A 72,089-nucleotide genomic window follows, 5' to 3' on the forward strand; every position below is an offset into this window, starting at 1 on the left:
TGTGCCTCAGTTTGATTTTCTAATCTGTAAAATGAACTTAATATTGACCAGTTTACAGAACCATCATGTATATTAAATTAGTACCTAATTGGAATGTGTAAGCACATATCACTATATACGGGTTCATTAAATAAACTTTGTCATTTAATTCACATAACAATCTAAAAAAGCTTTATATTATTGTTATCCCCATTATATTGTTAAAGCAACTGAAACTAAGCCCAAGGTGATATAAATTGTAAGCGAGAGAGCAGGGGCCTTACACCTAACTCCAAATTTAGAGAGGCTCAGTGTGGAGGGAGGATTGTGGGGGGAGATATTTAGAAATATCTGAAGACATTTTTGGTTGTCACAATTGAGGGAGTGTTATTGGCACCCAGTGGATAGAAGTAAACAATGCTCCTGAGCATCTTACAGTGCACAAGACAGCCCTCTAAAATAAAGAATTATCTGGCTCAAAATGTTGATAATGTTTCCAGATAAAACACTGGACAATTTAAATAACATAGTATTTTTACTATAAGTAAGTCCCAAATATTTAGATAAATATGCCCCATGACACACTTGGGACATTATTTAACTGGGAGTCTTGTCTTTTTATTTGTTAAGTATTAGCTGGAAAATATCTTAGTAACTCTTCACAAAAACTCCGTGAATTGGTGGTACATGAGATACCTCTATTTGTTGTTATGAAAATGAGACTAAGAAAGGTTAACTTACTTGTTTATGATCATTGAGCTAGAAAGTAGAAAAACTAAGGTTGGGATACAGGAATCTTATAAATTCATTTACTAATGACTTTTTTACTACACTCTTACTGTCCTTAATTTATTGATTCAGAAATTTGGCATTCAATACATGGGCTGTAATTAGAAAGAAGCAAGTGATTAATAACAGACAGATAATTACTGAATTTGTGTTACAGGTGGAACCACTGAACCAGTTTGCATCTATAGAGGAAACTATAACAGGTTTTCTTAGTTAACTGGGGTGCTAGGTACCAGGTCTTTCTAAAGATCTTATCTTATAAGTTGCTTTCATAGTTGTTTTGATGTTTCTCTGCTAAATAAAGACTGAGGATAAAGACAAACATTATTTTAACGTATTTTTACACCCTCTTCTATTAAAGTTGCAAATGGGAGTAAAGGACAGTATGGAATTTTTCTCTAATTATAAACAGAACATGTGTATGGGTGGAGGAGATGAGTAGCAGAACTGTTTCATTGGCCCTCATATAATACAACAACCTGTTAAAACTGGCCAGAAAAATCACTTAGGTCAGTCTTCTTTTAGGTAAAAAAGAGCCTCTAGAAGATAAGAGGCTTCAGTTTGGGTGATGATGAGAGCACAGAGGGTCTGTGTAGGTGCTGCTTGGAGTCTGCTTTCTATCTGTGATGCCTGACTAACCGGCCAACCAGAGCTGTGAGGAGGTGCCCATGAGCTTGGGAGCTTGCAATAAATCTGGTTGATTTAATCTTCAGCTTAGCAATCTCCCAGGTAAATGCTTAATTCTACTACATCATTCTTCCCCACCTCCCCAGGTTTATTGAGATATAATTGATGTATAATAAATATTGTGTAAAGGTGTACAACGTGGTGATTTGATATATATTGCAAAATGATTACCCCAGTACATTTAGTTAACACATCCATCAGCTCACATAGGTTTATTTGTTGCTGTTGTTGTTGAAAACATTTTAAGATCTACTCTCAGAATTCTCAAGTACATGATACAGTACTTTAAACATAGTCACCATGCTATACATTAAATCCCCAGGACTTATTCTAATAACAGGAAGTTTTTACTATTTGATCAACATCTCCTCATTTCCCCCACCCCTAGCCCCTGGTAACCAAAATCTACTCTTTGTTTCTATGAGTTCAGCTTTCTTAGATTCCACATGTAAGTGAGATAATTATATATATATATATTACATTTTACTTATCCATTTAATTGTAGATAGACACTTAGGTTGTTTCCATGTTGGCCTGTTGTGAATAATATTGTAATAAACATGGGGATGAAAACATCTTTTCAGGATAGTGATTTCATTTCTTTCAGATGTATACCCAGAAATGGGATTGATAAATCACACAGTAGTTTGATTTTAAAATTTTTGAGGAACCTCCATACCATTTTCCATAGTGGCTGTGCTAATTTATATTCCCACCAACAGTGCATGAGGGTTCCCTTTCTCCACATGTTGGCCAACACTTGTTATCTCTTGTTATATTTATAATAGACATTGCAGCAGGTGTGAGATGATATCTCATTGAGGTTTTGACTTTTATTCTCCTGATGATTAGTGTTTTTAAGCACCTTTTCATGTACATGTTGTCCATTTGTTTGTCTTCTTTAGAAAAACTATCTATTTAGGTCCTCTAGCCATTGCTTAATCAGACAATTTGTTTTTGGTATTGAGCTGTATGAGTTCCTCATATATTTTGTATATTAACCCCTTTAATTCATATGGAACCATAAGAGACTCCAAGTAGCAAAAACAACCTTGAGAAAAACCAAACTGTAGGGACCACATATTCTGATTTCAAACTATATTACAAATCTATAGCAAACCAAACTGTATGGCACTTGCATAAAAACAGACATAGACCAATGTAACAGAATCAAGAACCCAGAAATAAACCCATACATACACAGTCAACTAATATTTGACAAGGTGGTCAAGAATACTCAATAAGATTAGCATAGTCTCATCAATAAATTGTGTTGGAAAAACTGTATATTCATGTACAAAAGAATGAAATTGGTTTCCTATCTTATACCACTCACAAAAATTAACTCACAATGGATAGACTTAAATGTAAGACCTAAAACTCCTATGAGAATACATAGAGAGAACTGTTCTCAACATGGGTATTGCAAATGACTTTTTGAATATGACACCAAAAGCACAAACAACAAAGGCAAAATAATAGCATAGGACTACATCAAACTGAAAAGCTTCTTCATGGCAAAGGAAAGAATCACAAAAATGGAAAAGCAGCCTATGGAATGCTACCTCCTTCTTTCATAAGAAGAAATCCTGAGAGACGAAAACAGAGTCTCATTTAAAAATGCTATATATATATATATATATATATATATATATATATATAGCCACCCACATGTGCAATGCAATAGCTATGTGTCAAGATGTGAATGTGCCCTGCCTGGACAGGAAGAACCTGATTGCTCTGAGGATATTTTTTTCTTTGTTTTTTTTTCTGACTCATAAGAAGAGAGCCACATGGGACTTCCCTGGCAGTCCAGTGGTTAAAACTCTGCTCTTCCTCTTCAGGGGGCACAGGTTCCATCCCTTGTCAGGGAACTAAGATCTTACATGGCTCATGGCATGGCCAAAAAAACAAAACAAAACAAAACAAAACAAAACAAAAAATACAGAAAAGAGAGCCACAAAGGCTGGTAACATTTGATTTTATTTTGTTTCATCAAGTTGTGTCTTTAGGAGAGATATTTGGGCCGTGATATTGACTAATTATTATTTTTTTTTTTTACTGGACTCTATTGTTTGTGTGAGCGATATTTAGCTAGAGGAGAAAGGAAGGAGTCTTCTTCCTTGACCTATATTCTTCAGGTTATGAGAAGTCAGGTACTCAGCTGGACTTTCCTGGCATTTCAGAGGGAAAATGCCAGAAAGTCTCGTGACTTCATTTTCTGAGGTTCTTTAGTGGGTCTTCCTGAATGCTCAAATGTTCATATATGACTGAATTTCAGAATTTGCATGACAGGATTACCATGGGCTGTTGTCCCTAAATAAAATAAATAAAAATGAAATGAATGTGACCATTAGTGATTCTGATTTTCCTATCCATATACATCAAAGAAGTAGCACAGGTGAAGCTCCTTCTGCCCTGTATGGTAACTCACCAAAGCAGAACAAGAAGAACGGTTTGGATAAGTACAGAATTGTTTTGACTTAGCTGGGTTAGAATTAAGGGCATGGGCTTAGAAAGAATGAAAGGGATCTTGGATATGGTAAATAAGCCACTCCCTGGGACTCCTAGCCATTAAAGAAGGAATATAGAAGAAAGAGAATCTCAGTTATTGAGGTCACAGAGTGTTATTTATTAAGATGGCTGTAAGTCTCAACATTTCTGTGCTTCCACCAGATAATAGACTAACAGAGAAAATAAAAATATTTGTTGACTCAGTATATGAGAACACAATAACTCAGATGACGTACTAACTAAAAAGGTGCTGAACCAAGATGAGACCAAAATAGGGAAAAAGGGTAATGTTACAACTATAGCTGAGACTCATGACTTGAGTGACTTTGTGATTCTCAAAGTGTCCTATGCTAGACAAATATTTATTGCCAAATCTGCAAGAAAGATTCTACCCTTGCTTACAAGTTGGGATTTTCTTCACGTAAGATTCCTTAATTCTGTTCAAGGTATGTCTCAACTTACCCTTGTATCTCTGTACCTAATATCTGCTTTCTTATTCACTTGCCAGTTAATAAGTGACTCATGAGCTCTTACCCTCATATTTACTCACCCTCAGGCACCCATTCATGTGCCACAGACCATGCTGGCCTGCTCTCTCTGTTCTCCTTTGTTTTGTCCTTGAAAAACCTTCCAGGTCTCTGCTTCATGTTTAGAACATATCTTACTCTCTGTTTGAAGGGGATATTAGATAATAATAATTCCGTCCTACAGAAATCATTTGGAAGACTTTATTCTAATCTCTCTAAGTAAATAAAAGACAAAGAACTTTACTTTGTTCATTGACAGTAGGCCCTTGTTGTCCATGAAGGCTCTTGAAAGTAGAAGAACTTTCCCTCTCCCCTCTTCTCTACCTAGTTGATTTAGATATGCTTTTAAGCAATTTCTTTAGCAACATTCCCTCCCCCTACCAAAATATACAACTCATGTTTTTCAAAAAAATAGGACAAACATGCCACTCCTTCTGCATAAACAAATTGTTATTCTTTTCCCTACATTCTTTTTTTTTTTTTACAATTAGAAATCTTAGAAATGTTTTTCATAGTCTTCACTGTGAGATACCCAAATGTTTTTCCTTCATGAAAGATACTAAATATTAATGTCAATAGTCAGCTTAACAGGTACAAAATAAGGAACTCAATAGAATGTCTTTCCATAACTTAAAACACATGGACTTCCCACTTTCCTGAGGCCAAAGCTCACAACTCTTAACCTGGTTCAGGTTCATTTTTCTCAAAAAAACTTTTAGTAACTACTAACAAACAGTATTTTTCATCTTGAGCATATGTAACTTAAAAATAAGACATATGGATATTAGACTGTTGTAGGGAGGGAGTGGCCATTAGAAGTTAAAAAGAAGCATTTCAGATGTTGAAAAGAGTTATAAAGAAAAACAAAATACGATAAGGGGATAGGTTAGGATGGAAAATGACTGAAAGTCTTCCTGGATTAGTAGTCAGTTAGGTCATACAAGTGATATAAGTAATAAAACCCAGTCTTACAAAGATTTAGGGAAATGAAACCATAAATATAGAGGACAATAAGTACAAAGGTCTCAAGGCAGTAACAGGCATGGGGTGTTTGAGAAACACACATAAAAATTATATATGTTGCTAGGCAAGAATGAAATAAACTCAAATTTTAGCCAGGGACTTGATCATATAGGTCTTTAAATAGCATGTTAGAGTCAAAAGGATATTATTTTAAGTAAGATGAGAAGCCACTGGAGTGTTTCATTCAGTGTCAGTATAATTGCTCAGAAGGCAATTATATTTAATTGTGAAGACAGAGAAATCTCTGACACCTTGTTTCTCCTTAGAGAAGGGACTGTAAGATTGTCTGATGGATGTCTATGATTATGATCTAAGTTTTACTCGAGGATATTTACACTGGTATTTTTGTAGGATCTTTGTTCTGAAAGACATTGAACTGAAGGCAGAAGCCTTTTCTGGTCACTATTGGGACAGTGGAAAATAGTAGGATAAGAATAGATATAGAGAGGTTAAGTTTTCAGGCTCTTTCAATTATCTGTATGGTAGACTATGGGTTATGGGAATAGGAGGGTAGCAGTGAGAAGGTAAGAACTGATAAATAGGATGCATTTTGGTGGTAGAGTTAACAGGATATGCTAATAAAATGGATACTGGAGGAGGATGGAATTGGTAGAGGATGAGGGAACTAGTGGAGTCAAAGATCTCTAGGTTTTCAACTTGGACAAATGAGTGGAGAGTACTGAGAGAAATGAGAGAAAATCAGCTAGTAATGAGAGAAAATCAGCTAGTAATGAGAGAAAATCAGCTAGTATTATTGAAGATATCAAAAGTTTTTATACATTAAATTTAAGATGCCTATTATGTATCCAAGAGCAGATGTTAAAAAGATGGTGGATTACATAAATCTAGACATCAGAAGAATTGGAGACATACAGTTGGGAGCTCTCAGTTTAACATCATGGGAATGGATGAAATCACAATGAGATAAAAAGTAAAAAGGGAGCCTATGATAAAGCACCAGGACAGTTTCACAATCCCTGGAATCGAAGACAGTACTGAACTCTAGATTAAATAACTCACCTCAATCTGCAGGAGCAATGTCAGGTTGGGAACATTGCTTCCTTGTGATTCAATATGAACTACACATGTGTATATAATATCTAATTATGATTCCATTGTTTTCTGAGTCCACATTATATTTGTATTAGCTAGATAATAATGATGATGTTAACACTAAAATAAAACTTAATATATGCAGGCACTGCTCTAAGCATTTCTCATGTAGCAATATTAACTCACAAAAATTTAATGAGGAAGCTGCTATTTTTGTCCTCTCTTTTCAACTGAGGAAACTGAAGAACAGAGACATTAAGAAATCTATGTTGACTTGGCTAATAGATGGTAGAAAGAATATTCAAGCCTGCTTCCAAAGTTCATCCTTATGATTATTAAGCTATAGTGATTCTTGAACAAGCAGGGTTTTCTATCAAATGATGCTAAAATGATAAAATAGATGTCTATGGGAATACTGTTATTTGTGACTCAGCATCAAGTACACCTTAATCTCATTGTTTTATTACTCTATTCTAGGATTATAGTAAGTGAAACCAAAAGACCTGTTCTGTCCAGTTCTGTTTCCTTCTTTGGAAGCTCATTTGGAACTTTTGGGTGCAATGTCCCCCAAAAGTAAGCTAAAGACTAGTCAGGGAAGAAATGATTACCAATATTCTCCAGCTGGAACCTGGCTTCCTGATCATCATGAACACACTTGCTCCAGGAGACTGACCTTTGTTCTGAGCTCTGGATCTTCAGCAAGGACATTTCCTCTACTCAATCCTGTCACCAACACCACAGTAGGCCTCATGTTGTCCTGTCACTCACCTATTCCACTATTAAGCAAGGAAAGGAAAACAACAGCTACAACAACAAAACAAACAAAATATTTCCTCCATTGTTCAATTGAAGAAAGAACCCAGATCTTTTTTTTTAATCTGGGAGAAGAGAGGGAGGAGCCTATGCAAAACAAAAGTCACTTCCCCTATTATTCTCGGGGACAAGCCAGACAATCCTTATGAATCAGAGACTAGACTTAAAGGAGATTCTTAGTGAATTCCAAGAATTGAGGTAGATCAATAGATTATTATTATCAGACACATTTCCTTCTAGTCTTCACCAAAGAGTCACATGCATGCATTTCTGAATCTTGTGTGTAGATCTCAAAATCAGATAACTTTCCTGACAAAGGAGCTGTCTCTTGCCTGACAATTCACCTCTGTTAACAAGATGTTGGACAAAACTATAACTCTTAAAAGCTAAGATATTTTCTTACAAAGTTTTCTTCTTTCTTTCAAGAGAATAAGTCCCCTTCCCTGTGATGATTTCTAGGATATTGGGACCAAGGAGAGAGCCAATATACTAGATATCACAACTCTATGCCACGTCTTTTAAAACTTTTGCAGAAATTCTTGCTAGAAGAACAGAGTCAGAATGCAGAAAACTCATAGGAAAACTTAAGCTTTTGTCCTCATGCAAAATTCCTGGAACTACACAAAAAAAGAGGCTGGAAGGATAAGATGATCAATGAATGAAATGGAGGGTAAAATGAAGTGGAAGCTTCCCTAGATACGAAATATGCAGAGGTTCTGAAAATTATATTTTCTAATTCTGTCTTAAGGCACTATAGGAATTAAAATACAATTACAGGTAGGTATTTTCATGCATATGTGTGGAATCTAGGAAAATGGTACAGATGAACCTATTTGTAAGGCAGGAATAGAGATGTAGACATAGAGAATGGACATGTGGACATAGAGGGGGAGGGTGGGATGAATTGGAATATTAGGTTTGACATAAATATACTACCATGTGTAAAATAGATAGCTAGTGGGAACTTGCTGTATAGCACAGGGAGCTCAGCTCGGTGCTCTGTGATGACCTAGATGGGTGGGATGGTGGGGAGAGGGAGGTCCAAGAGGGAGGAGATATAGGTATACATATAGCTGACTTACTTCATTGTACAGCAGAAACCAACACAACATTGTAAAGCAATTTTACTCCCCAAACATATTATCTATGCAATAATGAAATAATAATGATGCAATACATTATATGTAGATGCTAAAATATGTATATTTTAATATATAGATATTAAAAATAATGTCCCTATAAGGGACATGAAAGTTAGTGTAGACTGATATAGGTGGAGAATATCTTCAATGTTCAAAAAATTTGAGATGAATATTGAATATTAGATAAGGTTTGACTAAATGGAAGAGAGGAGGGAAACAAGGAGAGAAAATATTCTAGCAAACTGTACAAAATCATTGAGTAAAAAATTCATGTCTGTTCTTGCTTACCACTCTGACATTTTGCTCTTTTTGTCGTACCCTGAGTTAGAATCTTTTCCCCATTGCCTCTGTTTCATTTCAGAAACTCCTTCTACTATCCATTAGTAGGGAAGAATGAAGAAATAGTTCTGGGAAAAGCTAACAGACAATCAGGTAGCTGTCATATCTTTTCGAGTGTAACTCTGACTATGATGTGGATATGTGAGAAGAAACGCAATGCATCTAACTTGCCTTTATTCTGCAGACTTATCCAATATGAGAGAAGGAGTACTAGTCCTTATCATCTGTAACCCAGAGTTTATCCACCTTTCTAGGCACAATGGGTCCAATCGTGACATCACTTAGGTGAAAGGGCTGCTTGAGGATGTAGACTACAGTGTGCATGTGGAAAAGAATCTCACAGCAAGGGTAAGAGTCCCTTCCCTGTGCAGTACAAATAAACCTACATGCCCATATAGCTCTAATGACTAAATAGTTTTGTAATTTGAGGTCATTCATTTACTTTCCTGGAGCTTGCTTTCTTAAACTTTAAAAAGTTAAACCTGGTGTCTATAATTGTCTATACCTCCTTTGAGCAGTGTATATACATACATATACAAATATATCACACATACATATTTGTGTGCCCATGTGTGTATGTATTTTAGCCATAATATTGTCATTATTATTGTAGTTATTTGATTATTATTAAACCAAAAACTGCTCACTTTTGTTAGGAATTATACACACACACACACACACACACACACACACACACACACACACACACTTTGTTCCAGACTGTGGTGATGTGGTAACAGCTGAGGAAGGGGTTCATCCAGAAAGCACTGCAGTCATAGAGGACACAGCCACTGACAGAATTGTGCTAACACTGGGGCATGTAGGTATGTGGAAGTGTAGAATATCTTAACTTCTGTCTTCTACTACTCTCCAGTTTCCTTCATTCCTCAGGTAGTGAATCCTACTGGCCAATCACAATTCAAATTTGTTGACAATAGTAGTCCAATGGGTATGATCCACAGTCACAAAACAGGGAAGATAAGAGCAGAGAATGGATCTTAGGACAGCAAGTAAAAAATAACCAGCCCAAGTGAGTGACATCAGGGAGGTAGTGAAGTAGGAAGTGCCCAGAATCCATCTCTCCTCCTGTCAGAAACATTCTGAAGTTACTATTTTGGAACTCTGGAGTTTATTTGAAAACTTGCAGCTTCCAGGGAACACCTCGCTGGTAAATTTCTGCTAATTTCAGTCCATTTCAACTCTAAGTGCAGTATTGGTTAACCCCTCTCCCAAGTCTCATGGTATGCATTTATGGTGCCACTTCTTGGATCCAGAATGGGCAGTAATAGCCTTGTCCTCCACATATCAGGGCTTTGTGTTCTGACTGTGCATTCCTGCTTTGGATTGCTGAGCAGTGGGTGCAGAAGCTGGATACCATATATTCAATACACATGTATTGAAATGGCTTCTAGGAGACTTAAAGGAGTCAGTTATTATTTTTTGAACACTTATTATTTTTGGACACTCAAAAACAACTGAAAATACGAGGGAAAGTTAGTGTAGACTGAAATAGGTGGAGAATATCTTCAGTGTTCAAAAATAAAAGCCACCACTTGTACCCAGGATCAAAAATACTGGATAAGACCTTAAGATATCAGACTGAGCTCTGGTACAGAGATACACTGAAACAAAAACAATAATAATAAATAATGAATAATAAATAATAGTAACAATAATAACAACAATATCAATAACAACAACAGAAAACCCTGGGGTAAGAGAATAATATGATTTCAAGTGTCATTGCTTTATAAAATTCAAATACCCAGTTTTTAACAAAATATCACAAGGCACATGAAGAAATAATGAAGCACAAATTATTCAAAAAGAACAAAAATAAAAATGGAAAAAAAATATCCCTGAGGAAGCCCAGACTTACTAGATAAAGTCTTTAAACAACTGTTTTAAAAATGCACAAAAAAGCTAAAGGAAGATATGGGCAAAGACAAGAATAACATATATGTACAAAATGAGGATATCAATAAAAAGATAGAAATTACAAAAAGGAATCAAAAAGAAATTTTGGAACTGAAAAGTGTGATAACTGAATAGAATAAAAAGACAAGGAGAAAATCAATGAAAATCTTGGTTCTTTGAAAAGATCAGCAAAATTGACAAAACTTTAAACTGACAGAAAAAAGAAAGAATGAATATTCAAATAAAAAAATCAGAAATTGGGGCTTCCCTGGTGGCGCAGTGGTTGAGAGTCTGCCTGCCGATGCAGGGGATGCAGGTTCGTGCCCCAGTCCGGGAGGATCCCATATGCCGTGAAGCGGCTAGGCCCGTGAGCCATGGCTGCTGAGCCTGCACGTCCGGAGCCTGTGCTCCACAGTGGGAGAGGCCACAACAATGGGAGGCCCGCGTACCACACACACACACACACACACAAAATCAGAAATGAAAGTGGGGATATTAATTCTGTCCTTATAGAGATAAAAGAAGTATTATAAAAGAGTATATGAACAATTGTATACCAACAAACAGGATAATTTAGATGAAATGGAAAAATTCTTAGAAACATACAACCTAATAAAACCTAATCATGAAGATAAAGAAATTCAGAATAAACCTATACTAGTAAGGAGATTGAATTAATAATAAAAACCTCACAGCAAAGAAAAGTCTCAGGCCAGATGTCTTCACTGGTGAATTCCACCAAACATTTAAAGGAGAATTAACACCAATACTTCTCAAAAAAATTAAAGAGGAAAGAATACTTCCTAACATATTTTATGAGACCAGAATTATTCTAATACTAAAGCCAAATAAAGTCATCATAAGAAAATTATAGAATAATATCCCTTGTGAGTATAGATGTAAAAATCCTAACAAAACATTATTAAATAGAGTCCAACAGCATATTAAGAGGATATTCATCTTGACCAGTGGTGATTTGTCCTGGGGAAGTAAGGGTGTTTCAACATATAAATAATAAATCAGTAAAATGCACCATATTAAAGGAATGAATGGGGAAAACATGGTAATCTCAGTTGATACAGAAAATGACATACGACAAAATCCAACATCCTTCCATGATAAAAACTCTTCAGAAAACTAGAAATAAAGGGGAAATTTCTCAGCATGATAAAGTATGTTTATAGAAAACCCACAGCTAACATCATACTCAATGATGAAATAGTGGAAGCTTTCCCACTGAGCTCAGGAACAATAGAAGGGTACAGCTTTCACTGCTGTTATTTAACATTGTAATGGAAGTTCTAGCTTGAGCTATCAAACAGAAAAATAAATAAAAGACTCCCAAACTGAAAATGAAGAGGTAAAATTATCTTCATTCACAGATGACATCTCCTAAATATAGGAAATGTTAAATAATTCACAATCTACTAGAACTAATAAATTCAGCAAAGTTGCAGTGTACAAGATCAACACACACAAAATTTAGTTTTGTTTCTGTCCACCAGCAATGAACATACGAAAAGAAAATCAAGAAAGCAATTTCTTATAAAATAGCACTAAAAATAATTAGATACATAGGAATAAATCTACCAAGGAGATGAAGACTTGTATACTTAAAACTACACAAAAATGCTAAAAGAAATTAAGGAAGGTCTATGTAAGTGGAAACACAGCCCATCTTCATGACTTAATATTGTTAAGATATGAATACTACCCAAAGTGATCTACAGATGCAATACAATTCCTCTCAGAATTCCAATAGCCTTTTTTTTTCTTAGAAATAGAAAAGACAATCCTCAAATTCATATGGAATTGCAAGGGGCCCCAAATAGCCAAAGCAATTCTTGAAACAAAAGAATAAAGTTGGAGGACTCATACTTCCCAACTTTAAAATGTACTATAATGTTATAGTAATTGAAACAATATGGTACTGACATAAGGATACAGATATAGATCAATGGAACAGAATAGAAAAACCATAAATAAATCTCATATATATGGTTAATTAATTTTCTAGAAGAGTGCCAAGACTATTCAAAGTGGAAAGGACAGTCTTTCAACAAATGGTACTGGGAAAACTGGATAAACCACATGCAAAAGAATAAAGCTGGACCCTTACCTTATACCATATATAAAACTAACTCAAAAATGAATCTAAGTAAATTTAACAGCTAAAACTGTAAAACTCTCAAAACATTGGAGAAAATCTTCATCACATTGGATTTGGAAACAACTTCACGTCAGAAGAACAGGCAATAAAAAAAATATGTATAGATAAACTAGACTTCATCAAAATTAAGAAGTTTTATTCCACTTCTGGGTATATATATTCAAAAAAATTGAAATCAGGAATTTTAATTTAAATTTGTACACCAATATTCACAGCAGCATTATTCACAATAGCTAAAGGTAGAAATAATCCAAGCGTTCATCAACAAATGAATGGATAAACAACATATGGTATAAATATAAATGGAATATTATTCAGCCATAAAAAGAAATGAAATTTTGATATATGCTACAAGATGAATGGGCCTTAAAAACATTATGTTTACTAAAATAAATTAGACACTGAAGGACAACTATTATTTCATTCCACTTATATGCTGTACTTAGAATATGCAAATTCATAGGGAAAGAAAGTAGAACAGAGGTTACCAGAGTTTGGGAGAAGGGGATAAGTGGGAGTTATTGTTTAATGGGTAGAGAGATTTTCTTGGCGATGATAAAAAAGTGTTAGTATAGATAATGGTGATGTCATATAACATTGTGACTGTATTTAATGCCACAGAATTTTACACTTATGAATGGTTAAAATGAAAATGTCATATCATGTAAATTTGTCAGCATTAATATAATAATATGATTCAAACAGCAACAACAACAAAATAGCAATAGCAACGGCCACTTCTGAGCTCCTTCTATACATCAGACACTGCAAACTGCCAGGCACTTTACATTTATTCTTTCCCTTGCTCAAAGCATCACTGTTAGAAAGGGTGGACATTATTATCTGATGTTTAAAGGATCTCTTTTAGACCATGTAGTTAGTCCTAAAGACATTTGCTACCCACTCAGAACTTAGGTCCTCAGACAGCACATTTTTGGTGTTCATGTCTCATGGCAGCCTGGATAGAATCTGTGGGACTATGCATAGAGCGATGAAAAGCCAGATGTGCTATCTTATGATACCATATCCCAAATTTTCAACAACCAAGACTGTTCTTATCTTAAGGATAAATCCAAGGTCATCATCATCTAGACCTGCAGAGGTGATGAATTCTGATGGGATCCAGAGGTCAGGGATGTGTGTATCATGCAAGGTTTTACTGTGTGTTTTATATCTAGTGAAAAATGACCTTGTGCCTCACTTTAGTGCCATTATACTAAATAGATATCTTTGGAAAGAATACTTAAGGGTGACAAATAGAAACTGGTATACACCTTAAATATAAATGCCATCCACTCTCAGTGAACTACAGCAAATGATGATATTAATGTTGACTCTAAATTATCTTTACATAGAATTATTAAAATTGTGCCATAAAATGGCTTTAATTTCAACATTTGCTAATCAAATTTGATGATTTCTTAACTGAGAAGTGTTTCACATGATGGTGAGGGAACAAAATTTAATACAATGCTAAGTAAATGGAAAAAGCCACACCTCAAGTTCTACATATTATATGATTACATTTATATGGCATTAAGCAAAAGGCAAAAGTACAGGGACAAAATCAAGTGAATGATTGTCAGGGGCTGAAGATGTAAGGGTTATGCTGTATCTTGATTGTAATGGTAGTTACATGACTTTATATATTTATAAAAACTAAGTAACTGTACACTTGAAAAGGGAGAATTTTACTGTATGTAAATTACACCTCAATAAATCAAAACCAAAATTTTTTTCACACATACACACTGTATTTTATTTTTACAAGAGATAAACTGACACCAAGCATTGTAAATGGATGACCACAAAAAAAGCAACGATTGCAATTACCAAACACAAAGCACACTCATACTATGCCATAATATTGACATTCAGTCCAGTAATCCTCCACTGTGACAGCTCCTTTACTTTGCAGTGATAATTGATTTGTATATTTTTTGCCTCTGAGTCTCTGTGGGATTTTTTTTTTAATTCAAACAGAAAGTCACAAAAATTATAATCATCCTCAGCAGTTCACACAGTCCCATGTAATTAATTTTTTTAATCTTGATCTTTTGTTAGCACTTTTATGAATTCATCAGTTTTCCATCAGAGTTCTGAAAATGCTTATTCATTCAGTTCAGCAGTATAGTCAGTTACCAGAAACCTGTACTTGTCAGAGTCTTTTTCATGAATTCCTTGAAGATGAAACACTTTTATAGGAACATTTTTGCAAAAGTATCAGAGTACACCCAGGACTGTCTGTAAGTGACAGAAGACTTAAAAATGACCACGGTTAAAGATTTGGTGAAGATTCGTAATAATGAAATTGACAAGGAAACTTAGTTATTTCTGAGATATACATTTTAAAGTAATAACCAGAATTATGACTTATAACATTATACCAGAACATATAAGATTTTTAGAGATTTCATGTAATGTCTGAAACATTTATGTTAACATATTTCCATACAAATAACCCAAAGAAAGTCTAGTATTAGTTGTTTTTGTTTGTTTGTTTTTTTATACTGCAGATTCTTATAAGTCATTAATTTTATACACATCAGTGTATACATGTCAATCACAATTGCCCAATTCAGCACACCAGCATCCCCACCCCACCGTGGTTTTCCCCACATATGTTTGTTCTCGACATCTGTGTCTCAACTTCTGCCCTGTAAACCAGTTCATCTGTACCATTTTTCTAGGTTCCACATACATGCGTTAATATATCATACTTGTTTTTCTCTTTCTGACTTACTTCACTCTGTATGACAGTCTCTAGATCCATCCACGTCTCAACAAATGATTCAATTTTGTTCCTTTTTATGGCTGGGTAATATTCCATTGTATATAGGTATCACAACTTCTTTATCCATTCGTCTGTTGATGCGCATTTAGGTTGCTTCCATGACCTGGCTATTGTAAATAGTGCTGCAATGAACATTGAGGAGCATGTGTCTTTTTGAATTATGGTTTTCTCTGGGTGTATGCCCAGTAGTGGGATTGCTGGATCATATGGTAATTCTATTTTTAGTTTTTTAAGGAACCTCCATAGTGGCTGTATCAATTTACATTCCCACCAACAGTGCAAGAGGGTTCACTTTTCTCCACACCCTCTCCGGCACTTAAAACAAATTATTATGGTATTGCATTCTCTCATAAATATTTTACTTCAGACTTTAATATGATTATTTCACTTGGGGAATAGCTTAGAAGAGAGGAGCAGCAATAGGAAAGAAAAGGGAATGAAAAGATTGTTTTAGTATCTTTTGTCTATTGTTGAATAGAGCAGATATTACCTTCCTTGACTTTGCACTGTTGTTATTGTACTATCACTAAACCAAAAACTGCTCACTTTACTTAGGAATAGTCAATAGTATTTTTTACACCACTACTGCCCCGATCCATAGGTACCTCCAGGTCCAGAAGGTAGTTGCTATTCATCTACATCTTGTTAGATGTCAGTAGAGATACAGTTGTGTTAAGCCTATATACTGTGTGTTTGTGCACATGCACGCAATTAATTGGAACACCTTCATAAAAAGGTGTCCTATTTATCAATATTTGCTTGTCAAAGAATTGCTAAAATGGGTTCGTCAGTGAATAACAGGGTGGTGTCCCCTCAGCAAACAGTGGAGAGCTGTGGATTAGTGATTCCCAGCAGCCTTAGCAGGCAGCTCCATAGAGTCTCCAGAAAGCTGAAGGATGATGGTGACCACAAGACTCATGTGGAGAAGGTTTTTATTGCTTTCTGCTCCTTAACCCCATGTATGTATCTTTTATTTGTAGTCAAGGATTTATGGAGATAAGGCCTGCTTGCCTACATGACTTGGCTCATTATCCCAGGAAAGAACATAGGATAAAAGTCGTTGGAAGGCATCTTTAAAGGAACAGAGAGCCCATCTAAGTTTCTGAAGCCTTTTTTATAGCTTCTTAATGGTCATCCAGTCTCTTTCTGCCTCTACATCTACACATATGTCAGCCTTCTTTATGCTCTGAGTAAATGATCAGTCACTAGACATACAACAGTATTGGTTCAGTGAATCTAATTTGCATAATAATATTGTTTTTACTACTGAGGAGATTTTTAAAAGAGAAAAATGAGGTGATCTCCTTTTCAGAAAGTGTATTTTCTAGTTTGGAAAATAAGAAATACAGTTATAAAATATTGTTAAAAGATCATCATAATTAGTAGCACCTGGTAAAGCGAAATTGCAAACTAGGGATAAAAAAGAGTTTAGAGTTTTAGAGGGTCCAAAGTCCATCATATTTAAGGTGATATAATTTGAAAAAGAAGATAGTATAATAGAGAGAAGAGAATTTCCAGGTCTGGACAAAAACAGGCAGAATTTCTAAAATGCTCAAGTAAAAGCTTATTCTTAATATATATTATTTTATTTATCTAATTATTTTATACCTATATATTTATATGTATTCATGTATTAGCTAGCTAGCTAGATAGATATAGGTATATTCTTATGTAATATTTAGTACATTTCTGTCAGATAAACTCTGTTGTTTCATTCTTATATAAGGAAGTTTTAAGTTCACAAAAATCGTATAAATTGCCTGAATAAACAGTGGTAGTATTTTGCTAGATTTGAATTCAAGTCAGTTAACTCTGAAGTTAAGACCGTTTTAGCTAAACCAACAAAAACAATAGAGAGACTATATTATTTAGAACCTTGGATGATTCCAAAGTCAGAAACATGTAGACTTTTATGTCCAGGAATGAGCTACTAAAAAAACAGAATATAGCAGACTTAGAAAAGCAGTCTCTGTGACTGTTCTAGGAATTGGAAAAAACACTGTTAATTAAGAGAAACCACCCTCAGGGTTACCTGCTGGGTGGCCTGTTATCTAAAGAGGGCATCAGTGGTGTTGTATTGAATCATCTTTTGAGCCAAATAGACATAGGTTCAATAACTGCTCTATCAATTTGTAGCTGTTCTGAATTGAGAAAATTTTCAAGATTAGGTGAGAGAATATTTATTAGAAAATATGATCTATAGTATCAATTTAAACCTATCAGTTTTACATTTTAAACCATATAACTTTATTCCCTCATCTATGCTATAATCCTTGCATGATGTCTTCTGTGGTTCAAAGTACACTATGTTACTTTACATATAAAGCCAGCCCAGAAATCTGTCTTTATTTTTCCTACTTGCTTAAGTCTGTCTAGAGATATTCACAATCTATGACACTATTTAAGGGATAAATGTTGTAACACAGGATTTATAATTTCCTTTATGCACAGATAATGTCTCCTGGAGAAGTGCAAGTTGTTCTCTTTTCATATCACAACTCAAATTATGTTCAAAAATATTCTTGGTGTTATCTGACAGAAATATTTGTGATGGTAAGTACCATATTATCTGACATGCTGTGTATTTATTCATACAATCCAAAACAAACGTGTATAACAACTCATCCTCATATTTTATACCAATGACAGAGTATTATTCTCACTGTGACACACCTTGCTTTTTTAATTATTCTAAATTACTAAGCTCTGGTAGATGAAGAAAGTTGATACATGTTGAACTTCTCTATTCAAAATATTAAAAATCTTATAAGAAAGAGATAAAGAATATTGTAGAGAAAAATATAATTTATTAAGATCACATGTGGTATGAAACAGTATTTACTTAAATATTTGATTATGGGACATCTTTTGTATAAAAATTTATTTTTGGTATATATTTATTTCCTTTATAGATAAGAACTAGAACTATCTGATGCAGATAAAGCAGGAAAAAAGACAGATGCGTTCCTGCTAATATTCTAATAGGAGGTACAACTAGTAAATATCTCATTGTTAAAAAAATATGTAATTTCCAACTTCTAGGGAAAAGAATAATGGGGTTCTTTGAGAAAGAATACGGGAAAAGTTCTATGTCAGATGCGGTCATCTGTAAATTGTAAGTTTGGTAGCATGGGACAATTTTTGTGTGTTTTTGACTGGCATAATATTTATTTACCGGCCAATGGAAGAGAGATGGCAGGGAGTGGGAAATGAGTGAAAAAGAATCTGAGGTAAAGCCTTAAGGGACAAGAATTTGGGATGAGAATCTCAGAAGACTGAGAGAATCAGGTTTCAATGGGGATTGAAGAAAAAATTCTTCAGGGTTAAGGTCTCCAGTGCATAAACCCTGAGGTAAAAATTATTGCTAAAATCTAGGAGTAAGAGACTTCTGCTTCCAGCTAAGATGGCCTAATAGAGACTAGATTTATACTCCTATCTAAAACAAACAAACAAAAATAAACAAAATATAATATGAGCAACAGTTTTCAGTGAAATGAACATCAGGTAATGAAGGATATTGATCTCTGAGAAATGTGAAATAAACAAGGATGAGTCCTACAATTACCTCAACTTACTATCTCGAGGAAGTTTCCAGGTGAAAGCACAGGGAGGCAGGAGCAAGGCAGAAGCTGTTTGAATCCCTTAGGAGACGGAACTGAGAATTCAGGGAGAAAAAAATGTAGCTGGATTTCACAGAATAAACTATCAAAGAGAATAAACTATCATAGAGAACTCTGGAGGTCTTCAGAGGGTCCTCATTGAGTTTTTAGAAATGTACAGCATGTGTGTGAGGAAACTACTTGAGTCAAGACAAAACTATCCTAAGGAATTAGAGGGAACAATACTATGGTGCATATACAGAGGCAGGGATAGTGCCTATTGCCACCAGCCAGACTAGAAAATCTCATAATTTGCCTTCAGACTATTCATAATTGTCTTTTCTAAATTGTAGAGTATAAAAAGCACTGAAATAAATAATTCTGTCCTTCCTAACAGATCTTAAAAGCAAGACCCAAAAAGATCAAACTGTTATCAAGTAACTTAATGAATCTGAGAACAAAGCACAAGAATACATACAAAAATATTCAGCAGCTTCCCTGGTGGCACAGTGGTTGAGAGCCCGCCTGCCGATGCATGGGACATGGGTTCGTGCCCTGGTCCAGGAAGATCACACATGCTGTGGAGCAGCTAGACCCGTGAGCCATGGCCACTGAGCTTGCACATCCAGAGCCTGTGCTCTGCAATGGGAGAGGCCACAACAGTGAGAGGCCCACGTACTACAAATATATATATATATATATATATATATATATATATATATATATATATATATATTCAGCACTTGAAAATATATAATTCAAAATACGTGACATCTAATTTTAAAATGTCAAGTATGCAAAGAATCAAGAAAGTAAAACTCACCGTTAGCTGAATAATAAGTCACTCAAAACTGATCCATAACTGGCACAAGTATTAGGACTAGCAGAAAAGGAAGTAAACAGGTATTGTGACAGTATTCTATATCTTCAAATATTTAAGTAGAGTCATGGAAGATATTCCAAATGCCCATTATAGGTGCTGGAGTAAACAAACTGTATTATATGCATACACTGGCATACTACTAAAATCTACACAGTGAATTTTCTAATTAAAATAAATTTAACACTTAGCCTAGAGTGCAGGGAGCAAAACTGGTGCCCACAAGCAAAAGCAAGTTTGTTTGTAATTGTACAGAGTTTTAAAACAATAGTCATAGAGCTATCAATATTTAATTTAGATATTTCAAGCCTGTGTGAATGTACACACACAGACACACACACACAGAACATTTTAGTAACTATGGATCCTTATTGTCTTAAGATAATAAGGTAATAATGCCCAAAGTGTTTTATTTTTAAATTGTTTTTAATTTAATTTTTATTTTATATTGGAGTATAGTTGATTTACAATGTTCTGTTAGATTCAGGTGTACAGCAAAGTGATTCAGTTATACATATACATATATCCATTCTTTTTCAGCTTCTTTTTCCATATAGGTTATTACAGAATACTGAGTAGAGTTTCCCATGGACATTAAGTCCTTGCTGATTATCTATTTTATATATAGTAGTATGTATATGTTAATTCCAAACTCCTAATTTATCCCTCCCTCTCACGTTTTCCCTTTGGTAACCATAAGTTTGTTTTCAAAGTCTGTGAGTCAGTTTGTGTTTTGGAAATAAGTTCATTTTATCATTTTTTAGATTCTACATATAAGTGATATCATATGATATTTGTCTTTGTCTGATTTCCTTAATTTAGTATGATAATCTCTAGGTCCATCCATGTTGCTGCAAATGGCATTATTTCATTCTTTTGCAAGAATGAGTAATATTCCATTGTCTGTATGTACCATCTCTTCTTTATCCATTCCTCTGTTGATGGACATTTGGGTTGCATCCATGCCTTGGCTGTTGTAAATGGTGCTGCAGTGAATTTTGAGGTGCATGTATCTTTTCAAATTACATTTTTTTCCGGATATATGTCCAGGAGTGGGATTGCTGGATCATATGGTAGTTCTACTTTTAGTGTTTTAAGGAACCCCCATACTGTTCTCCATAGTGGTTGTACCAATTTACATTCTCCAAAAGTATTTTCAGTAAGTAAATTGATAAGCATGAAGGCCTAATATATGCATTTTTTGCTAGCCCATTTTTCATCAAATATATCAAATATATGTAAAATAAATTGGCCACATTGAGTTTATTTCTGGGATAATTAATTGTACATGTGTTTACAAAAAGCAATGACTTCTTGTGCCTTTCTGGACTCCTCTATTTTTAGTATTAATGAATCTTCCAACATTCATAACCTGCTTCCCTAATTAATTTCTCCTCCGTAGCACTTACCACATCTAATATTCTGAATATCCTAGTTACGCATATTAGGTTTCATGTTTATCTTTTCATTTTGAATGTGAGGCCATGGTGGGTAGGGGACCATTGTTTGTTTTGGCTAAACCCTGGCACCTATAGCAGTGTCTGGTATGGAGTAGGTCATCCATATATATTTGCTAAATGAATGAATAAATGTGTTGCACAAAAGATAAAAGGAAAATCTGCAGATAATTAACCTTGGCTATTTTTCTAGTGTAAAATATTTATATTATAAATAATAACACCACTTATTGTTTGTTTATCATGTGTCAGGAAACGTTCTATGCAATTTCCACATTTTCACCTACTTAATGCTCAAAACTGTGTATGTATGTACTATTAATGAAAGCATTTTACAGATAGAGGAAGCAAAGCATAGAAAAATTCTATACCTTGCCCAAGAGCATATAGTTAAAATGCTAAGTCCAACATTCTGAGTCTGGAGCCTGTGCTTTTATCTCTGCATTGCCCCTCAAAACAGAGCCACTTGAAATAGAAGAGTGTTAGATTTGATTCTGGTGAGAAATGTTTCTTTCCTAAAAATAGAAAATGTAGGAAGTTCTTTCAGTAGAACTTTTAGGAAGTTCCCTTCCTAAAAGCTTCACAGGGACACACAGCTCCTAGGACACAGCCCAGAGCCATGAGGTGGGATCATGGATCACAGTGGTTCATCTTCTCCCAGTACTGTAGATTGAATGTCTGTGCCAAATTCACATGTTCAAAACCTAATGACCAAGGTGATGGTATTAGGAGGTGGGACCTTTGGGTGTTGAATTGATCATGAGGGCAGAACCCTTATAACAGAGATTCCCAGAGAGATACCTTGTTCTTTCTGCCATGTGAGGACAATGGTGAGAGGTTGGCAGTCTGCAAATCATAAAAGGAACTTCACCACAACTCAACAATGCTGGCACCCTGATCTTAGACTCTGAGCCTCGGGAACTGTGAGGAATACATTTCTCTTGTTTATAAGTCATACAGTCTGTGGTATTTTGTTAGAGCAGCCTGAATGAATGAAGATACCAAAGAATGAGTTGCTCTTGCAGATCACACTTCATTATTATGTGAGTTTAATTGTATATATACTTTCTCACTCTTTTCTTATTCTGTAAGCCCCTTTCCCTTACTACCCTGATGTGAGTCAAGTTCTGGTGAAGGATACACTCCCTGATGTGGCCTAAGTTTCAGTAATCTGATAATTTCTTTGGAACAACAGCAAAAAATGCATATATATGCATGTGTCATGGGTATTTTGCAATGTGTACACGCCCTGCTGAAAAGGAAGGTGGAACATGCTTTCAGTTTCATACAACACACCAAGGCAAAGAGAGAAAAGCTATGGCCGGTGAGTTTCTTTCTTGAAAGAATAGTTTTGGAAGGGGCTGGTTTTTGCAGAAACCATAATTAAGTTATGTGAATGTTTAGGTGAGCAGAACAGAGGGAGTGCAAAGAGAGGGAGGGGCGGGGGCAAAGGGAAGGAGAGAAGGGGCCCAGAAACCCCACAGTCTTTAAAAAGGGAAGACAAGGTCCAGAAAGGAACCGGGCTTTACTAGCTGGTATCCTGCTGTCATTTTGCAATCTTAACTGAATTCTTAAATGTCATAGTCTGACAGAGGATGCAGAATTGACATAGAATTGTACCAGCAGTTGTTGTCCCCAAAGGAAATGGGCAATCACTATTTCATTATTTTATTATGCACAGTTGAATAAACATGAGGCATGTTATGATGACCCCTGGTTTTCAGGTACTAAGTTGGAGGTAGTAAATCTGAGTCTTCAGGCCACTCAGTGAGCATATATAGGTAATACTGAGGGAAGAATAAGAGATGTGGGTGTCCTCAGGATTACCACACTGTGTGGGGAGGGACATTTTATTGACTAAATCTAAAGGAGGCTATTCTCCATTGCTGAGATGAAAGGAAAATGAGGCTGTTTCTGTGACTTGAGGCATCCTTGTGTTTCCAACAGACAAGGTCCTGAAGGAGAAGAGAAAGCTGTTTGTCCATTCAGTGGGCATGGGTACAATAAATGGCTTGTTGGATGAACTATTAGAGAAAAGAGTGCTGAACCAGGGGGAGATGGAGAAAGTAAGAGATGAAAATGCTACAGTTATGGATAAGGCCCGAGCTTTGATAGACTCTGTTATTCGGAAAGGGCCCCAGGCATGCCAAATTTGCATCAGTCATATTCGTGAAGATGACTCCCTCCTTGCAGGAACACTGGGGCTCTCCTCAGGTAAGGGTCAATGACTCAGACTGAAGTTCATGTAGGCCATGTTTCTTTATGCCTAACATCTGATTTCTTCATTGGTCATGTTAGTTTGCAAACAACTTCCCTACCTCTGGCTTCAGGGCCCCATTTCTATATCAGTGGTCATTCTGCATCCCCCCTGTCTCTTTTCTTCTTTGTTCCTGTTCTTTTGGTCTTACAGGCCTTCTCTTTTTTTTTTTTTTTTTTTTTTTGTGGTACGCGGGTCTCTCACTGCTGTGGCCTCTCCCATTGTGAGCACAGGCTCCAGACGTGCAGGCTCAGCGGCCATGGCTTACGGGCCCAGCCGCTCCGTGGCATGTGGGATCTTCCCAGACCGGGGCACGAACCCGTGTCCCCTGCATTGGCAGGCGGACTCTCAACCACTACGCCACCAGGGAAGCCCTTAGTGGCCTACTTTTGATTAAAGCTTATTTCCTATCCTGAGTATGTCGTAGCTCATTTGTTGAAGGTCATGAGAACAGTCTTGAAAAGCTTCATGCTATATCCTCTAGTCCTCCTAGCAAGGCACTATTGATTTATCTAGTTAGTTAGTTAAAGCCTAGAGGTCCCTAGGAACTTATGTAGTCATCAGACACAAAGGTTTAAGGTCTGTAATCAAATACTTTGTCCAACTTCTCTCCAAAATTTTGCTCTCCAGGTGGAATAAAATATATTTCAGGGATAGTGGAACTCTCAGAGAATAAATTCAACTTTTACAGAAAAGTAAGGATTTTAAGCAGACTCTTTTAGTTGCCCCCTTGCATTTTCTTTTGAATAAGATTGTGCACTAGCATGGTACTCTGCTGGGGACCATTCTGGGAGGCCCAGCTCCCCTACTCTAGTCTCCTGAGGGCCCAATACAGGTTTAGCCATCTGAGCTGCCACTTCTGTGGTTCCCTAGTTCCTCCATAAAAAAAAAACAAACAAAAAAAAAACCAAAAAAAACAGGAGCTCTGATGGACTTACAGTTACTTGTTTCTTTTGTGCTTCTGGAAGTCATTCAGGGGAAGAAGATGTTATTTGAAAGCAAGAAGCCATTTTTTTCCTAAGGATTGAGAGAAGCCTGTGCCCTTCTGAGTGACATAGCAAATGTTTTGTGTGTCGAATTTCTTTGCGTGTGTTTGTTTTTTTTTGATACATATTTTACTTTAACCCCTGCCTCAAGAATTAAAGACAATCAATCAATAACAGTAAGGTTCTAGAATATTTGTATAATAGCCAAAGTGTCTTCTTCCTTGTCATATTTCTTTCACCTCATAGTCCTTGAACCATAGAAGCACTTATACAACTCGTGATAATTCTAATTCCTGGAGTCTGCCTCCCTAGTTGTCAGGTGCCTCCTCTGTCAGGGTTGTCATGACTTGTTTCCTTCTCATCTATTTGCCAGTTGTTTCAGGGTGCTAGTATATGATAATTGGATGTAATATTTAAATGTACTGTAAAGGGAGAGATATAAAATAACTTCTTAGCAGACATAATACTACAATAGCAAGGCCTCCTCCAGAAAATGTTCTTGAATTTATTGATGGTTAATTTAGTCCAGCAGTCTACATGGGAAAGATGGGACAAACTGCAGCCTGCTTCCTTGGACTTGAAGTTTTGTGGGATGTCCTATGGCTCTCCTCCATTCACAACAGAGACATGAACCATATTTTGCCTATAGAAATCTTGTCTTCAATAGGTACTATGAGAGAAAAACTTGGAGTATTTTTAATTTGTTGGCTCATGCCAATTCTTAAGTTTCTGGAATATGTTTCTCAGGTGGGTGTTGCTACAGTGAGATCCTTATAAAACCTTAAATAAATTTAATCTCAATCCTTGTCCTTGAAATTGACAATCACAATGCATAGTGACCCCAGAGAAGATATTAATAGATTTGAGTGAGTAAGACAAATGCAGATTACAGAGGCTGTGTGTCTAACACATTGGGGTAAGAATCTTCAGAGACTGTGACTATTTTAATGTCCTTCATCTTTCCTCAGGTTCACAATCTGGAAATTATCTTAATACACAAGAATCCCAAGTGGTGGTTCCTCCTTTCCCAGGTAATGGTATTTTCAAAGCAATGACATTCTTTGAACCCCACCTTCCCTGACATTAACTACAGATTAATGGGATGAATCCAGGGTAAGGGGGGCTATGAGTAATTCTCACAGATTTATTCTATACCATTTTCACTTCTTAATCTATTCTGCTTTAGCAGGAGCAGTGAAGCTTTACAGCTTCACTATCATGTTTATACCAACAAATTCTGAATCTGTATCTCAAATCCTGACTAACCACTTGAGTGCCACACTTCACAAAGTGTCTACTGAACATGTACACTCATATCTCCTGCAGACACTTTTACTCTACATGAGCCCAGTGATAGCTTTCCATCCTTCCCCCACCTTGCTTCCCTTCCACTTTCCCCTATCTTGATTAATGGTGCCACCATCACCCAGTTATTCAAACCAGAAACCTGAAATTATCGTAGACTCTTTCTTCTTCCTCACTTCCAACATTCAAGCAGCAGCCAGATTTTATTGATTTCTCTCTCAAATTCAGATCTGTCTCTGCATTTCTACTTCTACAATTAGATTTCAGAGCCCCCATTGCTACAGTGTTCCATAATTCTCCAGTCATAATTCTCAATATATTTTTCTTATAATTTTTTTTAGTAAATACATCCTTTTCCCTCACAGAACTTTAAGCTTAATGAGGAAATTGAACATATCTGATTTATTTATAGATAACATCTAATAGAAGTTGACCTGTAATGTGTATGAACATATATTTGTTAAGACTATTTCACTGAATAATGTGGCCAGAGTCACTACTATTTGCTATGCCATTAGAAAATATTTAGCACATGCCAACTGTGTTACAGACCCTATTCTATAAACTATTTAGAGAGTAATGAACGAAACAAGAAAGGGTCTTGCTTTTATTGAACTTACATGAATATATGAATAGTGAATGAATAGGCATTTAAGAAGCTCCACCATCAAATTAAAGTCAACCATAAATTTAGGGATGGAAATGACACTACACATATCTGTATCAGTTAAGATGATATGGAACGTTATAACACAGACATATATTTATAATGGCTCAGATATGATAGAAAAGATTTTCCCAAATCACAAAAATTCTAAAATGGGCATTTTTCATCAGAAGGCAGCTTTCCTCCAAGTACTAATTCAGATACCTAGGCCTCTTCCATCATCTGATATCTGCAACATATGATGTCAGAATAACTGTGGTAATAACAGTCAAGTTAATGACATTGGAAAGAGTATATGAGATCATTTGTGATAGATTTTGCTAGGCTTGACCTGGATGAATCACACAGTATTTCAGCTTGCATCCCATTGTCTAGAACTTAGTTATATGGTCACACCAAGTCACTGGATTGGTTGGCAATATAGATCAGCTATGTGTCCAGGAAAAAAAGAATAAAGTGTCTTGTTGAACAGCTAGCCAAGTCTCTGCCACAAAACTTAAATGGAAAACTTTTCATTCTACACAATATCGAAGGTAGCACAAGAAATACCTAGGTCTCAAATCACAAAGAAGTTCTTAAAAATATTTCATTCTCTACCCTGAAAATGGTGGTCTCAGCTTTATTGAATCAAGGTCAATATGCATTAGATTTCTTATTAGCAAACCTTATATTTGTCTGAATCTAGCCTCTTGCTTACCAAATAACCAGTGCTTTACTTGTCCGGGAACAGTATTTCATCCACAGTTGTGGACAGATTTCATCACAAAGTGACCCTTTTCTCTTAAAATAAAAATACCCGTAATTTGGAAGAAATTTAGAGGTCACCGAAGCAAATATTTCACCAAGTTTAGAAATTACTCTAGTGAATCAATTAAGGGTGCATATTTTCTTAGCTATTTCATGGGATGGGACACTCACTATATAACCAAATGCCATAAGAAAAATTAGTTCTAATAAAATCCAAATATTTATCTTTAATGTTTTCTATTGTTCTTCAGACTCCTTTATGAAGGAATACATTTCTTCCACATAATACTGATTTCTATAGCTTTCTCAGATATATCCATTCTAATTATCTCTTACTTTCTCCACAGTCAACACACTTCATGCTACATTGGTTTACCTGAATATACAACATTTTCTTCAAATGCCCCTTCAAAATTGAATATGTTTCTTGCTTGAATAGTTTAGTTTCTAAAGGATCTTCCAAATATCAAGAAAACTTATTTCTATTTTGAAACAAAGATTATGTTAATTTCTTTAGAAAATACATCACATTATTGGATGGTGTTGAACTTGTGATCAAAGAAACCCCCAAGGCTTTTTTCACATGAACTGCTGTGGAAACTCTTCTCATATATTTGTGCAATCAATGCTTAGTGCTTTAAATCTCTCTAAGAGTACACCTTGATTTTCGTATTTATCATTCTATTTCATATTAATTCTAGTTCATGTATTCAATAACTTCTCCTTCTCACTATATGTACACACAGTAGAGAGATCTTAAAGGTTAGGGCAAAGGCTCACTTTCTTTCTTTCTTACTTTTTTTCTCTCTTTCTTTCTTTCTTTCTTTCTTTCTTTCTTTCTTTCTTTCTTTCCTTCACATCTCTAATGCCTACTATCATGCCTGTTAAGCAAATAAATAACTAAATGAATAGATACATAAACATATTTTTAAAAAGAATCATTGAAATAGATTCATTAAGGTCTACCTCCATTATCCTAACTTTCAATTATTTGAAATACATTTATATCTTAACTATTTTATCTAACATATTGTTTTCTGAGAATTTTATCATGCATGGCCTTAAAAAACTCCCTTTCGATTATTTTAATGAAAAAGATTTGTGAAATGCTGATTCTAAGAGATGAAGCGTTGTGATAACTGTATCACACCACTGGAAATCTCTGGCTTGGAATATATTCCTTTAGCAGAGATGCATTTAATGATGCTAAGGACTAGCCCAGGATTTTCTTCCTAAAGATTAATTTCCTCCTCCGTGGCTTCACACACAGATGATTCTAGGAGGAGCACCAAATGGGACACTCAGGAATGCCATTATTCATAATGTTTCTTGTCTCTTGCAGCTCCTCAGGCAATGCAGGACAACCCAGTTAAGCTTGCATCTTCAGGGCCAGGAGGGAACCTCAAGCTTTGCCCCCTAGAAACAGCCCAAAGGATATGGAAAGAAAAGTCAGCAGAGGTGCTGTGCTCAGAACATAAGGATCCGGGTGAAATATACACTGGAGACCATTCAAAACTGCAGTGTTCTGCCTTAGAGCTAATTTCCTTGAGAGGTTCTGGAAAACCATACTGCTCTTCCCTTACATAAAGGATTCCTATTTCCCAGGTTTATGTAGAGATTTCCCAGTTTGGTCCAATCCCCTGAGTGAATAATTATAATGATAACAACAATAGTATCTATTTAATGCTTAATATGAACCAGACACTGTTCTAAGGAAGTTGCAATTAATAACACCTTGAACCCTCAAAATAACCCATTTTAGAGATCAGGAAACTGAGACATGGATTGTTAACTATTTTGGCTAAACCAGTAAGTCAAGGAATAAATTTTAAAATTAAGTCATTTTGACTCCAAGCCAGTTCATCTCACACAGCCTTACCTCTCAAAAGTAATTAAATCAAGTGCTCAGCTGCCATCTGGGCATTTGCAAATTTCATTCCACTCCTATGGTAGGACTCATTCTCCTTCCCTGTTTTTATCTATGTTACAAAAGATTAGGTTTCTGGGTAAGACTAAGGGAGGAGAAGCTGTCTTATACTTACAAGATGAATATTTAATTAGAGAGAACAAGACTGTGCATCCAACCTGCATTTCTTACAGATTTACCCAATAATGGAAAGGTCAATCCGCACACGTATTGCCCTCATTATCTGCAACACAGAGTTTGAAAATCTTCCCAGGAGAGATGGAGCTGATGTTGATATCAGAAACATGAAGATGCTACTAGAAGGTCTGGGGTACAGTGTGGATGTGAAAGAAAATCTCACCGCTTCGGTAATGTCTGTCATAATGTAGAGACAATGGTCATGACCTTTATATTCCTAAATATGTTAGAAAGATTGGTTGTAGAACCAGAAACTTAATCTCTCGACAGTCTAAAATCTAAATTTGTTCTTGTAGGGTACTTCATACTTCTAACCTAGAGTCTTTTTTTTTTTTTTTTTTTAACCTGGAGTCTTTTAGCAAGGGTCTGGTAAAAATTTTAACTGGGAAGTGTTCTATTAATTCAATAATGTCCACAGCCAAATAAATAAATAAATAAATAGTCCCTTACATTCTACTAGAAATCCCTGAATGGCATCCCATAACACTTTCTTCACCTTTCTGTGAATTGAAACTTAAATTTTCCTTTTGTATTTCATTGATTTTCATATCATTCAGCAATTCCTTAATGTCTCTATTGGATTCCAAGGTGCCATGATAACCAATCACATAGTTCAAAATCAGTGGTATGTCTTTTTCAGGATATGACTATAGAGCTGAAGGCATTTGCTGCTCGCCCAGAGCACAGGACCTCTGATAGTACTTTTCTGGTTCTCATGTCTCATGGAATCCGGACTGGCGTTTGTGGGAAGAAATACTCTGAAGAAGTCCAAGATGTATTAAAAGTCAACACCATCTTTCAAATTTTGAACACCTGGAATTGTCCAAGTTTGAAAGACAAACCCAAGGTGATCATTATCCAGGCCTGCCGTGGTGGTGAGTGCTGATGTCTGTTAGAACACAGACGCTGAAGTTTTGATCTCATCATCTGTATGTATCTAGTATTTTTCAGTTCCTTTGAGTCTACTCAAAAAAGGCCACAATCTTTTTTGGTGATGGTAGATGTTCTTTGACATTACAAACAAGATTGTAGCTTCTATGAATTGTATGACTGGTTGGAAAATATTTGTTCCATTTTCAACTGAGATACCACTTTTAATCTTAAGACTTTGATACTTGGTTGAGATACTTGGATGGGATATATTCATTTGAGGGTTAGGAGAGATAAGATGAGCCTCTTAAGATAAGCGTTGTTGAAAAGATAGTTTTTGAAAGTTATGTGTGTATCTGCATGTGAATTAAATCTAATGACAAATAAATTAGTAAATATGGTTGAACAGATGTTTAGGGGAGAAAGTTCTCTTGACTATTAATAGTAACAAGGGACCAAATCTTGTCTTTCCAGAGAATCAAGGGGTGGTATGGCTAAAAGATTCAGTAGAAGCTTCTGGAAACTGTTCCTTATTGTCTCCAGAAGATTTTGAGGATGATGCCATTAAGAAAGCCCACGTAGAGAAGGATTTTATTGCTTTCTGCTCTTCAACACCAGGTAATGGGTATCTGTATAAGACATGTTTGTGGGCATTACCAATGCAGAAACTCACAACCATCCATTAGAGTGTGAATATCTGTGTTGAACTTTTCATGAGACTCTTAAAGACTAACTCAAGCCTTCCTTTCAGTTACACCTTCAATTCCCCTTATCCATGGAGACCAAATAAATATACATATATTTTTACTAAATTAGTAACTAGTAAACTCCCATGTTGCAAAATATTTTCCTGGACTGTGAGAAATAAATAGAAACATATCTACACTGAAGTAAATTAGAATCTGACTCCACATACCAAAAGGTCTACATTTTGGGATCACTCAACAGTTCAATTTGCCTAGACAAGTATTATAAAACTGTGGTATCTATAAAAGGGGTAAGGAGAAGGAGAAAAGCAGACAAATCATATTGGGTCCCTAAGTTAAAGTTGTTTCAACCAGAAATATGGAGTTTATGAAACAGAAACAACCTGAATGATTCTAAATCTAGGTTTTAGATTAAGAGTACTGCCAATTATATTTTGACTCTGGCATTTAGTACTCTGTATGTAGCTTCTCTGGGCTTTCTTTGAATTCCTCACTAATATATGTGAATACAAATATCATTGTTGTAAGGATTAAATGAGATAATAAATATGAAATATTGAGCATGACAGAGTAAAGTGCACATTAAATGATGGCAACTATTAAAGATGTTTCTATGTTGTAACTTAATTCAAGGTTTTACCTTGAGTTACTTTCCATATAAAGGTTTAAATAAAAGTCATCCACTATGCTTTGGAATTTCTTGGACATTGACATTCTCTTGATTACTTCCAACCTTAAAGACTTGCCTCTGATCAAATAGTTTCATTTCCAGATTATTTTCTATAATAAGGTGCCATCTCTCTGGAGATAGCCTGCTTTTTGCATTCTGTTGATCATAACTTTTTAAAAAAAATCTTTATTGCAGTATAATTGCTTTACAATGGTGTGTTAGTTTCTGCTTTATAACAAAGTGAATCAGCTGTACATGTACATATATCCTCATATCTCCGCCCTCTTGCGTCTCCCTCCCACCTTCCCTATCCCACACCTCTAGTTGGACACAAAGCACCGAGCTTATCTCCCTGTACCATGTGGCTGCTTCCCACTAGCTATCTATTCTACATTTGGCAGTGTATATATGTCCATGACACTCTCTCACTTCGTGTGTTGACTATATCTTGATGTAGAAATCAATTTTTTTCAACAATTGAAAACAATGACACTAAGCAAAACCTCCACACATTTACCATTTGTGTATATTTAGCAGACTTAATATTAGACATAACTATTTTTTTTTAATCCTTTGATCCCAGCCTTCCACAAGAGATTTACCTCTGGCAATTATAGACTTTGTAGACCCCTGTCTTCTTGTCATCTATCTTGGTGATTTCTGTCTCCTTTTCATTCACTTTCCTTACCCTCCTTTCCAGATGATTCATAGAAACTCCAGTTCAGTTGTCTTCAGTTTCCAAAAGTAAACCTAGCTTCACTTCTCTGGTATTAATCCCAATTACATTGTATGTAGTGCTCTTCTGAAGAAAAGGGACCTTCCCCTACCTAATTTCACAAAGAACTTACAGAGATACCAGCCTGCAACTCTCTCCCACCTACTTCCTTTAACTGGAACCAGCTTCATAAGACAGTTGTAGTTTTAGACAAGATATTAATCCATTACTATTTTACCTTTTATTACCATGTTTATTGGCAAAAAGGTTTTTAAAGCATGTAACCATGTTAAATGCACAGCTATTGATACTTTTCTTATATATTCCTTTGCATAACTTTAAAATGGCTTATAACTTCTATGTCCCTACTATTTTGTATAATTATTCTTTTTCAATGTCTTTTCCATAAGACTGTTTTGTCCTCCAATAGAATATGATCTTTCCTTCTTAAATTTTTTCTAAGTATGTATTTCTTTGCTGTTGGTACCATTTTCATATTTAGTTAATATTTTCTTTGTCTAAATACCTTATGGTCAGTATTATTTGATTTTAATTAAATTATAAAGTAGATAAACTGAAATATTATTAATATGATTACTTTGTATAGACTGGGTATTATATATCCTATATTCCCCCAGATCCTTGTGATACATTACATCTAATATGAAAATATATCTTTGTGGCAGAAGTTATTACCCTACCCATTGCAGTCAAAGCCATTGCATTTCAGAACATATAATTAACTATCAAGTCACTAAGTAGTACTCCTGGGATCCACACTCAGGTATTTCTTTCTCAAAGCCCAGTCACTCCCTTCCACCCCATTCTGCCTTTCTCTCCTTGTCTACTAGACTTGTGTTTCCTTGAACTCAGAGACTGTGCTGTCCTAACATCTATACCTTATATAGCATACTTCACATGACTTTAACTATTGTCAAGTATCAGTGAAAATATACACACTAAATGATGAATATATTCACTTTAAAATGGCATACAGTCTGTAGGAAACAACATAAACTCAACATCCTGCCTCAGCTGGAATAGAAATCCTAGAACTCTATTTTTGTGGTCAGGCAAGACCTTGCATGAAATTTGGAATGTGCTTTCTTCACAGATAATGTTTCTTGGCGACATCCTGTATTGGGTTCTCTTTTTATTATTAAACTCATTGAACATTTGCAAGAATATGCCTGGTTTTGTGACCTGGAAGAAATTTTCCGAAAGGTAGGTGCTAGATACTTCTTACACTCTACTTACCTGTTTGTTCTAACTCTCTATGGAGCAGCTCTGGACATGTTTTTCTACTAAAAACTGCTCTCCATTTCAAATGAGTTTTGAGGGTCTTTGGTGAGTCAGCCAATCTGGAAGCCAGTTCCAAGTTTTGTGACCTAGAAACCCCCTAGAAGATAATCAATTATTTGAACTCCTCTCTTTTCTGAGTAGACAAATGAGTGGACTTTAATTTGCTTGTATTCATATCTATTAGATTCAGTAGCTTTTAAAAGCATGGTCATTCCATCTTAGATGTGTATTGCTGATCTGTACAGAGGCACAAACTTTTTGTTTTTATCACTTATTTTGCTATACTTTTTGCAATTTTTCCAGCATAAGTGAAAATCCTTCTACTCAGGAAAAAAAAAAAATCTACAGACCTTCTTTTACTTTTAGGTTCGATTTTCATTTGAGCTGCCAGATGGTAGGGCACAGATGCCCACGGCTGAAAGAGTGACTTTGACAAGATGTTTCTACCTCTTTCCAGGATATTAAAAAAGTAAGTTGTAGGGAAAGGTGTGTGTGTGTAGTATGGGTGGGGCGAGGTTGAGGGAAGAGTGCTGAACTACATCCTGGTCAAGATCTCAAGGTCTAATATAATAAACAGTGGATAATGAAAGGATGCCTTTCTGTTGTTTAGTACAGAGCACACTGCACTCCTCTCAGAGTTCTTCAGAGATAGATGGCCCTTTCTCAAGGTTAGCTGATATAGATTGAGAGGTGGCCAGAGATGATGAAAGCTCAGTTTTAGATGTTCCTCCCCTTTACCTCAGCAGGGCAATATTAGACACAACATGGGCTCTTCCCTCTTATGAGTCTGTGTGACCCCTTGGTGGAGTGATTTTATAACTTGAATTTCTTTTAGTAGAATTCATTTTTTTCTTTTATTTCCTCTTCCTTTTCTTTAGGAAGCCAGGAGTTCTGCCACTGTATACATGTTTTGGGATCCTGTCAGCAGAAAAGAGACATTTCTTTAAACATTCCAATAAATCTGAAATAAAAATGAAAGGCTGTCTTTTTTTTTTTTTTTTTTTTTACCACTCTTAGAAGGCAGGGGATGGAATTTGGAGCAAGTAATGGATTTGGAGTCTTTAGACTTCATAAGAACTGAACTGGCTAACACCATTCTTTCCTTCTAGAAAGCATTTGCTAGACTTTCTGCTTTAGGAATACAGAAAAAATTACAGTAGGTACCTGACTTCAAAGAATTTAGAGCTCAACAAGAGATTCAGAGAAGGTAATGTGATAAGTAACTTATCCAAAATCCCAGAATTTAGGATGAAAAAGTCATGACTACAGTTTATGTAATTCTAACCCTTCCTTAATGAATTTCAGGAATACAAAGTAAGTTTTTTCTTTTTCTAATTTGGGTATAGTCGGTTTACAATGTTGTGTTAGATTCTGCTGTACAAAGAAGTGAATCAGCTATATGTATACATATATTCTCTCCCTCTTGGATCTCCCTCCCACCTCCCCGCTTCCCACCCATCTACGTCACTGCAGTGCAGGAACTCCCTGCACTGTACAGCAGGTTTCCATTAGCTATCTGTTTTGCACAGGGCAGTGCACGTACATCAATACCAATCTCCAAATTCATCTCATGCCCCCTCCTCTCACAATGTCCACATGTCCGTTCTCTATGTCTGCATCCTTATTCCTGACCTGCAAATACGTTCATCTGTACCACTTTTCTAGATTCCACATATATGCGTTAATGTATGATATTTGTTTTCCTCTTTCTGACTTACTTCACTCTGTATGACAGTCTCTAGGTACATCCACATCTCTAAAAATGACCCAATTCTGTTCCTTTTTACGACTGAGTGATATGCCATTTTGTATATGTACCACATCTTCTTTATCCATTCATCTGCCGATGGACATTTAGGTTGCTTCCATGTCCTGGCTATTGTAAATAGTGCTTCAATGAATATTGGGGTGCAGGTGTCTTTTTAAATTATGGGTTTCTCATGGTATATGCTCAGTAGTGGGACTACTGGGTCATATGGTAGTTATATTTTTTGGTTTCTTAAGGAACCTCCATAATATTCTCCAAAGCAGCTGCATCAATTTACATTCCCATCAACAGTATAAGAGGGTTCCCTTTTTTCCACACCTTCTACATCATTTATTGTTTGTAGATTTTTTGATGATGGCCATTCTGACCAGTGTGAGGTGAGATCTCATTGTAGTTTTGATCTGCATTTCTCTAATAATTAGTGATGTTAAGCATCTTTTCATGTGCTTTTTTTGATATTGAGCTGCATGAGCTGTTTGTATATTGAAGATTAATGCCTTGTCAGTTGCTTTGTTTACAAATATTTTCTCCTATTCTGAGGGCTGTCTTTTTTGTCTCATTTATGGTTTTCTTTGCTGTACAAAAGCTTTAAGTTTTACTAGGTTCCATTTGTTGGTTTTGTGTGTGTGTGTTTTTATTTTCATTACTCTAGGAAGTGAGTCAAAAATGATCTTGCTGTGATTTATGTCAAAGAGTGTTCTTTCTATGTTTTCCTCTAAGAGTTTTATAGTTTCCCATCTTACATTTAGGTTTTTAATCTATTTTAAGTTTATTTTTGTGTATGGTGTTAGGGAGTGTTGTAAGTTCATTCTTTTATATGTAGCTGTCCAGTTTTCCAGGCACCATTTATTGAAGAGACTGTCTTTTCTCTATTTTATATTCTTGCCTACTTTGTTGTGGATTAGGTGCTCATAGGTGTGTGTGTTTGTCTCTGGGCTTTCTATCCTGTTACTCTGATCTGTATTTCTGTTTCTCTGCCAGTGCTGTAGCTTTGCTTTTACTGTAGCTTTGTAGTACAGTCTGAAGACAGGGAACCTCATTCCTCCAGCTCTCTTTTTCTTTCTCAACATTGCTTTGGCTATTCAGGGTCTTTGTTATTCCATACAAATTGTGAATTTTTTTATTCTAGTTCTGTGAAAAATGCCATTGGTGGTTTGATAGGGATTGCATTGAATCTGTAGGTTGTTTGGGGTAGTGTAGTCATTTTCACATTATTGATTCTTCCAATCCAAGAACATGGTATATCTCTCCATCTGTTTGTGTCATCTTTGATTTCTTTCATCAATGTCTTATAGTTTTTTGCATACTGGTCTTTTACTTCCTTAGTCAGCTTTATTCCTGGGTATTTTATTGTTTTTGTTTCAATGGTACATGAGATTTTTCCCCTTAACTTCTCTTTCTGATTTTTCATTGTTAGTGTATAGGAATGCAAGATATTTTTGTGCATTAATTTTGTAACCTGAAACTTTTCCAAATTCATTCATTAGCTCTAGTAGTTTTCTGGTGGCATCTTTAGGATTTTCTATGAATAATGTCATGTCATCTGCAAACAGTGACAGTTTTACTTCTTCTTTTCCAATTTGGATTCCTTTTATTTATTTTTCTTCTGTGATTGCCATGGCTAGGACTTCCAAAATTATCTTGAATAAGAGTGGTGAGAGAGGACATCCTTGTCTTTTTCCTGATCTTAGAGGAAATGCTTCCAGTGTTTCACCATTGAGAATGATGTTTGCTATGGGTTTGTTGTATATGGCCTTTATTATGTTAAGGTAGGTTCCCTCTATGCCCACTTTCTGGAGAGTTTTTATTATGGGTTTTGAATTCTGTCAAAAGCTTTTTCTGCATCTATTAAGATGATTGTATGATTTTTCTTCTTTAATTTGTCAATATGGTGTATCACATTGATTGAGACAGAAGAATGAATAAGTGAGCTGGAACAATGGAAATAACTGCCAAGGCACAGAATAAAGAAAAAAAAGAATGGAAAGAAATAAGGACAGTCTCAGAGACATCTACAACAACACTAAATGCACCAACATTCAAATTATAGGGGTCCCAGAAGAAGAAGAGAAAAAGAAATAGTCTGAGAAAATATTTAAAGAGATTATAGTAGAAAACTTCCCTAATATGGGAAAGGAAATAGCCACCCAAGTTCAGGAAGTGCAGAGTCCCATGCAGCATAAACCCAAGGAGAAACATGCTGAGACACACATTAATCAAAATAACAAAAATAAAATTCAAAGAAAAAAATATTTAAAGTAGTAAGGGAAAAACAAAAAATAACATATAAAGGAATCCCCATAAGGTTATCAGCTGATTTTTCAGCAGAAACTCTGCAATCCAGAAGGAAGTGGCAGGATATACTTAAAGTGATGAAAGAGAAAAACCTACAACCAAGAATACTCTACCCAGCAAGGCTGTCACTCAGAGTTGACAGAGAAATCAAAAGCTTTACAGAGAAGCAAACACTAAGAAAATTCAGCACCATCAATCCAGCTTTAAAACAAATGCCAAAGAAACTTCTCTAGGCTGGAAACACAAGAGAAGAAGAAGAAAAAGACCTACAAAAACAAAAACCCCAAAGCAAAAAACAAATGATAATAAGAACATACATATCGATAATACCTTAAATGTAAGTGGATTAAATGCTCCAACCAAAAGGCACAGACTGGATGAATGGATACCAAAATAAGACCCATATATATACTGTGTACAAGAATCCCACTTTGGGGCTTCCTTGGTGGCACAGTGGTTGAGAGTCTGCCTGCTGATTCAGGGGACATGAGTTTATGCCCCAGTCTGGGAAGATCCCACATGTCATGGAGCAGCTGGGCCCATGAGCCATGGCCTCTGACCCTGTACGTCCGGAGCCTGTGCTCTGCAACAGGAGGAGAGGCCACAAAAGTGAGAGGCCCGTGTACTGCAAAAAAAAAAAAAAAAAGAATCCCATATTGGACCCAGAGACACATACAGACTGAAACTGAGGGGATGGAAAAAGATTTTCCATGCAAATGGAAATCAAAATAAACCTGGAGTAACAATACTCATATCGGATAAACTAGATTTTAAAATAAAGACTGTTATAAGAGACAAGGAAGGATACTACATAAAGATCAAAGGATCAATCCAAGAAGAAGATATAACAATTATAAATATTTATGAACCCAACATAGGAGCACCTCAATACATAAGGCAAATGCTAAGTGCCATAAAACGGGAAAGTTACAGTAACACAATACTAGTGGGGGTCTCTAACACCTGACTTACACCAATGGATAGATCATGCAGACAGAAAATAAATAAGGAAACAAAAACTTTAAATGACACAGTAGAGCAGATAAGCTTAACTGATATTTATAGGACATTCTATCCAAAAGCAACAGAATACACATTCTTCTGAAATGCACATGGAACATTCTCCAGGACTGATCACATGCTGGGCCGCAAAGTGAGTCTCAGTATATTTAAGAAAATTAAAAGCATATCAAGCATCTTTTATGACCAAAACACAAGGAACTTAGGAATCCAGTACAAGAAAAAACTTTAAGAAACAAAACACAAGGAGGGTAAACCATATGCTAGTAACCAACCAAAGGATCATTGAAGAGATCAAATCAAAAAATACCTAGAGACAAATGAAAATGAAAGCACACCCACCCAAAACTTATTGGATGTGGCAAAAGCATTTCTAACAGGGAAGTTTATAGCAATACAATCTTACCTCAGAGAACAAGAAAAATCACAAATAAACAACCTATCTTTACACCTGAAGCAACTAGAAGAAGAACAAACAAAACCCAAAGTTAGTAGAAGGAAAGAAATCATAAAGATCAGAGCAGAAATAAATGAAATAGATATAAAGAACACAATAGAAAATATCAGTGAAACTAAAAGCTGGTTCTTTGAAAAGATAAACAAAATTGATAAACCTTTAGCCAGGTTCATCAAGAAAAAAAACAGAGAGGGCTCAAATTACTAAAATTAGAAATGAAAGAGGAGAAATTACAACTGACACTGCAGAAATACAAAGGCTCATAAGAGCCCACTACAAGCGACCATAAGCCAATAAAATGGACAACCTGGAAGAAATGGACAAATTCTTAGAAAGGTACAACCTTCTGAGACTGAACCAGGAAGAAACGAAAAATATAAAGAGACTGATTACAAGTAATGAAATTGAAACTGCAATTAAAAACCTTCCAAGAAACAAAAGTCCAGGACCAGATGGATTCACAGGTGAATTCTATCAAACATTTGGAGAAGAGCTAACACCCATCCTTCTCAAACTCTTCCAAAAAACTGCAGAGGAAGGAACACTCCCAAACTCATTCTAAAAGGCCACCATCACCCTGATACCAAAACCAGACAAAGATATCACACTAAAAAGAAAATTACAGACCAATATCACTGATGAACATAGATGCAAAAGTACTCAACAAAATACTAGCAAACATAATCTAACAACACATTAAAAGGATCATACACCATGATCAAGTGAGGTTTATCCCAGGGATACAAGGATTCTTCAATATACAAAGTAATTTGATTCAACTCTAGGTACATAGTAGTTTATAGTCTTATTGATAAGATGGGACAGTCAACAAACATGAAACAATCAGCAGACAGTACATGACACCCTATGAATAAATGCTAGGGTGACTTGTATGCAAAACAATGTTCCTGTGTGGTGCACAGATAATGAGTTTGGGGTGAAGTTTTCACTTAGCAAGGTTAGACTTAGGAAGAACTGGAAAAACTACTCTTTTACTTGCAAATATGAGCCTTTTCTAATCCTAACCCGTTAACAATGAAGGTGAATTTGTCCTTTTTTTTTTTTTGGACTTGTCAAAAATACACCTATTTTTTTTTTTTATTGGCGTACATATATATTTTTTGGAGTAGAGTTGATTTACGATGTTGTGTTAGTGTCAGGTGTACAGCAAAGTGAATCAGGTGTACATATACATATATCCACTCTTTTTTAGATTCTTTTCCCATATAGGTTATTACAGAATATTAACTAGAGTCCCCTGTGCTATACAGTAGGTCCTTATTAGTTATCTATTTTATCTATAGCAATGTGTATATGTTAATCTCAATCTCCTAATTTATCCCTCCCACCCCCTTTCACCTTTGGTAACCATAAGTTTGTTTACTACTTCTGTGACTATTTCTGTTTTGTAAATAAGTTCATTTGTACCATTTTTTTTCAATTTCACATATAAGTGATACCATATGATATTTCTTTCTTGTCTGACTTACTTCACTTAGTATGATTTGCAGCAGCATGGATGGACCTAGAATTTCTGACCTTTTCAAGACCTTCAAGTTGAGCATTTCATAGTCTTTTTTTTTTTCCCCCTTTCACTAACAGTTCTTCTGGATATATATCTTTTGTATTATCACACAATCATTCTACTACAGCCTGAGACTACTTCTATGGTCAGTCTTTGTTCAGAATATAACAAAAAGGGAGGTGAATAGTCACCCTCAGTAAAAATTAAATGTTGAGGGAAGCTTAGGCAGTTAAAGAAAATCATGAAAGGAATGGAGGCAAGGGTTCAGAACTTATTTCCAATAAAAATGTAAGATGATAGGGAGATGAAGAGGGAATAATACCACCATGATCAGCACAGTTAAAACAGGAAACTAAAGTTATTTGGGTAATCCTTATCCGGAAATGAAAGGGAACCTGTTAGTTTTAACTTCTTCATGATTTGCACTTGTAGCTGAGCAAAGGAGAAATACTGAGAGATCAAAAGCAGAAAGACAGAGAGAACGAGGTGTGGAGAAATAAGGAAAGAAAAAGAAAATGAGGGAAAAAAACAGTCAGAGGTTCCAACATAGGTTGGAAAATATTTTGTCAATTCATTTTTTTTTCTTCCAAAAGGAAGAAATAATCCTTCCCAAAGGACTGGGAAATCCATTTGCTGACTACAGGGGACTTCCTGACAGTGAACGCAGAAGTTCTGAGCAGCAGTTTCCCAATCTATGATTAGGAGTCCCTGCCCCCTGAATGGAGGAAGTGTCCAGTAACTTTCATTTTCAAGCCTGTGCTCTTCTCAAGGCATCAGGAAGGGACTACGGTTGTTACATATGGCTGGTGAGTAAGGGTCCTTTCCTAGCTGAGGGTCAGGAACTTGGGTCTTAGAAAACACTTATTAATTGCTTTGTGACCGGAAGAAATATACAAGAGAAGTGAGCCAATCCTGTGCAAGCTAAATTCTCCTTATTAGCTCTGTGTAACTTGAACTGGGGGACACTGTCTCGGAGATACTAAGGAGAGTATGGTGTCCAGATTACCTCAGAGCCAGGAAGAAGTTATTTCCTTTTTTGCAGCTCCTGGTTATCAAAGTGAAGGGTGGATAAAGACAAATAGAGTAAGTTATTTATGTGTGAGAAAACTCTGAAAATTCCTAAATGCACTCTGAAATCTTCTCAGCTTCCTCTTGATTCCATAAAATTGTCCCCGTAATCAGATAAGTGAGTCTTTGAATTCCCACCCCCCCCCTTACTATATCCTATATTGAATTATGCTCTTTGTCTTTGTAAAGTAACTACATTTTCCTCCCATTCTAGCTGTGGTGCTAACTACTCTAGCACAATATTTCTTGGATTGCTATCACAGTTTTTAACTGGTCTCCCTATCTCCAGGATTTAACCCTCCTATCCATACTGCATACTGCTTTCAGGTCACATATCTTACGCACAGAAACTGGAAAGTATAAGAGATGGAATCATTGGCTATTTATGTAGCTAGTATTCAGGTATATCATATCACTTCTTTTTGAATTTAGAATTTTATTTAATTTATTTTTTTTTTTATGTAGCAAGTTCTTATTAGTTATCCATTTTAAACATATTAGTGTATATATCACTTCTTTGGCTTCATTTTCTTATTTTGAAAAGGAAGAGGTTCAACTAGATCAGTGGTTTCTAAACCTTACAACAAATCTAAATAATCTGTAGACATTAACAAATTTAGATTATTTCCTCCTTCATAACCCCGAATTACTCAACCATGGATAGACTGTAAGCATTTATAATCTTTTAGAGATCTACAAATGATTCTTATGTAGCTGGACTAGGTTTGTCTGCAGATTAGCATTGTTAGGAAAGATGATCAGATCCTTATCTTTCAGTTCTTACCTTCTAGGTATTTACAAATGCAATTTTCTTACTCAGGAACATACAATGGCTCTGTATTGCCTTTTAAAAAATGTCTGAACTTGTCAGACAGGTTTTCCTACCTTTCAAAATATATTTATTCACTTTACCATTAATCTCTCTAAAGCATGATTTCAGCTTCATTAACAAACATTTACTTGCATTCCCCCCACTCACACTTTCTTGCTATTGTGTTTCTTTATTTCTTATTTTCCCTGTAGTGTAATTCTTTCCAAGGTTTCTGTCTCATCTCACACATTTAATTTAAACTCCTAAAATGTAAGGACTGACTGTTTTCTTATCTTCTTCATGGTGCTCATACAGCATTTGACTGGGGAGTAGTACATTAAATTCACACTCATGGCTGCCTCTTTAGCTAGGCAGGATGACCTTACTTGTTATTGAATTGGAATCAGGACATCATTAGATAATAGATATGATAAACTGAAAAGCAGTAGACAAAACAAGTAAAGTGACTCAATAAACATAAACTAATGAGTTTGGTTGCCATTGTTAACTAATTAACAACTATAAGGAAAAAAATGTTAGCTTAGGGAGAAACAAGTTTCTCTGGGAGCATATTGCCCTGACACTCAGTCTAGTCTTAAGCATCAGGGAGAATTTCCTAAAGAAAATGCCATGTCATCTGAGACCTGAAGATAAACAGGAAGCAGTTGAGAAATAGAAAGGAATGTTGGGTGTGAGAAACTGTACACATAAGGATCCCTAAATAAAGGCTTTGTAGAACCTGAAAGAAAGATAAAGTGTTTAAAATGTAATGAGCAAGGTGAGTATAGTAGCAGAGGATGAGGCTGAATGAGAAGACCTAGATTAGATTAAGCTGAGACATTTCATGGTTACGTCTAGATTTTTAGAACACTGACTTTGCTTCATTGAGAAGAACAGATTAGAAGGGGACAAGAGTAGATTTATCAGACTCTTAGAGTAATTAAACAAGAAAGGATGTTGGCCTGAACTAGAGTATCAAACAGTTAGAGAGGGAGAAGTAGTCAGATTCTGCAAATATTTAGCAGATAAAATCAATACAGTTTGAAGTGAGATGGAAAATAAGATATAAAGAAAGCAGAAGAGGTTCAGTATCACCAGCTTTTACTGATTTGGTGCACTTGACTGTAAGAAACCATTAACTAGTGTTAGACCCAAACGGTCTACGAGGGATTCCAACTCGCCCAAGAACCGCCAAGAGTCGAGAGCCGCTGCAACACGCAAGAGGTTTATTAGGAGCCGATGCACCAGGGTTCCCTGAACCTCACGCAGGAGGCCGATGGGGAACCCCTAAAAGCGGAATCACATACTTTTTATAGGTTTCTTTACTCATAGGGTGGGTATATTCTCACAATGATTGGGTAAATGTGGTGACTTTTGAATTCATTGGCTTAGGAACTTTTGTCCCACCTTCTAGCCGTTATAGTTGTTTGTTCATTGTGGCGGTTAGGGCGTATACCTGTTGCGGGCAACTGGAAAATTACCCGCTGTCTGGCAAGTCCCCGTCAACTGAAAAACTCCAAGAATTGGTTTCGATAGGGAGAAGGAGTGGCGCACGATAGGGAGAAGAATTGGTTTCGATAGGGAGAAGGAGTGGCGCACGATAGGGAGAAGAAATGGTTTACGGGAACAAGTGAGGGGGTGGAAAGTCCCTAAAGGCCCCACACTAGTACATATAGGGAATGAAGCAGGTGATGAAAAATGAGAAGTTCAGCTTTTAAAAGTTGAGTGTAATGAGTTTGTGGGATACAGAGAAGGGATGAATATATGACACTCAATTTGGGGATCCACCTTTGGGCTGAATCTATAAATTCAGGGATAATTTATTTATTATTTAAAGCTAATAACTGAAGACATGAGAATGTGTAGATAATAAGAGGATGTAAAGTAAACATTCTTTGGTTTTATTGTTTACCATATTTCTCCCAGTACCACTTATTCAGTCAACACTCAGCCTGTTGAAGGCAGAAATAAATAAAATAGAAACCCAGAATTCAGTCAGAGTAAACATTTCATAGATTAACCTGCATGTTGTTCATAATTCTTCAATCTTTCTGTTCTGACATGTGTATACTCTAGTGTAAGACCAGTGTTTCTGCCACCTTTTCTAAGAAGAAGCATTTTGTGACCTCATCTGCAGAAATGAACCCAGTCTTTTCTGAGTCCCTGAATCACTTTCTATTCTCTTAAGTAACTCTTTACCAAGTATCATGTAAAGTAGTTTGATGATTTGAGTGGGGACTCGATTCTGAACCCCTGAGTTTGAATCCCTTCCTACCCTCTTACTAAACATGGTGTACTATTCACACAATTTGGATCCAATATTTAACTAACTTCTCTGTGTCTGTTTCCTTTACTATATAATAGAAATATTAATATACATGTTACATGGAATTTTTATTAACTTTAACTTATAAGATTCATATGAAGCACTTGAGACCAATGGGGCCTCAATGAATATCAACTATTATTACTGAAGCTGTGCTATGCTTAACTTTATAGAATATGGTGTAAGAACAGAATTTGAATCCTAATTTGTGTGATCTGGGCATTTTATTTAAATGATCTGTAAAATAGGGAAAATATTAACCATCTCATTGGATTATTGTGAGGGTCCATCATATTAATATTTATAAAGTATTTAGTACAGAGACTTGTAAATAATAAAAATATTGTATATTGCTTTAAATGTATTTCTTTTTAAATCCTAAATGCATAATAGATGTTAGCTGTTATTAAATGAACTGATATTGGGTAACTTTTTATTCATGCTTTGTAATGTCCATGTTTCTTTCTCATAATATTTGCCCAATAAACATTTACTGAAAGAATACTTCAAGACAACAAGAACAATGAGGCTGGTGCTTCTGGGGCAAAGTTCTTTAATGTCTTGGTGCATTTTTTTTTTAGAATATATCATTTTGTGTCAAGACTATCTTTATATCTAGATGAACTTTATAACTGTCTTTGTAGATTTAATTAAGTATTGATGAGATACCCTGCCTTCCCATGCACTATCCATTCAAATAATACCTGTGGTATTACAATAAAATACTTATTAATTTGACTTCCTTAATCACCCACAAAAGTTCTAATTATCCCAGACAGTAATATATTAACCTGGTGTCATATTGATCTACCATATTGAAAGATCAGTCATCAGATTATTTTCAATTCTAAATTTTTTATTGAGACAAGATCAAGTAAAAGGAAGCTTTGTATTTCTGACAGAAGACACACGCAACAAAAACCCACTTAAGATTTTGGAATCTGTGGGCAAAGAGCTCATTACTGGCGTTTTGGATGACTTGGTGGGAAAAAATGTCCTGAAATTGGAGGAAGAGGAGAAGAAAAAAATTTATAATGCCAAGCTTGAAGACAAAGCATGGGTCTTGGTGGACTGTATGCGACAGAAACGCCATGAAGCAGGTCAAATCTTTGTTCAAACCTTCCTAAACATAGACAAAAATTCCACCAGTATAAAAGGTAAGACTGGAATTATTTTCAAGGGATATCTTAAATTTTTCAGATCTACTTGGCTCCAAGGCTGCTCCACTGTCCTCTAAGTTCCCCATCCTCCTATTACTAAAGTATAATTTTCACTAAACCTATCATTGTCCTTTTAGAGGCCACCTTGTCATTTGTGGGAGGGCATCTAATTTCCAATTAGCTTAGAAGTTGAGTCCTTGTGTTTAGGTTGATCATAGAGATAGCTAATTGCAGAGACTTTGTAGTAAGGGATACCTGGAGTTGAACTCAGGTTTCTGTCACTTTGGACACTATGTGACTTCATTCAAGTTTCTTAACCTCCCTAAGCATCAGTATGAGCATCTGTGAAATGGGGACAATTTGACAATTTCAGTCACTTCATCACAGGCTTTGTAAAGCTAGGAACATAATGGCAGACACAGATTGAAAATTCCTAGTATGTTAGCTCCCATCTGGAACTCTCCTCTGAACTCCAGATATATTTAGCTCTAGCTGCATATTCAACATTTCCACTTGAAGGTTCCACTGGCTTCACAAAGCTAAGATATATAAAATGAAACACTTTATTCTCCACATCAAATCTATTACACTTCTTTCCCCTGTTTATCTCATTAGACAGGACTATAATCCACTGAGTTTCTTAATCCAGATCACAAATGTTTTCTTCACCAATGAATAATAGCTCTTAGCAGAGTGCCAGAGACATAGCAGGCATGTAATGAATATCGGATGAATAGGCAAATGAAGAACATGCATGTAATAAATATTAGTTATCAGAATTATTTTTAGCTTATAATATTTCAATGTTTACTGTGCTTATTCATTTCTGTGAGTTACAAAATATGATCAGGAGAATACTTATTCAATATAAACTGTCCAATATATTAACATCTTTCAAAACTTCACTTTAAATGAATTATGAATATTACTAGAGTCTAAATATTCTCAGATCCAAGTTCACCAGTGATGGACTCAATTTAGTATAGAGTTTAACCTAAAATTCCAGCCTGAATACTAGAGTTTATCAATAATAATAAGCAATAATAAACAACATGCAACATAACTGTAGAGACCTCACTATAGCAAATAAGCTTTTTCAATAATCCCTTCTCTATGGAGAAGGGACACTCCCACCAGCAGGAAGTATACACTAGTCTAATAGATGTCCAAGATTGTGGCCTAGGCTATGTTATCATTAACATTTAAGTTGGTCCTTGCGCAGGTTTATTACTTTCTCTTAAACCTGGGATGGGATAAAAACAATTTGTATTTAAAAACAAAATAAGAGAACAGACTTGTGGTTGCCAAGGGGGAGGGGTGTGGGGGAGGGATAGATTGGGAGTTTAGGGTTAGCAGATGCAAACTATTACATATATAATGGATAAATAACAATGTCCTACTGTATAGCACAGGGAACTATATTCAATATCCTAAAATAAGCCATAAAGGAATAGAATAGAATAGAAGAGAAGAGAAGAGAAGAGAATAAAATAAATAAAAACAAGATCAGAGATAATTCAACAAATGGGAATCAGAATTGAAATAAGGGGAACTCCAAAATGATTTTAGCAACCCCAGGAACTAGAATGAACTTTAAACTGAAATAACCTATCCCATCAGCAGAGTCTGTGGCAGGCAGGCAGCAGGTATAGACCGTTTCATGAAGTATCCAGTAGCCCCCTGAGTTCTACTGTACATGGAACCTCCAGAGGAATCTCAGGACACCTGGAGTATACTGGCCCAGGAGAACAGGAAGCTTGGTGAGTGGGGCTATTAGAATATGTAAAAGCTCTAGCCAGGCCTTTTGGGCATGGATATAATTCAGAGGGTTCTTAATGAGATACTGAGGAAATGGAGTGGGGGATAGGAAGAATCTAAGCTATTTGTTTCAATTATTTAGCAGTATATGTACATACTATGTGCCAAGCACTGTTATTCAGTCAGAGAGATAATTACTCAAATTCCTACTTGCCAAGGGAGAAGGACTTGTCTTATCTAATATCAGTATCTTTAGTTTTGTTTCAGTTTAAGGGGTTTCTTGAGCATTTCATTAGGTAACAGATAAAACTCAGATATTAAAGTTTTTATCTAATCTGCTTATTTTCTTATTTCTTTTTGCTGTGCTCTCAGGCCCATGGGTACTCCTTTTGAACAGCAGGCTACACTACATTACATTGTAATGAAATGATTCAGTTTCATGATAATTTTACTATTAGCCATAAGATAGTCTAATTTTCAGTTTTCTCTGTAAATACTGTATCTATATATAGACATATAATGGTCATTAGGAGATGACATTTATTAAATTCAAGAGTACACCAAACTTGTAAATGACCTGGAAACAGGAGACTTTCAATGACAAAACATACCCTCTGACCAGGGACTATCCCAAGATCCTGGACTTCTTCACATTGGCAGAATCTTCTGGAGTAGGAAAGGAGAGTATGTGTCAGTACTTTATCTACAGAAATAAATGTTAAAAAAAAAAAAAGGAAAAAAAAAAAGAAATAAATGTTAAGACAGTTTGGTAGACTTAAAGACATACCATTTGCTGCATCTCCAGAGCTTACATTTTTAGCATACTTTTTAGAAAGACATTTATAAAAAAAATATTATTTAAAAACTAATGGAAACAAATAAATGAAATTGAAAAAATTATAAAGTTTAAAAACTGAAAAATTTACAGAAGATAATATTGCCTTTCTAATTAAAATAAAATAAAATAAGAGACTGTCTTGGTTCGTTCATGTAAATGAACATAAAGGTTTATTCCTTTCATAGACAAAAACCTTGTTATGTTAGGTCTTGATAAACCTCTTCTGATTTTTGTTTATGAGGAATCTCTTCCTTCTCCAAGGGAGGGCTCTGGACTTTCCCAGTCTCTTGCACAGTCTTAGTCAAATGAGGCCAAACAGTTTCAGAAAATATTACATTTCTCATTTCCAACAAGGAGAAGTTATTTCTTCACATTTTAAAACATGGGTTGAAAATTTAGGGCTGGTTATTCAGCACTTTGGAGGCAAGGACATTCAGAGTAATGTAGCATCTCTGACAAAAAAAAAATTGTACCTTCGACACTGGATGCAATACTATGATTAATGCATAGCATTTCTCCTTTAAATAGCTGATTTCACAACTCGGTGAATCATTGAAGCCTATCTGCTCTGGAAAGGTTAAAAATTCACGCTGAGGTTGCTGAAAAAATAATACCTGGTTGGTACAGGATTTAGGATTCTATTAAGTATTTGAGTGTGTATGTGTCTGTGTTTGTTGTGCGAATTAGGAGTAGACTTGGGATGTCATATTACCCAATATGATAGCTACTGGGCACATGTGGCTTTTAAGTGCATAAATTGTGGCTAGTAACAGGTTAAAATGATACTATTTTGTATATATTGTTAAACAAAATATATTATTAAATTAATTGATTGTGTGTCTGTTTATATTCAATGTGGACATTAGAAAATTTTAAATTGCAGTGCCCTTCCCACCTGCAGCTGAGGCCAAGTCAGGAAAGAGCAACAGGCATCTAAAAGCACAGGAAGGCAGAACCTGTGAGATCTGACCTCAGCTCCATCCCCAAGAAGTCAAGTGGTCCAACCCCTGAGGGACAGACCCCAACAGACCCCCCACTCACCAGTTTTTCTCCAATGTGCATAGATCAGATCAGGATGAAGGGAGGAGGCAAGACTCTATCACAACCTATGTGTTTGGGGTCAGGTGTCCCCCTACAGGTTTGTCTGTGTTTGCACCTTGTCCTGTGTCTGAGGTGCTGTGGCTGTATCCTCCTCCTGCCCTGGGATATTTGTATCTCCTGGCTTTGTAATAAGTGCTGCATACTCTCAAAAAAAAAAAGTGACTCAATGTGAGTGTGACTTAATTCTATTTCTAGTAGGTAGCACTCTGATAAATATTTACTAAATGTACTCTTGCTCAGAGACAGTAGAAAGTCCACACAGATGAGTAATACCCTAGAGTAAAACCACTGGAAAAATCAAACTGTTTTCGTGAGTAAAAGGAAGGCTAACTTTGACCCTAAATCATTAAGGTGTCTTCTTCATAATATCAAAATCTATTATTGCATTTTTGAGTGGATCTGTTTTTACTACCAAGGATTTCTCCCTTCTTTCCCAGTCGTAATACATCTGTCTCCTCACACACAGGTTAGATACAATTATAACCCAACATGTTAAAAATCTTTTTCCCAGGATAACCCTTTTCTGTCAGTTTTCTTAGGTGATAACTGGGTCACATAGTCAGATATCACAATTTATATTATGCGATGTATTCTGCAGCTCCTGAGGAAATCGTGACTGGACCAGATGAGTCAGCAGAAACTACAGATACCCTCAAGCTTTGCCCTCATGAAGAATTTCTTAAATTGTGTAAAGAAAGGGCTGAAGAGGTACTGTGCTCTGTACAGGAAAGAGAGGAAGAGAGAAAAACAATTGCTTTCACTAATTACACAATTTCTTAAAGCATTAGTTACAGAGTGGCAGGGTGGGACAGTGGATTCCTTTTTCATAGATGCTTTGAGCAGGAAGAAATCACATGGCTTCACAAAGATTCCAATTCTCTTTCAACCTTATGATAAAATACAAGTCTCTCACTTTTTTCATTTATTTGTTGTCCTATATATTTGGGATTTATTAGAATTTTAGCTGTAGTCATAGAATCAAAATATTTATAAGATAACATGGCTGAGTAGTAATTGTTTGCATTCCAGTTAAAAATTATTAACACCTGCAAAACATTATAAATTAAAATAGTACCAGAATGGGCTTCCCTGGTGGCATAGTGGTTGAGAGTCCGCCTGCCGATGCAGGGGACACAGGTTTGTGCCCCGGTCCAGGAAGATCCCACACGTTGCGGAGCGGCTGGGCCCGTGAGCCATGGCTGCTGAGCCTGCACATCCAGAGCCTGTGCTCCACAATGGGAGAAGCCACAACAGTGAGAGGCCCGCATACCACACACACAAAAAAAAAAAAAAAAAAAAATAGTACCAGAATAATGTTACCCAAGGCAAAGGATCTTTATTTTTAGCTGGAGTCAATGGCAAATATCTCCTGGTTTTTACAAAATTTGATCTGAAACTTGATTGTTAAGAAAGATTTGACTAGGTGGAGAAGAAAGAGGAGAAGGAGAGGGTAGGAATTGTTCTAGTCTCCTGAAGATTCTCGAGTAACCATCACAAATATAATCTGGATCATTGTCTGGGCTTTTGAAAAATAATTCCCTTCCAATTTGTACTTCTTTCTATTATCAACTCAATCCATTACTAAAAGAGAGAAGACAGTGTCTTCTGGTACAGGATAGGAGAGAGGACATCTATGCAAGCCCTTAAAAGCAACAGTGATTGGTGTATGAGGGTTTAAGAGAGATTTAGGTAAATCAAACTCACTGCATATCAATTTCCTGCAGATCTATCCAATAAAGGAGATAAAGGCCCGCACTCGTCTGGCTCTCATCATATGCAATACAGAGTTTGATCATCTCCCTCTCAGGAATGGGGCTGCCCATGACATCATGGGAATGAAGGGGCTGCTTGAGGGCCTTGGCTACAGTGTGGATGTGGAAGAGAAACTCACAGCCAGGGTAAGGGCCCCTCACCCACCCCAAACACATACATATTCAACACATATCTTCCTACTAACAAGTGAACTTTATAATATTAAGCAAATAACTTTAACAACCATAGGTCTCATTTGTGTGTTGTGTGTGTGTGTGTATGTGTGTGTATCTAATTGTGTGAATGTGTGTTATAAAATAAAAATATTAAGACAGGTGAAATCTATATCTCTTTAGATCTTCAAATATCCTCAGTTCCATAAAACTGTACAAAAAGTGATTGGCATATGTACCCACAAAATTCTTAATTCTGAAGTGGGATGATTGAGATTCAGCCCCAATATTTCCCAGAAAATTCTGGAGTAATGAATGTTAGCAGGAGTGTGATCACCATATAAATACTGAATCCTGACTGTTCCAGGGGCTATCTTGGCATTGCGGATGGGTCTGTAAATGAGACTGAAGGTTCCCAGCTCACACTGATCTAGGTTCACTTGGTGGGGGGTGATCAAACTATAAGCAAAACAGAGCATTTCAGATATTTGATGTATCTGTGTGTCTCTAAGATTGAAAAGAAGTGAAAAGGAAATGAAAAGGAAACATAAGAACAAATTGGTGAGTGAGGAGTAATAATGTTTGATGGGATGGCCGAGAAAGACATTTTGAGGAGGTAATATGGGATCTGACACATGACTATCAGAGACAAGATAACTCTGGAAAGATGTGAATGAAATATATTCCAAGCAGGCATGACTACAAGTGAAAAGTCTGAACCTAATATAAAACTGGCACTTGAAAAGTACAGAAAGACCAGTGTGACTAGAGCCTAGAAGAGGAGGAAGAATGTCAGAAGGGGAAGTATACTTATGTCACAAGTTTTATTTTATTTTAAGTATGGTGGGGAGTGCCTTAGAAGGGAAGTGGTATGATACATTTATTATTCAAGGTTTTTATTAAGTAATGAGAGAAAATACAGAGATGAAAATGAAAGTATATAACGACAATAAGCAAATGTAAAATGTATTAAGAGGGCAGGTTATATAATGTCAGAAGGAACAAAAAGTTGAACCCATTGATCCATTATAGAAATAAAAATAAAACTATCATCAAGTAACCACTATGTAAAGCCACCATGATTGGAACGTTACAGATGTTTCTTATACTGATCATAATAAATAGGAGGTCAGTTTAATTTTAATGCTTGTCCTGTTAAAGTAACACTTTGCAGTCTTTTTCAGGATATGGAATCAGTGCTGTGCAGATTTGCTGCCTGTGAAGAGCACAAATCTTCAGACAGCACATTCTTGGTGTTCATGTCTCATGGCATCCTGGATGGGATCTGTGGGACTATGCATAGTGATGAAAACCCAGATGTGCTACCTTATGACACCATCTTCCGGATATTCAACAACCGCAATTGCCTCAGTCTAAAGGACAAACCTAAGGTCATCATTGTCCAGGCCTGCAGAGGTGGTAAGTTCTGAGATGAAAAATCCAAAAGTCATAAAGGTGTTTGCAGAGGATTGTAGTATGTTTTGTTTCTAGGGGAAACAATCTTAAACCCCATCCAGTGAAAATACACTAAATTGAATTATTAGGAAATTCCAATTAGGGGGCTGGTATCATGAGACTCTGTTTTGTTAGCTGAGAAATTTCTGTTCAATTTGATTCAAGGTAAGTGGTGAAGGAGATCACCAGAATTCTCAAATCAAAGTTAAACAAAAATATTCCAACCTTGGAATGAAATCATTTAAATGACAACTTTACTTGTAAATGTTTTACAGACATTTTGACATTCTCTGGCTTGAGAATAATTTCATTTGAAAGTCAGGCTATTATGTGATAGCAGTATCTTTTTTTTTTCTCATATATTATTGAAAGGGAAATGAATAAGGAGATGAGGGAAACTGGGATTGCAGTGACATTTTTCTTTGCTTTTTTTTCCTGACTCCCATTTCCCTTTTAGCTTTTTGGAACAGTGTTTGAAGACGAAAAGCCAAAATAATTTAGCTATAAAATGATAACTATGCTCTGAAATTATGCAGATAAGGCTTTAACTTCTTTGTTATTCTCAGCAAGTGGGTTCTTCCAGTTCTAAAATGCTGTCACTATTAATTGGCATGTTGCTCAACAACACAAGAAAAAGGCAAACTGTTGTATGTGGGGTGGAGATACACCTGTATGTGTGTATGTATGTGTGCACATGTGTGTGTGAAACTGGTTAGAATAAACATTGTAAAAGAATGAGGTGGGCAATTGTAATAGTCATACTGAGGGAGACACAGTGTGTAGGAAATTGATGTCTCTACAGCAAATCATGGGGAATTGTGGGTCAGTGACTCTCCAGCAGCCTTGGCAGACAGCTCTTCACAGTCACCTGAGAACCTGGAGGAGGATGCCATTTACAAGACCCATGTGGAGAAGGACTTCATTGCTTTCTGTTCCTCAACCCCACGTATGTGTCTTTCAGTTGCAGACATGGATTTGTGGGTCTGAGGCTACCTCTGAAGATTCTAAAAAAACAAGATAAGCACTGGGCAGCAATTATTTGACGCAAATTTTGAATGCTGTCAATATATTTTATTTATTCTTCACTTCTAAAAATTGACTTTTATTATATGTTGCACTTTACAGACAAAGGTATAGTAACCATTAAAACAACCTAATACAAAAAAAATCCCTTTACCATCACACTAGTTAAAAACAAATGATTGATTCAGTTTTCTATTAAATCCATTCAACATTTTGAGTAGAGTTTTTATGGATCTAGGGACTGATGGCCATTTCTCAAAAATTATCAACTCCAAGCCATTTTCTCCATATTTCCCATCTGGTACTATTTAGAGTGGTATCCCAGCAAGAAGGTGGATGCCCTTTTAAAGGAAGAAGAAAATGATACAATGGGACTTATTAGGCCTACTATTAGGGGAACAGTATCTAGTCCTTGAACTTTAGGTAATCATCTTAAGAAGCCTTATATCTGAGGGTTTCTAATTTACATATTTTTAAGTACTTTTACCACTTTATGAAGGTATAATTAACATAAAAAAGCTGCACATATTTAATGTATACAGTTTAATGAGTTTGGAGATAAGTATATACCTGTGAAATTATTACCACTATCTATACCAAAAACATTTCCCTTCCCTCCAAAAGTTTCATTAGGTCTTTTTATTTATTTTGCTCACTATATTGTGAAAGACATCATGGTATATAATCTGTAAACAATCACCTATGTGAACATGAGGAAATTCTTTAATCCTTCTGAGCTTCTATTTTTCATCTGTAAAATGGGATAATTACAATTATCTCTCAAGCCTCCTTTAAAAGCCAAATGAATAAGCATAAGTCACAAAGTAGAAAGTCAATTCCCAAAATACAAGGTAATCACTATGCAATGACCTGCAGTTTTGATGAGCTGCTTCTTTAGTTCAACTTCTTTATGGAAAATGAGTTAATGAAAGGTTGTAAGTTCTTCCCCTAAACATGTCAAGATAATTCCCAAGCTATGTTTTAAAAGACAAAAAATGTAAAAAAAAAAAAAATGGTGAAGGCCACAGCCCAAGGCTTACCACTCCTTGTCGTCATAGATAATGTGGCCTGGAGAGACATCACAAAAGGTTCTCTCTTCATTACTCAACTCATCACATGCTTCCAAAAATATTCTTGGTGCTGTCATCTAGAGGAAGTATTTAGAAAGGTAAGCTCCTCTCTCCTTTTCTAATCATGTATTTGTTCAGGAAGACTTTACTATTATTTGCCTTTCAAGTGACAATGACAGATTTTTGTCAGACAAACAAAAGTAGAGTGGTACTGGTTTCTGTAATCCATGTGTTTAAAATCTGATTTACAAAAAGACTATGTTAATGCACCACAGCAAAAGATCAAAATAGAACAAAATATTATAACATGTGAGCTTGTGTGTTATGGGCTATAAGTTCTTAAAATTCAAAGAATGGAAAGTATTTTGGATTAATTTTCACTGCTTCATTTATTCAATAAATATACATTGGGTGGTCTACTTGGTAATGGGCTATATCTTCATGACACAGGGGTAAATGAGACATATGTGACATAAGGCTACCTAGAACTAACATTCTTGTGAGAGAGATGGGCAATGAATAAGTAGTCCAACAACAACAATAAAAAGTGTGTAATACAGGTTGTGATAGGATCCAAAAGAGAAAGTCCTAGGACACATGAAAGAGAATGTAGGAGAAAAATTCTTTGAATAGAGTGGCCCAGAAGGGAAGACTTGATACTTCTTCCCCAACTCAGGACATTCCTTATTTACCCCTTCCTTCCTAATTTATTTTCCTCCAATAGCTCTTACTACCACCCACCCAGTATATATTTTGTTTGCTTATTATCTGTATTTATTCACTTGCATGCAAGCTCATGAAGGCAGGGATTTGTTCAACACTCAACAAGCTGGAAGGGAGGAATTAATATTCACTGAATAAATAAATGTATGAATGAGTGAATAAATGTCCCTCCTTTTTTAGGGAGAAAAGTATTGGTATTAAGAACGTGGGAAAGTGTGGTTATTTTTAAACTAAAACCATAAAGAACAATAGCATTCCCATGGGAAAAGAAGGATATACCTTTAGTAAATTGGAGAAGATTACATTGTAACCTGAGTCACAGTCTCTGTGACTAGGAGCTTAGGAAGTTAAGTCCTATTGGATGAATAGGATTTAGACATACTTTCAAGGGAATTCCTCAGAAGAGATTAGAAATAGTGGATCTAGGTAAGTAGGATCTCATTGATCAGTCTACAGAAAAATACTTCAGAGCTCATCTTGATGGTGAATGTGAATATTGCTCATCATTCAGGCTTTAAGGACAAAATCCTGGGATTTTAACCTTATTGAATTGAGGAGTTAACCTTGTGAGAGTTTGAAGATAGAGGATCTCTGAGGTCCACTTTTCATGAACAAACACCAAGGGATAATTAATCATCAGATCTGTAGATCAGAAGTGGAAACTAGAAAAAAAATGCAGTTTGAAAAGACTTGAATTAGGCATGAAGTGTGTATTTTGAGATAAAGAGCATATTCTGACATTAGGTGTCATTTCTAAGAGGTAGGGTAGCAGTGACAGGGAATAAGAATGTCCAAGGGCTTGGTTCCATCAATCCTAGGCGCACCCTTCATTCGAAGAATTTTTTGGCTCATTGTGCAAAACTTTTTTTGAGAATGCATAAGAGGTATGTATCAGCCAGAACCTCTTTTTGTTTTTAGGTACAAAAAGCATTTGAAAAACCAAGTGTTAAAGCCCAGATGCCCACCATTGAACGACTCTCCATGACAAGATATTTCTACCTCTTTCCTGGCAATTGAAAATAGTACGTATCAAGAATTTTTGTTGGCAGGCAAAATAAGTGGGACAGTGATATTAGTAGTGAGGTCCAATGACCAATGACAGCCTATTGCTTTAGTGGTCAAATTAGTAAATTAGTATTCCTTGTTGATGTAGTTTGTTGATTAGTTGCTAATTTTTACCTTATTTATATGCATCTGGATCCACCCCTCCATCTCTACAATCATCAATCAATAAATCAATCAACCAAGAAGGTAAGCCAAATCGAGACAGAAAGTAATAAACAGTGAAGGACACAGGGTAACAATTATTAGCATAGACATGTACTCATGCTTCCATTATTACTTAAATTCCTGTCTCTCTCTCTCTCTTTCTTTCTCTCTCTCTCTCTGACACACACACACACATTATTAGTTACCAAATATTGCCTCAGATTAAAAAAAAAAAAAAACAGAAAAAGAGGTGACTGTAGAGAAAGCAGGACTGTGGTCCTCTGAGTGCAGGTGTGTCATATTACTGATACTGAGCCACCATTACTATACAGTATAAAATGCACCCTGGAAGAGTTTGTGTCAATGAAGACTCTGGTTCTCTGACTGTTCTCACAGTGTAGATCACAGAACATTCTGAGTCAGTTCTCAGATTCTTTTTTTTTTTTTTTTTTTTTTTTTTGCGGTACAAGGGCCTCTCACTGTTGTGGCCTCTCCCGGCTCCAGATGCACAGGCTCCGTGGCCATGGCTCACAGGCCCCGTGGCCATGGTTCACAGGCCTAGCCACTCCACGGCATGTGGGATCTTCCTGGACCAGAGCATGAACCCGTGTCCCCTGCATCAGCAGGCGAACTCTCAACCACTGCACCACCAGGGAAGCCACTCAGATTCTTAAATACTGCTCAGAAACCCCTTCAATCACCCATATTAACACTTAAACAAAAAATTTTTGGTCAAATTATTTTAGAATGGGTTTATTGAGTTTAGACCCAACAAGTATTTACTCACTCATAACAGCTTTATATCACACTATATTATAAGCATATTATTAATCTCCCTCTCAGAAACATAATTAAGGTTATATTTTATAGTAAATTTTATCTCAATTCTTGAAATATTTACCCACCATCTTCTACCCCTGGTTTCTGACACCTTGGCTACATAAATGCATAGATACTTCAGCAGAATAGCTTTGACTGCCTAATTAGTCCAATAGAACCATATTTGGGGATTGAATTATTTATTTGACTAATATTTATCAAGCACTTTCTATGTTCCAAGTTCTGTTCTAGATGCTTGGAATGTACCAGTGAACAAAATAAATGGAGTCCTTGCTCTCAGAAAGCTCATACTTTAGTGAGTGGAGACAGACTCTAAATACACAAGCAAGTTAATATATGTTAGAGAGTGGTAAGAGCTAATAAGAAAAAATAAAAAGGCTAAAGAGACACAAAAAGATGGATACCGGGGCTTCCCTGGTGGCGCAGTGGTTGAGAGTCCGCCTGCCGATGCAGGGCACATGGGTTCATGCGCCAGTCCGGGAAGATCCCACATGCCGTGGAATGGCTAGGCCTGTGAGCCATGGCCACGGAGCCTGCACGTCCGGAGCCTGTGCTCCGCAACGGGAGAGGCCACAACAGTGAGAGGCCAACGCACCGCAAGAAAAAAAAAAAAGATGAATACCATACTGTTATAAATAGATTACTCAATAAAGGCTGCTTTGAAGTAACGAAGTGATTTGAAATCAGAACAAAGAATGGATAGAGTAAGGGAGTGAACCTTATGGCTCTAGTGGGAAATGAATCCCAACACCGGAAATAGGAAGTACGGATGCCCTGAGGCACATGTGTGCTTAAGACTTTTAAAGTACTGCAAGAAGGCAGCTGGCTAGAGAATAAGAGTGGGAAAAATGGCAGAGTAAAATTCAGAAAAATGGTGAGAAGCTTGATCACATGGGCCTTGATGAACACATGGTAAATGTTTTAAAATCTTTTATCCTAAGTGAGATAGGAAACCCTTCAAGAGCTTTTGAACAGAGAAATGATATAATCTAACTTAGATTTTGCAAAGATCACTCTGAGTACTTTTTGATGAATAGACTACAAAGTTCACAGATAGAAGCCAAGGGAAATGGCAAAAGCATATGGAAGAAAATCAAAGAAGAATCACAGTAAGGGTTGGATTGAAGGCTTCCAGGGATCACTATCTTAACCATCTGTTCTTTTTCTCTTCTACAGAAAATCACAGGAAGTTCAGCTGTTTCAACTTCAAGAAGCACTTTTACCAGTACAGAACACATGTTTAACCTTTTGTCTTTCAGTGAAAATGAAAACAAATGAACTGTCTTTTTGGGGGGTCTTCTAATAGAGAATACAATTTCAGTTAAAATGGTGGATGTATGGAAATGAAGTGGAAGAAGCAAACTGGATTTTCTAGTTTTATTGCATATAATATCTGCACTTCATTGAGTAAGGGGAACTGGTCATGACTTGCCCTCAGCAATAGGTGAAAGGAGATGGTGCCCATCTGGAGACAAGAGCTGTAAATTGGTCAGCTCCTCCTTTATACACTCATCAAACCCCAGGCCTAGAATTGTGCAGAAGAAGTTTCCTAATATATTATTTAACCAACATCATAGCTTGAGTTCATTTTTTTCTTCAGTAAGTTATGATTTTAGCAAAGTATGCCTATGTATCTTTCTTCCCATCTATAAGTTAATTTGCTTTCTTGTTGATTATTTTCTTTCCAGATTTCTGCATATTTCCAAGCTTCAGGAAAATTTTATTATTTAGCAAACATTTGGTTATTGTCTAAAATAAATTGGGCTTTTGATTCAAGATTGTGTAACTGAGTATATTTATATGAAAAGACAAATATTATTAGATAAAGAACAGCAAAGAGATTGGGGAGTGTCAGCAATGGAAGAGGAGAATGTTAAAATTTCTGGAAGGGTGAATCTTGGTAGAAGAATTCTGGCACATGGTCATCTGAGCTACTAAGTAAGGAGATGTACCACTTCTGTTACATACACACAGAATTCTGAATAAATATTTTAGTACATGATGAACTGCATTAAAAAAATAAAAGGATTCTCTAGATGTCAAATACAACCATAATAGGTAATATTTATTATTGTATGTCAGGATTATTTTAAGGATTTTGATTGTTATAAGGGATTGTGTGTATATAAGTAGCTACTTTAACCCTCATAACAGCCCTATAAAGTAATCACTATCAATATTACCATTTTACAGGTAAGGAAACAAAAGAAAATAGAGCTTAAGTGATGTGCCCAAAGTTACACAGTTAGTAGGTGGCTGCACCAGGATTTGAAGGCAATCTGGCTTACTCTGGAATCTGAATTATTAACCACTGTACCACCTTACATCTCCAAAGCAAGGAGAAACTGAAATTGTATGGGTTTGAATTGTAATTCAAACTTCAATTTTACTGAAGTTTGAATTGTAAGTTTAACTAACACTACAAAGATTCATGATGTTTAGGTTTCTGGACTTCATGTCCATGTGGAGACATGAGACACATCCCAAAGTTCAAAAATATACAGGGAGAGACTTCATTCTCTGACTACTGCATGATAATATTAGAAACCTAATAACATAAAGACTGCCACACATTTCCACATAGTTGGAAATAAGAACACACACAGATAGTATATACATATACAAACATAAATTATGAAATATACATAAACACATATAAAAAGAAGAAAGGAAAAAAGTATAAACTAAGCATTCAACTTGAGAAGTCAGAAAAATACTGAACCACTTAGAAAATAGAAGAAAGCAAATAATAAATATTAAAAAGAAAAAAATTATGAAATGGTAACAAAACAAAAAATTGAAGAGATCACTTAAGAAAAATCCTGGTCCTTTAAAAAAGAATGGTCAGATAGCAGATGTTCAGCAAGACTGAGTATGAAAAAATAGAATTAGCACAAAGACAATATTAGAGATAAAAAAGTGCAACAAATAGAGATAAACATAAATAAAAAAAATCATAAGAGAATACAATACATAACATAGATGGAATTCTACAAAAAGTGAATTAATATATAAAGAAATTAAAAGACAAATGGATCAATAAACATTAAATTAATTATTTTTTGTCATATCTACTGCAAAAATAACAGACCCAAGTGACTGTAGACAAATGTCTTACAAAACGTTTAAGAAATTGATAAACTCAATTTTACATAAATGCTTCCATAAAATGAAAAGATAAGTAAACTCCAATTCTTTTACAGATCTAGTACAAAACTGATATGAAACTAGAGAGGTAGAAGCAAAGTTAGAAAAATACAGGATGATTTTTCAGGAACATTGATGTAAACATTCTAAATAACATGTTAAGCAATTCTAGCCATATATGAAACATTACTAATATTTTTTAACCAGTTAGTGTTTATTCTGGGAATGCAGTTATAGTTTGATAATAAAAATAATTATGATAGCATTCCTCAAAATAAGAGATTAAAGGGAAAATTGTGATATTTTAAGAAGTTTAGAAGGCATTCAATAGTATTCAGAATTTGTTCATAATAAAAAAGAAAAACAGAGAGAAAAGCAATCCCTTAATCTAAAAGCATGTATCTAATAAAAGCCTATCAGGAAAAAAGGAACAGAGGAATAACACTTAATATGAGAAAATCTATAGCTTTCTTGTACAGAAATACAGAAGTATTATCTTTAGATAAAATAATATTTTTAAAAAAATCAATTTTGCACTAGACTTCCAAGACAATAAAACCAAAAGTAAAAATATTTGGAAGCCAAGAAATAAAACCATCACTATTCCTGAAAAATATGACATTATTTATTGAAAATTTCTTAGAATTAATATATAGTCCCCACATTTGCAAGAATTGAGTCAATATACAACATTTAATAGCATCCTTATATTCAAAAGACAACTAATTAGGAAGTACTTTTTGCTGTTTTAAAGCCTCTCTTTGCAAAAGCAACAAATATAACACACTTATAGAAAATTCTAAACAAATAGTTGCAAAGTATATGTGGAAAAATATTTTTTAAAAACATTGAATGATATAAGAGAAGATTGACTAGAATGAGGGATAGATCATCATCATCGATAAGACAAATAAATGTAAAAATTTCAATTTTCTACCCAAATTAATCTATAAACCCAACAGAATCCCCTAGAAAATCTAACAGAGTATTTTCTTGAACTTGACAAGTTGTTTATACTGTTTGTTTGGAAGGTGAGATAGTAAGAATAGATAAGAGTAGAAGTGACGGTCATGAGCAAAATTCATGTTTTGAAAGTAAAGTCAACAGATTGGATAAAGTTTTGGGAAAAAAGAATTACGTGTTCCACTCTGAATAACTGGAACAATGAAATTGGCTTGAATAACTGTAAGAATAAAATGGAAAACACTCTCAGAGGAGGTAGATGGGAGCTGGGGGTTGAAGTGTCAAGATTGAGATATCTACCAGACATTCAAATAGATGCCCGTTGACATTGGCTATATGAATATGGTATTCAGGGAACAGGCATAGGCTGAATGTTAAAATGTTGAGTGCCTTCCTATACATAAACAGTATTGAAAACCAAGATACTGGATGAGTCTGCTAAATGAGGAAAAACAGAACAGAGACCAAAGATATGAATTAACTGGCAAGCGTTACTAGAAGAAGCAGCCAGCTGAAGTAGCAGGAGAATCAGCACAGGGTTGTTATTTGAAAGGCAAATGAATGAAGGGTTTCAGGAAGAGGTGAAAATATTACTGTGAAATGCTTCTATAGGTCAAAAAGGCTATTGCAGATTAAATATTTAATTTGACAATGTGGAAGTCACTGGTTACATTAACAAGAGTCATTTTGGTAGGGGGCTAGAGACAAAAAGGTGATTGGAGCTGGTTCAAGACAGAATAAAAATCAGTTGGAGACAGCAATGATAGATAATGATTTTGAGGAGTTATGGGGAAGTGGGATCAGGGAGGATTTTTTAATATGGAGTATTATAATGTATTTTTATGGTTATAGTGTTGATATGAGTAAGTGGGAAAATCAATGATGTAAGAGAGCAATGTGACTATTGTTAAACAATGTCCTTGTGTAGGTGAGAGTGAGTGAATAGAATGAAGAGAGTGATGGCTTGGCCTTAGATAGAATTACAGGAGTGAAGGCCAAGTATAGGAGACCAGGTAATTGTGAGTTAGTAGATCTTGAGACTAGAAATATTCTTTGGGATAAAATTATTTGGGAGATTGGGCCCAAAGAGAAGGAAGTATAGTCCCAACATATCACTTTTCCAGACAGATTGCAATATGTACATAGCCAAAAATAATGTAAATGTTCTTCATTGGTTCTTTAACATTTGGTTATTATAACAGACAAAGCACAGAAGGCTTGGTTGTGGATACACAAGTGAATGAAAATCTTAATAAGTTGACAATGTAAAATAAAAATATAGGTTAAAAATATTGGCATAATTGGAGGTGAGAAAAGACGGAGGAGATTGTATGAGGGCAAAAATCTTCAATTTACATAGAAGAAAAGTAAGCTTCTGAGCAACACTGATGGAAGAGGAAATGAGGGTTAAATATATTATTTAATATTTAAAAATTGTGATATCAAATATTAGGTAGAATAAGATGTAAATGAGGCAGTGTAAATGAACTGCATCTCATTTTTCAAGGTAATCAATGGCATTGTTTGTATTTGATATATAAGAAAATAGAGGGATAAAATAGGCAAGTTATTGAGAATTCTGAAGATTACCACTAGAAAATAAAAATAGAAATCATTTAGGCAAGTGACATGTAGGATATGGGATCGAAGATTGGGAGAGATACTGGAGAATATGTTTTTTATTAAACACTTTGCTGTACTACTGGATTAGTTGCCTTAAGTGTGCATAATTTGACAAAATATTTTAAAATTATAATCTATCAGCACTTTAATACTGTATAGTCATCAAAAATGAGATAGTTCTTAATGTGTTGACTTTTTTAGAGGTTTTTCATACATTGTCAATTTTTTAAAAAGCAAATTATTGATAATATGGGAAAGAAGTTATAGGTAAATATGTGTTTATCAGTTATCTATTGCTGAGCAACAAACTACCCCAAACTGCAGTGGCTTAAAACAATAAACATTTACTATTGTTCACAAGTTGACCAGTTCACTGAGTGGCTCTTGTCTTTGGAATTATTCATGTGTCTGAGATCACCTGCATGTAGGGTAAGCATCTATACTGACATTGTTGGGACCTACTATATTTTTGGAAAGCATCTGGCTTTCTAAAGTGTAAATACAGAGTGAAGTAAGTCAGAAAGAGAAAAACAAATATCATATATTAATGCATATATGTGAAATCTAGAAAAATGTTACAGACGAACCAGTTTGCAAGGCAGAAACAGAGACACAGATGTAGAAAACAAACATATGGACACAAAGCGGGGAAGGTTGGGGGAGATGAATTGGGAGATTGGGATTGACATAAATACACTAATGTGTAAGAACCTGCTGTATAGCACAGGGAGCTCTACTTCACTGTACAGTAAAAACTAACACAACATTGTAAAACAACTATACTCCAATTAAAAAAAAAAAAAAAGCTGTTCTAGCATGACCTTGGCTAAGACAACTGGGCTTTCCTGTATGTGATGTCTCTTATTCTCTAGTAAGCTAGGCCAGGCTTATTCACATGGAGGTTCAGGTGTCCAAGAGGTTAAAGTGCACAATGCTTCTGAAGATCTGTGCTCAGAACTACACAATGTCCCTCTACTGTATCATGTTGGCCAAAACAAGTTACAAGGCCAGTCTGTAGTCAGAGCAAGGGGCATGGATACAAGTAGGCCAATGATTGTGGCCATTAATAAAATCAGTATTGTACTATGTGTTTTTTATAAGAATAGAAAAAGATTCACAAAGATGCAAGCTAAACATATAATTGCATTATATATTTATAGTGTTGTATGTTTGTAATGTGAAATTAAAGAAGCTGGATGATCTTACTCTGTTTCACAAAATTTTCTATTGTTTCATTTTCATGGAAAACATCTATGTATTATTTTAAGAAATTTTTAAGAGTTCCTTGCGCATTTAACAGATAAAAGTATACACATGAATCTCATGGATAAACAATACCCAGAACTGACAAAATAGCAGATGAGGAGAGAAGTAAAGAGATCATTTATCTGGGTTTTTAAAACTGTTTGGCATATCTCAGTCAATTTCTCGCTCCCCTTCACCCAAGGCTTCTAAGTTCACACTTCATTTCCGGGGTTGAGGAGACATCAGTCAAGTGAGGCACCCCTACTATTTAGTGGCTAAGGGGTGGCACAGAGACAAATAAGGGTCAATTTGACTTATTAACTGTGTTAAAAATAGTCTGGAAAACAGAACATAGAAACTTATGTTTGTACCCCTGTGTGTGTGTGTGTGTGTGTGTGTGTGTGTGTGTGTGTGTGTGTGTGTGTGTATTTCATTCTGGTGACTTTGTTACAGTAAGGAGAAAAGTCAGTATTCACTTCCTGTGTTCTAAAAGAGAGAAGCTACATATCAGAGGAGGAGTCAAATTCTATCCTGTCAAAGTATGAGAGAATTTGAGAAGCTACAGTTTCCTTTTTAGGTAATGCTGGTCCACTGAGAACAAAGAAAGAAAGCTACTTTCATTTTCATTGCTTTTCCTGCCCAGGGAGCTGGAGCAGCAATGGCTGGTGAGTCGCTCCAGGTTTTCTGTTTTGTTTTTTTTTTTTACATCTTTATTGGAGTACAATTGCTTTACAATGGTGTGTTCATTTCTGCTTTATAACAAAGTCAATCAGTTATACATATACATATGTTCCCATATCTCTTCCCTCTTGTGTCTCCCTCCCTCCCACCCTCCATACCCCACCCCTCTAGGTGGTCACAAAGCACCAAGCCAATCTCCCATAGCACCAAGTGGTGCTATGCGGCCACTTCCCACTAGCTATCTACCTTACATTTGGTAGTGTATATATGTCCATGCCTCTCTCTCGCTTTGTCACAGCTTACCCATCCCCCTCCCCATATCCTCAAGTCCATTCTCTAGTAGGTCTGTGTCTTTGTTCCTGTCTTACCCCTAGGTTCTTCATGACAATTATTTTTCTTAGATTCCATATATATGCGTTAGCATACGGTATTTGTCTTTCTCTTTCTGACTTACTTCACTCTGTATGACAGACTCTAGGTCTATCCACCTCATTACAAATAGCTCAATTTCGCTTCTTTTTATGGCTGAGTAATATTCCATTATGGCTATGTTTTGTGGGGAGAAAGAGCTCAGGAGGAAGGAACGGGTGAGAGGAGAAGGAGCAATGAAGGGGGCACACACAAGACACAACTATTTTACTCTGAGACTGTAAGGGATGGAAGCTTGGGGCACAGTAATGAGTATGCTAACAAAGTGTTTTAGACAGTACATTACAACTTCTTGGAAAAATGGAAAATTTAGAAAATCTGGACCTATGTTTTTAAATCTTTCTTGTTGATTTTAGGCTTTTCTTTGGACTTCTGGACTTGACCCAGAGTTCTCACCTAAATGTTACCTTGTCACAGTGAAAGGCCATGCAGTAAAAATGCAGAGTTAACTTGAGTTTCCTCCATATTTCTGCTCTCTGTGTGAATTTTAGTTTATAACAGTGAGCAAACCAGATACAGTTTGTGCTCTCAATCTCTGCACAGAGAGTTGCCCTGTCAGCCCTGCCCATGGAAATAAAAATGCATTCTTTTACAGGTGTAATATGTTTTACTGCTATACATATTGAATATAATGTGTTTTTAAATTAGGTATTGATAAAAATGACAGGAAGTGAAGGCATCATCGGTGATACAAAGACTAGACTGAGTCAGTCAATTCTCACTGACTTACAGTGAAGTTGCTTCACTTCTCTGGACCTCAGTTTCCCCATCCAAAAAAAAAAATTAGAGAATTGAACATCCATAAGTATTAGTCTAAGTGTGGTCCTCAGACTAGCAGCTTTGGCACCATCTCAGAAATTGTTAGTAATGTAAATTCATGGGCTCCACCCTGATCTATCAAAAAATAATTTCTGGGAATAGAGTGCAAAAAGCTCTGCTTATCAAGCTTTTTCAGGAGATTTCTTTTTAAAACTGAGAACCACTGGCCTGGAATAAGATATCTAAGCTCCTCTCCGTATCTAAAATCCTATCATTCTCACAGAGAAGAGACTACCAAAAGAAGATCCGGTCAACATGGTGAAGTTAATGTCCAGGAACGTGCTTGATGGTATTTTTGATGATTTGATGGAAAATAAAGTGTTAAATAGGGGTGAGTTACAAAGATTAGGGGAAGAAGTGGACCACATTGTGAACAGGACTGGAGACCTGGTTGGTGATCTCATGGAGAAAATGCAAATGGCAGGCAAAATATTTAAGGACCATTTCTTCAACCCCAAGAAACAACTGAGTTTAAGTGAGTATCTCAGTAAAGGGCTAGTAACTTGTTCTTTATCTATTATCCTCATGCAGTTTTTGCCTTTGTATTTCTTTTTGCAAGTGGATAATATACTATTCACATTTCTAGCACCTTCTTTGCCTGACTGTCTATCTTATTTACTGCCACAAAATGCCCTGATCTACCCAGTGGCCAACTGTTCCATCATCCCCAGTCTGACGCAGATTAGGTGATGAGTAAATATTTGTTAAAGGAATAAATGGTGCTGGTGTTGTATTAAATTAAATGATAGTCTTTAATTAATCTGTGCTACTCTGGCCATACACTGTGGCCTTTAGAGTCATTCCCAGATATAGAATGATCAGTGGAACAAAATCCACCATCTTATTCTTAGCTGTGGATTACCCAAGGAAAAAATCTCTGAGAACCTGTATTTCTCCTTGTTAAAGGAAGACAAAGGGAAATTGAAAGTTTGAAGAACATAGATGTGTCCTTCTCTCTAGAGCATGTATTGGCACACTTTTTCTTTGATGAGCCAGAGATTAAATATTTCAAGCTTTTCGGACCATATGGTTTCTGTAATAATTACTCAAGTCTGCTGTTGTAGTATAGAATCAGCGATAGAAAGTAAGTACAAAATAAGTGTGGATGTGTTCCAATAAAACTTTATTTACAAAAACAGGTGTCAGGCTGAATTTGGACAGTGGGCCATAGTTTGCTGACCCCTAGTTCAGAGTAAAATTATACATCAGTATATCCCCAATTCTTGGAACACCCTCTGAGACTATTTTGCTATTGTTGAAAGACTAACTTTTGTATAACAATGTATTTTTCTTCCTCATAATGAAAAGTGCTATTTCAGAAAACCTTGATTAATGAATTTGAATATTCCTTGAATTACAGAAGAGGAAGATAATGAGTTCTTTTTTGTTTCAGAGAAAATCTGCCTCCTCTTTCACTTAGCACAAAGTTACAGTTTTCTAAAACAAACCTGGAACTTAGAGAATGGGGCAAATCTCCATGCTCCACAGAGTAGTCAGCCCCATGCTGAGCATAGTCATTTCCTAGTCAGTGAAAGGGAAAGAGTTTGAAGTGTATAGGTTCTATAAACTTAGTTCTGCTAACAAATTTTATTTTACTATTATTTCAGGATCTCATCTGGAAACTGAGAATGATGAATCTAGAGCACTGAATCATCTTCTTCTTTGACAGGTAACTGACTCCAAATTTCACATCTCAAGTGAAAACTCTTAGACCTCTAGTGCAGTTAGAAAGTATCTCCTTAAAAGCCTAGAAATTATATGTTCTCAGTCAGTTTTCATCTTTGGAAATAACCTTCAGAATAGAGCATTGATCCTTAAATTTTTTCATTCCACCTCAGAATCTGAAGATGAAAGTGAAAAAAGTAGAGATGAGGAAAAAGTTGAATCAGCCCAGGCATTGGCTCTCCCTCCAACAGGTGACTGCCCCCAAACCCAGTGGCTCAAGGGAACCCTCATTCATTACTTGGGATAAGGCAGCTGTACAACGTCCCTACATTATAGTAGAAAGACCACTGAACTGAGGCTCAGAAAATCTGGCTTATTTCTCTCCTCTGCACCTAACAAAGTCCCTTAAAAGTAAGGTTAACATTTACATCCCTGATATTCAATTCTCCTAAGAATGTAGAAGTTGAAAGTGAAGATTATGAAACTGAGAAGAATGCTAGATTGTCCCAGGTATCTGTTCTAATTATGATAGATAATATCATGGACACATAATGACATTATTAGAGCAAAGACAGATAAAGAAACTCCTTATGGTGTAGTGTAAAGAGAACTGAAGTAAAACCCAAGAAATCTGTAACACTGAGCCCATCACTGTCACTGATTAACCATATTTGCTGGTATAACCAACGTTTCTGAGACTCACATTTTTAAATGGAGTTGATCACATCTTTGAAAGGATTCATAAAACATCAAAGATATAGGCAACTACCAACTGCACAAAACAGAATAAGGATGTGATTAAGAAAAACACATTAAAAAAAACAGCATGAGTCACACATACTATGTGGTCACCAAAGAATCTGATTAATTATTGGGCCACATTAAAGAACCATAGCATCCATAAAAAGGGTAATGATAGTATTGTCTTCTGAGTACTATATTTTCAAAAGTTACAGAAAAACTTACAAAAGGAATAAAAACTTTGTCATCTTTATTCATTGTTATATCCATTCATACATTATATATTCATATACTAATTGAAAATCTACAGTATGCTACTTTAATTACTGTGTTTATAGCAGTGAGCAAGATAAAGTTACTGCTTTCATACAGTGTAGTGAGGGCAGATATATAGTAAACTCTCAAAAAATAAACAGTATAATTTGAGGGGATGTACACAAGAAAGAGGATTAGGCCATAGAAAGCGATATTGTTGTTGAGGGAAGTGGTACACATGAGTCAGGGTGAACAGTTATGAGAACTCTTTTGAGATTATATTTCAGTATATAACTGAACAATAGGAAGGGAATTGTGCCAAATTTTAAGGCAAAAACATTCCATGGAAAGAGGAAACAAGAACAAGAGCTGTGAGTAAGGAAAGGTCTTGTCATGCAAAAGGATAATAGAGAAGGCTGGTCTGGCTGGGGAGTAGGAAATGAGGGGCATATGGGTGCAGGAGCTGTCAGATACACTGGGACGGCCACAGTATGTGGGGTCTCTGAGAGAATGAAAAACAATTTGGATTTTATTTGCAATGCAAAGCCTTTAGAATTTTTTGAGCAGAGGAGTGATAAACATAGAATAGAAAATCTACTTGTAAGCTATTTAAGTGTTTCAGTTAAGAGATAATAGCTTTTAAGCTGGTGTTGCAGTAATAGAGATGATAACAAGTGGTTATATTTGGGATCTATTTTGGAGATAGAATCAACAGAAACTACAGATGGATTGGATATGGGCTAATGAAAGAAATGAAGGATTTGTAGAGACATGAATAGACCTAGATGCTGTCATACAGAGTGAAGTAGGTCAGAAAGAGAAAAACAAATATGGTATATTAATGCATGTATGTGGAATCTAGAAAAATGGTACAGATGAACCTGTTTGCAAAGAAGAAATAGAGACACAGATGTAGAGAAAAAATTTATGGACATCAAGGGGGGAAAGAGGGAGGTGAGATGAATTGGGAAATTGGGATTGACATATATACACTAATCTGTATGTATTTTATACTAATATGTATAAAATAGTTAACTAATGAAAACCTGCTGTATAGGATAGGGAACTCTACTCAATGCTCTGTGGTGACCTAAATGGAAAGGAAATCCAAAACAGAGGAGATATATGTATACATACAGCTGATTCACTTCACTGTACAGCAGAAACCAGCACAACATTGTAAAGCAACTATACCCCAATAAAAAAAAATAGCAAAAAAATGATTCTAAGTTTTGGGCTTGGCAACTGGGTGAAAGATATCAATTCCTGAGAGAGAGAAAATTTGTGGTTTAGAGAAAACTTGGGAGAAACCTATTTGTAGAAGAAGACGGTATCAGAAGTCCTTCTTTGTAAGTTTAGTTTAAAACATGTTACATCCAAGAGAAAATGTTGAATAAACAGGTGATGTACAACTGAGGAATTCACAGAGAGATGTTGGTGCCACCTAAAGAGGCCACCTAGGGAGAGATGTTGATAGAGAATAACAGAGACTCTAATACAGAATAATCCCACTTTGGGAAGTTTGGCAAAAGAGGAAAAGTTAGCAATGAACAGACAGATTTTGAAAGAGTAGCTGGAAAATGTAAGATCACAGAAGCCTAGAGAGCATTTTTCAAGAAAGATGTGTTCAACCATGCTAAATGCTAAGAAAGCAACAAATAGTCAGTGGTAACCTTGATAACAGGTATTTCGCTTAAGTTGTGAGGATAATAGCCATTTTATGCATACAAGAAAAAAAAATCAGAGTTGAAAACATGAAAATAGTGAAAATAGACAATGCCTTTAACGACTGTGCTGAGAAGTGGAGCAGAGAAATGGTACAATAGATGGAGGGGAAACAGAGTCAAGGAAATGTGTTTTTAAAAGATAAATTAAGATTCTAATATGCCAACGGGGATAGCATAGAAGGGAGAGAGGTAGAAATTGATGCTCTAGAAGATAGGGCTGAATAAATGCTTGAGTAAAATTCCTGTGTGTGAGAGGGAAAGGAACTCATAAGGAGTGGTATCACGCTTAGATCAGAGGAAGAACATACCTTTCTTTTTCTTTTCTTTTTTTTTTTGCGGTATGTGGGCCTCTCACTGTTGTGGCCTCTCCCGCTGCGGAGCACAGGCTCCAGACGCGCAGGCTCAGTGG

At 35.8% G+C, this 72,089-nt stretch overlaps 2 protein-coding genes and 2 pseudogenes across 2 annotated transcripts; all 4 read left to right on the plus strand.

Annotated features, from left to right (window-relative positions):
• Positions 1 to 9,022: 9,022 nt before the first annotated feature.
• On the plus strand, positions 9,023 to 18,866 carry LOC136126883 (caspase-4-like; annotated as a pseudogene).
• Positions 18,867 to 22,979: 4,113 nt separating this feature from the next.
• Positions 22,980 to 34,478, plus strand: CASP1 (caspase 1). The gene is made up of 9 exons (XM_065881369.1): positions 22,980 to 23,007; positions 23,631 to 23,897; positions 25,895 to 25,957; positions 28,988 to 29,103; positions 29,746 to 29,919; positions 30,390 to 30,624; positions 31,094 to 31,237; positions 33,826 to 33,935; positions 34,380 to 34,478. Exons 1-9 carry the CDS (start codon positions 23,001 to 23,003, stop codon positions 34,476 to 34,478), a joined length of 1,215 nt encoding a protein of 404 aa, XP_065737441.1. The 5' UTR covers positions 22,980 to 23,000.
• Positions 34,479 to 41,841: 7,363 nt separating this feature from the next.
• Positions 41,842 to 60,423, plus strand: LOC136126317 (caspase-13). Its single transcript, XM_065881370.1, has 9 exons — positions 41,842 to 41,884; positions 46,186 to 46,440; positions 50,739 to 50,848; positions 51,865 to 52,038; positions 53,250 to 53,484; positions 54,323 to 54,466; positions 55,602 to 55,711; positions 57,255 to 57,358; positions 59,562 to 60,423. Exons 1-8 carry the CDS (start codon positions 41,878 to 41,880, stop codon positions 57,351 to 57,353), a joined length of 1,134 nt encoding a protein of 377 aa, XP_065737442.1. The 5' UTR covers positions 41,842 to 41,877; the 3' UTR covers positions 57,354 to 57,358; positions 59,562 to 60,423.
• Positions 60,424 to 66,021: 5,598 nt separating this feature from the next.
• LOC136126884 (inactive caspase-12-like) overlaps positions 66,022 to 72,089 on the plus strand; it is a 21,377-nt pseudogene continuing 15,309 nt past the window's right edge.

This window comes from Phocoena phocoena, chromosome 8, assembly GCF_963924675.1.
Source record: "Phocoena phocoena chromosome 8, mPhoPho1.1, whole genome shotgun sequence".
NCBI lineage: Eukaryota > Metazoa > Chordata > Mammalia > Artiodactyla > Phocoenidae > Phocoena > Phocoena phocoena.

Coding starts and splice junctions, on each gene's coding strand:
- CASP1 (XM_065881369.1), top strand. Junction 25,958..28,987: donor GGTGGTTCCTCCTTTCCCAG/GTAATGGTATTT, acceptor TGTCTCTTGCAG/CTCCTCAGGCAATGCAGGAC. Junction 33,936..34,379: donor TGGAAGAAATTTTCCGAAAG/GTAGGTGCTAGA, acceptor TTTTACTTTTAG/GTTCGATTTTCATTTGAGCT.
- LOC136126317 (XM_065881370.1), top strand. Junction 52,039..53,249: donor AAGAGAAACTCACAGCCAGG/GTAAGGGCCCCT, acceptor AGTCTTTTTCAG/GATATGGAATCAGTGCTGTG. Junction 55,712..57,254: donor TAGAGGAAGTATTTAGAAAG/GTAAGCTCCTCT, acceptor TTTTGTTTTTAG/GTACAAAAAGCATTTGAAAA.